This window comes from Squalius cephalus (genome assembly GCF_949319135.1).
Source record: "Squalius cephalus genome assembly, chromosome: 19".
Taxonomy (NCBI): domain Eukaryota; kingdom Metazoa; phylum Chordata; class Actinopteri; order Cypriniformes; family Leuciscidae; genus Squalius; species Squalius cephalus.
In genome coordinates, this window is record NC_137140.1 from 12,670,668 (window position 1) to 12,742,756 (window position 72,089).

At 40.5% G+C, this 72,089-nt stretch overlaps 1 long non-coding RNA gene across 1 annotated transcript; it reads right to left on the reverse strand.

Moving 5' to 3' along the window:
* Positions 1-17,721: 17,721 nt before the first annotated feature.
* LOC307146799 lies at positions 17,722-39,034 on the reverse strand. The gene is made up of 5 exons (XR_013819156.1): positions 38,692-39,034; positions 22,535-22,779; positions 22,335-22,421; positions 21,975-22,136; positions 17,722-17,874 (listed from the first exon to the last, which is right to left on the reverse strand). It is a non-coding gene; the product is annotated as an uncharacterized lncRNA (long non-coding RNA).
* Between the last annotated feature and the right edge of the window lie 33,055 nt (positions 39,035-72,089).

Consider the following 72,089-nt stretch of genomic DNA (forward strand, 5'->3'; position numbering starts at 1 on the left):
CCTTGCCTTGCCTTGAAATAGGAATAGTATGTAGTACTAACAAGTGCATGTCTAGTAGTGTACACTTACAAGAGAGTTCCAGTAACTTAAAACTAATTTGTATAGTATACTTGATCATTTACTTTAGATGTACTCATTTATGCTAGTTGTGTTAACTCTGATGTTTTCTACAACTTGGAATTACTGAGTTTACTTTACTTCAAAAACAATCCAGTTTACTTGTTAAAACCATGCAAACCGATTGCACTTAAAAGAGCAAGTAAGCTTTACTCCAATAACTTAAGTGCTATCAATCATCTATTATATATCATTGAGAATACTTTCACAATTTTACAAAGATAACATTTACAACTGGACAATTAAATTTAAGGCAATGATACAGTTCAAAGGTAAATTTATTGTATTTGTTTTCTTAACAACTGACACAGGGGTGGTCCACACAAGTTTGCATTGGGGTATACAACCCAAAATTTTTAATTTTGTCAGTAATTACTCACCCTCATGGTGTTCCAACCCCGTAAGACTTTCGTTCATCTTAGGAACACAAATGAAGATAGTTTTGATGAAATCTGAGAGGTTTCTGTCCCAGACTGCAATGTCATTGCAACTTTCAAGGCCCAGAAAGGTAGTAAAGACATAGTTAAAATAGTCCATGTGACTACAGTACTTCAACCTTAATGTTATGAAGCAACAAGAATACTTTTTGTGTGTAAAACCCCCGCCATTACGACATTATTCAACAATCTCTTCTCTTCCACGTCATTCTCCTACGCTGTTGACGTAGTGTAAACGCCCAGTACTTCTGGGTTCTACGTCAGATTGAGGCTTATTATTGGCTGACGCTGGTCATGTGTGATGCTGGCCAATAATAAGCCTACGTTCTGACATAGAACCCAGAAGTACTGGGCGTTTACACTACGTCAACAGCGTAGGAGAATGACGTGGAAGAGAAGAGATTGTTGAATAATGTCGTTATTTGGGGGGGGGGGGGGGGGGGGGGGGGGGGTTTGCGCACAAAACGTATTCTTGTCGCTTCATAATATTAAGGTTGAAGTACTGTATACTGCACATGGACTATTGTAACAATGTTTTTACTACCTTTCTGGGCCTTGAAAGTTGCAATGACGTTGCAGTCATTGGGGGGTAGAAAGCTCTCAGATTTCATCAAAAATATCTTTATTTGTGTTTTGAAGATGAACGAAGGTCTTACGGGTTTTGAACGACAAGGTGAGTAATTACTGACAGAATTTTCATTTTTGGGTGAACTAACCCTTTAACTTGCTCATGAACTAATGGGCTGACAATTTTAAACAAGTGGCTTAGTTTCCCTTTTATTTTTCGATCAACTAATCTAATTCCACTGTCATAAACAAATGTAATCTAATGCCAAACATCATCAATCCTGCACATTTGATTACTCAACAGGAGATTGTTCAGAGATTGCAGTTTTGGTGAGAGTTTGTTCTGTCTCAAAGCAAGCATCAATTTCTGAATGAAGTTAAAAGTATTTTTCATGTCTTTTGGGTAATCCAAATTTAAAGCATAAGACAGACCAAAATAGATGCAAATTGCCTGAGACAGTTTCTGCAGATTATCCATTACAATATCTCTCTCAACAATGATGGCAGTAGACACTGGGCAAAGGTAGAGTTTATTTAGACAGGGAAGTTGTTCTTCATCAATGACAGTCAGCACCCCAACAGATACTTGTGCCCAGGCTTCATCAACATCACATACCTGAATGAAACCAAACAATAAAAATACTACAACAGAGAAAAGTGAAAAGGCATGATTTATAAATTATAAATTAAAATTTTATAATTTAAAAATGATTTATAGTGAATGGCCGTATATTTTAATGATGGATAGATGCACTTTTATCATGGATGGATGCATTTTGATGGACTTCAAAAAATATACAGCCATTCACTGCCATTATAAAGCTTGGATGAGACAGTGCATTTTCTAATATAACTCTGATTGTATTCGTCTGAAAGTAGCGTCATATACACCTAGGATTACTTGAGGGTGAGTAAATCATGGGATAATTTTAACTTTTGGGTGAACTATTCCTTTAATTATGCAAGGTATTGAATTAAAACTACAGTAAAAATAATTTTGTTAAAGGGTTACTTCACCCAAAGATATAAATTCTGTCATTAATTACTCACCCACATGTCATTCCATACCTTTGAGACTTTTATTCATCTTCAGAACACAGATGAAGATATTTATTATGAACTCTGAGAGCTTTCGGTCCCTCCATAGGCAACCTAGGCATCTAGCACTTTAAAGCCCCAGAAAGGTAAGAAAGACAAAGTAATCCATGCAAATGTAATGGTATAATCTTAATTTTATGACGCAACGCGAGTACTTTGTGCAAAAAAACAATATTCCACTTTATTTACAAAATAACTGACCTGCAATGCATGTTCACGAGGACATCACAAAGTATGTGTGTTTTGATCATGCATGAGCAGCCAGTTGTTGTTATTTGAACAATTCGATAAGATTTAGTAAATTGTTTTTTTAGTTTTTTTTTTTTTTACAAAAAGCACTCATGTTGCTTCATGAAATGAGGTTAAACCACTGGAGTCAGATGAGCTACTTTAATGATTTATTTCATTGCTGCCTATTGAGGAACAGAAAGGACTCGGATATCAAAAGTATCTTCATTTTTTGTTCTGAAGATCAAAAAAGTGTCATTACCATTATGCCTTTAAGTGGAGAAGTGACTATTAAAGGATTAGTTCACTTTCAAAACAAAAAAATTCCTGATAATTTACTCACCCCCATGTCATTCAAGTCAAGTCAAGTATATTTGTATAGCGCTTTTCACAATACCAGATTGTATCAAAGCAGCTTCACAGTATTAAATTAGAATAATACAACAAGGTTTGTTTCTAGTGGAATTTATTGATTGATAAAATTAAAATTAAATATCCCCAAAATATCCCCAACTGAGCAAGCCAAAGGCAACAGTGGCAAGGAACCGAAAAACTCCATCAAGTGACCTAATGGTGACCTGAAACTCCATCAGGTGACCTAATGGAGAGAAAAAAAAAAAACCTTGGGAGAACCCAGGCTCAGTCGGGGGCCAGTTCTCCTCCGGCGTTTTGAACTAGAGACCGGATTTAACTGTAAGATTAAAAATATTATATGAATGCCTGGCTGAAGAGATGCGTCTTTAATCTAGCTTTAAACTGGGAGAGCGAGTCTGAGCAACAAACAGTATCAGGAAGGCTATTCCAGAGTTTTGGAGCTAAATGTGAAAATGCTCTCCCTCCTTTGGTGGATCTGGATATCCTAGGTATGACCAAAAGCCTCGAATTTAGTGATCTTAAAGAGCGCGATGGATTATAGGGCGATAGAAGATCCGTTAAATACACTGGAGCTAAGCCATTTAGGGCTTTATAAGTCAGTAGCAATACCTTGTAGTTAATACGGGACTTTATAGGTAACCAATGTAGTGATGTTAAAATCGGTGTTATATGATCATATTTTCTTGATCTAGTAAGAACTCTAGCGGCTGCATTTTGGACTAACTGTAGCTTGTTTATTGAGGATGCAGGACAACCAGCTAATAAAGCATTACAGTAATCTAGTCTCGAGGTCATGAATGCATGAACTAACTTTTCTGCATCAGAAACTGATAGCATATTACGTAGCTTAGCAATGTCTCTAAGGTGGAAAAAGGCTGTTTTTGTAACATGAAATATGATTTTCAAAAGACAGGTTGCAATCTAATATAACACCCAGGTCTTTTACTGTAGAGGATAAAGTAACAGGGCATCCTACTATGTTAAAATTGTATTGTGAGAGGTTTTGTGGGCGTTTTTTTGAACCGATAAGTAGTACCTCTGTCTTGTCTGGATTTAATAAAAGAAAATTACGCGTCATCCAATCTTTTATATCTTTAACACACTCTGTCAGTTTGGATAATTTAGCGTTTTCATCCGGCCGTGATGAAATATATATTTGAGTGTCATCAGCATAACAATGGAAACTAATTCCATGTTTCCTTCATAATATTTCCAAGTGGCAGCATATATATTGAGAATAATAGAGGGCCTAACACAGATCCTTGCGGCACTCCATAGTTTACTGGAGTTATGATAGATTTTTCTCCATTTAAATAGACAAAATGATAGCGGTCAGATAAGTATGATCTGAACCAGCTTAATGCTTGTCCTTGAACACCAGTATAATTTTGTAGTCGATCTAAGAGTATTATGTGATCTATAGTATCGAACGCAGCACTAAGATCAAGTAAAACTAATATTGAGATACAGCCTTGGTCAGAAGCTAAAAGTAAATCATTTGTGATTTTAACGAGCGCAGTTTCAGTGCTATGGTGCGGCCTAAAACCAGACTGAAACTTTTCATAGATGTCATTTTCTTGCAAGAAAGAGCCCAGTTGAGCGGACACAACTTTTTCTAATATTTTAGACATAAATGGAAGATTTGAAATGGGTCTATAATTTGCTAGGTTATTATGATCTAATTGTGGTTTCTTAATGAGTGGTTTTATAACTGCCAATTTAAATGTTCTTGGAACATGACCTAAAGATAAAGATGAGTTAATAATGTTGAGGAGAGGCTCTTCCACTATAGGTAACACTTCTTTCAGTAGTTTAGTTGGTATAGGATCTAATAAACATGTTGTTGTTTTAGATGAAGTGATACGTTTATTTAACTCTTTTTGTTCTATAGTTGTAAAGCACTGTAATTGTTCTTGCGGGGTGATAATTGAGGCTGAATTATAAGGCGCGATTGAAGATTGAACATTTACAATTGTGGTTCTGATGCTTTTTATTTTCTCAGTGAAGAAGTTCATGAAATCATTACTACTAAACTGTAACTGGATATTTTGTTCAGGTGACGCTTGTTTATTTGTTAGTCTAGCCACGGTTTTAAATAAAAACCTTGGATTGTTTTGGTTATTTTCTATTAGTTTGCGGAGGTGCTCAGCCCTGGCCGATTTTAGGGCCTTTTTATAACGTGACATACTGTCTTTCCACGCGATTCTAAAGACCTCTAAATTAGTTTGTTTCCATTTACGCTCTAAATTACGGGTTTCTCTCTTTAGAACATGCGTAGTATTGTTGTACCATGTTGCTTTATTTTTCTCTCTGACCTTTTTTAATTTAACGGGTGCAACAATATCCAATGTTCTGGAGAGAATGGTGCTCATAGTGCTAGTTAGCTCTTCTAGTTCATCTGTTTGTTTGGGTTCAGGCAGCAGCTGAGACAGATCGGATAAGCAATTTGAGAAATTATCTATGGTGGATGGGAGGATTGTTCTGCCTGGTCGATAACGCGGCGCAGCATGACATATTACAGCAGTACGTAATATGCAAGTTACCATGTAATGGTCAGCAACATCATCACTTTGCGGTATAATATCTATATCGGTTGGATCGGTTTCATATGATATAATTAAAGCGAGTGTATGATTAAGACGATGAGTGGGACCAGTGACGTTTTGCTTGACCCCAAAGGAGTTTAATAAATCTGTAAACGCAGTCCTTAACGCATCATTAGAATTATCTACGTGTATGTTAAAATCTCCAACAATTAATGCTTTATCGACGTTGACCAATAGGTCTGAGAGAAAATCTGAAAACTCTTTTAGGAAATCAGCGTAAGGCCCTAGCGGTCTATATACGGTAGCCAAAGCTAGAGATAATAGGGATTTTTTTTCTTACATCTGAGAGCGTAACATTTAGTACAAGTACTTCAAACGAATTAAACTTGTCACCTGTTTTCTGGGTAACATTAAGAATATCTCTATAGATTGTTGCAACACCGCCGCCACGACCAATCAGACGGGGCTTATGCTTATAACAGTATCCTGATGGTGTAGACTCATTAAGACCAAAATAATCATTTGGTTTAAGCCAGGTTTCAGTAAGGCAAAGTACATCGATGCTATTATCTGTGACTATTTCATTTACAATAACTGCCTTAGGGTGTGAGTGATCTAATGTTTAGAAGACCTAGCTTTAGAAATTGTTTTTGTTCACTAATAGCGAGATTTTCTGTTTTAATAACAATTAGATTTTTCCTAGATCCTGCAGTAGATTTATTATTTGATCTCACTAAACGAGGAATAGACACAGTTTCTATGCAATGTTCTACACTAGTATTTATATCAATTAAGTTGGTGCAGCAGAGACTGTAATTTGGATTTTTGGTTACTAGTCAAACGGTATTTAACATCTTGGAGATGTTATCAGACAGAAGATCTGCTCCGATTCTACTTGGGTGTAAGCCATCACCGCGGAAGAGCCTAGGACGTTCCCAAAACAGATTCCAATTATTTACAAAGAGCAGTTTCTGCTCATTGCACCATGACATTCATTTAGCGCAAATAATCTACTGAACTTTTCATGCCCTTGTCGGTACGTGGGAAGCGGTCCAGACACAATGATCGTTTTTTCAGGCGATGTGCTGCGTACCGACTCGATCAGGCTCCTGAAGTCTTTCTTCAGAACCTCCGTCTGCCGCAGCCTGATATCGTTCACTCCCGCGTGCAACACGACGGCTCCAACACGCTCGTCACCGTTCAAGATCTCGGGTACCCGTGCAGCGATATCGAAAACACGAGCACCAGGAAAGCAGTGAGTGCGCACCTTACTTTTACCTAATGTAGCGTGGACGTGCCGGACGATGGAATCGCCGATGATCACAGCATCGCATTCCGTTTTGCGAAGAGGGGCGAAGCGGTTCTGGGTGGAGATCTCGAAAACCGGGAAGGGCGGAGAGATTCTTGCTCTGGTCCTGGCCCGCGTCTTCCGCTGCGGAACCAGCCAGGCTTCGTGGTGGCGTGTCGGAGCCGGAGTGAACGAAACCATGGCTGATCGTGACCTGGGCGCTCGGGACCAATGCTGAGAAACGCACGGAGTAGACGAGGTCGGGGTCAGCGGATTACTAATGTTAGTCACTGATTTGTGTGCATCGGCGCGTGATGTTTCAAGAGCTAAACGCCGGTCTCTCATCGACGCATCGGTGCGTGCTGTTTCAAGAGCTAATTCAGTCGGTCTCTCAGCTCGACTTGTTTCTCTAAAAGGTCGCGGATCTGCTTCTCTACAGCTTCCAGCTCGAATGTGTCCTCACCTGCACCAAAAGGTAGACAACATACATCTGATATATTCGCCATTTTAACAGATGGACAGTAAGTTAGCAACGACGCTACCAGTGATGCTATCAATATTAATACTAATTTATGACTGAAGTCTTGGATATAATCCGTCTTTTTAGTGGTACAGGTGTAATGTAGACGCACGATAGGCGAGAAAATGTTCATTTGTAAGTGAGTGTAGAGAAGACACGCTCAGCCGTGACCCACAGGTGAAAACCGGTGTTGGATCACTAATCGGCTTGAGACGCGTCTGCTCAACAGTCCGCGTTGTTACTATGAGGTTTGAGCAGCAGTGCTTCTCATTGAGGAAAAGTAGAAAATGTTCGTTGTAAGTAAGTTTAAAGAGAAAAATCACGGATTATGAATCAAATCGATAGAGCTCCACATGGACATCTTGAATGTCATTCAAGATGTCCATGTTTTTCTTTCCTCAGTCGAAAAGAAATTAAGGTTTTTGAGGAAAACATTCCAGGATTTTTCTCCATATAATGGACTTCAATGGCAACCAACTTGTTCAAAGAAGGTTCAAATGTCAGTCTCAATGCAGCTTCAAAGTCTCTACAAGATCTATGGAGCTTAAAATATGACAATATGATTTGAATTTGAATTGTGTAAATTTGAATTATTTACAAGTGAAACAAAATAGAATTTTAGGTGGTAGTTTAAATAGTTCTGAATTCCCTGTCTTAGGCTCTTCTGTTGTGCCGAGCCATTCGTTAGTCTAGTTGTTTGATGAGAAAATGAAATGTAGCCTAGTTGCAATACACGCTTTAAGTTTTGTAAGCTCCGTGCAACTGCAGTAGCGGAGCACTACTATTGCTAGAATATTAGAAATCTAATACTCAAGCTGTTTTCTCATTTTTCTACTCTTAATATTAAATAAAAAAACGACTGAGCGAAAGATACACGGATTCTCTTGAACCACCACCGCGTTTGCGGCAGAAAACTACTGCAGTGCAGCCAAAATGCTCCGTTCGACTTTTCTGAGATCCTTTACTCTTCCCTGTGGATGACCTGTGACCTACTTTCTGTAAGATCTGAATTTTTGAGATTGAATTTTAGAAAACTGAATTTGAAGTTCCGAATTTCTTCATCTTGAAAACTTGAATCTGTATTTTTTTAAACTAAATATTTGCAGTATAAGAATTCAGAACAAAAAAAACTAGCTGTTTGAAAATACATGTCTATAAAATTCAGCCATAAAAACATTTCAATTTGTTAAATTTCAAATGTTCAATATTAGTTTAAAATAAGGGTGTCACGATTTCGATTTTAAATCGAAATCGATCGAAATTAATGCTTAATCTCAATTATCGAATCAAAAAATGGAATCGTCGATGCTGTCACGCCCCCATGTCACGTCAGCTCGGCTTGCCAAGCGAAAAAAAAAACACACGTGTTGAAGTGCTGCCAGAGCTGTCAACTCTCACGCATTTACCGTGAGACACGCAATTGACACTTTTCACACGCTCTCACGCACAGAAAAATCGCGAAGCAAAGAGGACACGGAGACCGCCAGACTAGAGCAGGTTACTTTATGATATAAAAAAAATCTCAGCTCTCAGATTCTGTCAATTTTATTACGAAATTCAAACAATAAATACCGTTTTGGCGCTTGTAAATGTTACGTGACAGATCCCTAGCGCACGTGAACCGATCATCTCTACTAGCTAATAGTAAAAAAAACAGGAACACTGTTGAAAGATACAGTACAACTTACTGAAATGTATATTCCTCATACATAATATCAATCAATCAGTGTTTTTCATCAGCGTGAAGAGGTCAATAACATAGCTGGAGAACAATTATGTCACATTTACCTCAGGAAAGCCATGTGACCATAAAATAGGCTATAGCACGTAGTTGGAAAGAAAAAATAGCTATAGAGAGTATTTTGCTAAATATGTGTTCTATATTACATATTATATTTTTTACTTAGGCTATATCTTTAAATAAAGTTGTTATTATAATAAAAAACGCATTATATTTAATTATTTTTAACCTTAAATAATAGCCTACTAACATAGGGCTCTCTGTATGTTTACAGCATTAGGTGAGTTTATTTTTATTAATTTTTTTTGAGACAAATTAACACCTATCTTGTGTAGCCTACCTAATATTTATCCAAATGAGTCAATATTAAATCAAATCACAATAATTGAATTTAATTGAAATAATAAAAAAAAGTGTAGCTTACCAGAAATTGTACCATGTAAACATTGTAACATGTTGTCACTATACCTAATAAAATTCAGTTTAGTAACTATGTTAGTGACAATCACAATACACTTATTGTGATGCAATTTTTTTTACAATCAAACAAATCGAGAATCGAATCGAACCGTGACTTTAGAATCGGAAATGTAATCGAATTGAGGATTTGGAGAATCGTGACACCCTTAGTTTAAAAAAAATCAAATTCAGAACTATTTAAACTACCACCTAAAATTCAATTTTGTTAGATTACACTTGCAAATAATTCAAATTTACACAATTAAAATTCAAATCATTTTGTCATATTATTAGCTCCATAATGATCCCAATCGAGAAATAAGGGTCTTATCCAACGAAACGATCGGTCATTTTCACACACAAAAAAACAATTATATACTTTTTAACCACAAATGCTCGTCGTGTACCATCTCTGAGATGTGCCACGCATTGCGTCATCACGTTGGAAAGGTAACGCGTCAAGTTATTTGTCTGTGTACTCCGGTTCAATAAAGGGCGAACATCTTTGTTTTAATTTATTATTATTATTATTTATTTTTTTCGTGACCTTTCCAACGTGATGACGAGATACATGGCGCATCTCAGAGGTGGTACAAGACGGGCATTTGTGGTTAAAAAGTATATATATATATATATCTTCTTTTTTTTTTTTTTTTTGAAAATGACCGATCGTTTCGCTGGATAAGACCCTTATTTCTCGACTGGGATCGTGTCGAGCCTTTGAAGCTGCATTGCAACTTACATTTGAACCTTCTTTGAACATTTGAATATGGGTGGTTCTTCAACTACGGGCACTTTTGGCCTTGTGAACTTGATGTAAAAAAAAAGTGTTCAAATCAAAATTGTCACAGTCTAACAGTTAAATATAACTAGTCTAGTTTAATGATCCATAAGAGAACGCACTTACATTATAAGACAAATTGGTGTTTTTTGACATATTTTCCGATCCGCACTGAACAAATGTCATTTCCATCACATGCAAATATTTGATTATTATTTAAAATTCTTATGATATACATAATTTCTTAACAGTGTAAAACCACTTCCACACATAGTTTTACCAATTTATACCTATATTGCAATTACCATAGATTTGTGGAGTAAGTAAATGAATTGTCATGAGGCCCAAACACAAAGCTTACATCCACCACAACCTGAAATATAATATTGCATTGGTTAGATACATTTCAGAAAAATAACTACTTGTGTTATTACATTAAGTGGAACATTATCCCATAAACTATGCAGAATTTTTTTAATGAGTGATTAGAATTTTGTACATATTTTTTTAAAAAGTTATGAGGTGGTGGAAATGACTGGGTGTTGTGGAAATGACAATGAATGGACGTCCATGTAGAAAAACAGAAAACATTTATTTGAAACCCATTTTACAAATCATTAGTCATTAGTCTGTTTGGTTCCATAACCAGATGAACAGTTACAGTCTTACTGTAAACAACTTTAACCCTCTGGGGTCTGGGGTGTTTTTGGGATCCTTGAGATGTTCTGACATGCCCTGACATTTGTGCTTTTTTCAGTTGCTTATAAACATATTAATGGCAAAGGTGTAAATTCACTCTATATAGCACAAACAGGAATTCCATAATATGTGAGCCACATGTATGTACATGTTTTCATTTTTGAGAGAATAATGTTTATGCATGGTTATCGAAAAAACTAAAAATGAAAGTTTCTGAAATAAGGCCACAAAACACATACTAAATATGTGGCAATAAGACTTTTGACTAATGGATGTCATCGCCTAGTGTTTTTTGTTCAAAATGATATGAAAATCATCCTGCCTAATCATCCACAAAAAAACGATACATTGATTTTAGTTTTGTGAAACACTTTTAGTTTGGAAAGCCAATATGCGGATGGGGCGTAAACGCTCCAACAGCATCATGCATATTTAGTAGTTCACACCTGGTGAGACTACGTCCCTGCATACTTAATGAGCCATTCATTCAGGTGTGTCACCTATAGCTAACTTAAATATACAAGCTTCATAAAAATGATCATTCTAGGAGAAAATTTCAGATGGCATTTAGAGGCTTTTGCATCTGAACTCTTCATATATACACACACACATATATATGCATGCACATACATACTTTATAATCTTTTCAAAACTAGTCAACGTCTTTCAAAACTAAAGTATACATTTTATCATACGTATTTCAAAGTAAAGGATTCATTAGTTAGTTGATGACATTATTTTTGACAAAACACATACAGTATATATTCCTCATCTCAGTATAGCAATAGAGTTTGCTAAAAGCTGTTCATTCAATACAGCAGTATTTGAAAATCGATCATATTTTGTAAAATTACATTTATATTTGCATTTATGTCAAAACCTAGACACTTTTAAACATCAAAAGGACATTTATTAATATGTATTCGTGTCAAAATGACAAATAAACAGATTTTCCTATTCAATTTTGCATGGAAACGCTTCCAAGACGCTTGCGTGTCGCGTGAAAAATAGGCGTCGGTTCTATTTCTAGAATGCACGCGTTTTCCACGCGGCTCGTGCCGCGCCTGACCCATACAGAAATGTAATATATGTCAATATATGTAAATTACATATATAATGTTAGTGCCCATGTATGTCTGCTGCATATATGAGAATATATGCAAAATTCATATATGTAAAACACATTGTAATGTATCAGTATTACTGGCGTTGTTTCAAGCAGTTGTCACTAGAAGGCGCTGTGGCCTAAAGAGAAAAGGCAGTGTAAGACATTCAGTAAAAGAAGGAGAGTGAAGGAGGTTGAGAATGAAAAGTGGTGTCCGTGTGTTTATTTAATTAAGACAGAGATGTAACACTGGCGACGAGGATAAAAAATAATAAAATAAAAAAACAGTACATCTAAAGCTGTGAACCGAAACAATGACAGAGAAAAGCGGGATCCAGAACTTTGAATGTTTTTCGGACCCAGCCACGCTAGGACCGAGATGGACGCGATGGCTAAAGTCTTTCGAATTGTACGCAGATGGGAAAGGACTTATCATCACAGGGGATGTGACGGACGCGACTAAACAACGGAGGAGAGCTTTAATGCTACACCTCGCGGGACCAGATGTACAAGATGTCTTTTCAACTCTGGAGAACACGGGGGAGGTAACTGACTATGACGCCGCAGTGACCGCTTTGAATTCTTATTTCGTGCCTCAAGTCAACGCAGCATTCGCCCGACAAGCTTTTCACATGTTGACTCAGAAAACAGGTGAGACGATACAACAATTTGCCACTCGCCTGCGGCAAGCTGCAAAAGACTGTGGGTTTCAAACAGACACAGACAATCAGATAAGAGATGCTATTCTCAGCAAATGCATGTCAGATTATGTTCGTCGGAAATTACTGGAGGAAGGTCTGAGTCTAACGCTCGCTCGTTCAGTGGAATTAGCGTCACAGTGTGAGAGAATTGAAGAGCAGATGTCAGTGATGTCGTTGAAACCTGAAACAGGGGCAGTTAATCGAATTGTGCAAAAAAGAGACAAAAAAGAGAAAGGATACACCAGAAACAGACCTGCAGAGGGAACAGATGAAAAAGTAGATAGGAAATGTTACAGATGTGGACACAAGGACCATTTAGCCAGAGACCAAATATGTCCAGCACGAGGTCAAGTATGTCATAAATGCAACGGAAAAGACCATTTTTCCAAGATGTGTCGCACGAAACACCAAAAAAAGAATCGTGTAAATAATGTGGAGGAAGCTGATTATGCATTTGCAGTCCAAGAGAATACAATGTCAGAGAGGTTGACTTTCCTTGTGGGCGGAGTAAAACTAACACTGTTAATCGACTCAGGTGCCACAAATAATGTAATTGATGAAGATACCTGGGAGGATCTTAAACAGAGTAAAATTAAATGCAAGTCATATGTTCCTGAAGCTGAAAGAAAGCTATACACATACTCTTCCAACCAACCCCTAACAGTCAAGGGTGCATTCAAATGTGAGGTGAATATATCCAATAAAACGGAGCAGGCTGAGTTCATTGTGATAAGAGGGAAAGGAGAACCACTTTTGGGAAAAGAGACTGCTATTAAGCTGGGAGTGCTGAAAATAGGAGCTGACATCTCTGCTGTGATGGAAATAAAACAAGCACTGCAACAAAAATATCCAGAAGTGTTCAGTGGGGTTGGCAAGTTAAACACCAATCAAGTCACCTTACACATAGACCAGAGTGTAAAACCAGTAGCACAGCCACTCAGACGCATTCCATTTAATCTCAGAAGAGCAGTAGAACAGAGAATAAAGGAGCTAATGGACATGGACATCATTGAACCCGTCAGCGGTCCCACACCATGGGTGAATCCTGTGGTCATTGTGCCAAAGGCTAACTCAGAGATAAGATTGTGTCTGGACATGAGGCAGGCTAACCGCGCTATAGTGAGGGAGCGGTACCCCATCCCGACAGTGGATGAAATTCTCCAAGGCGTTAATGGCTCAACTATATTCAGCAAGCTGGATTTAAAGTGGGGTTACCACCAACTGGAGCTCAGCCCTGAATCAAGGGAGATCACTACATTTGCGGTGCATAATGGCGTATATCGTTATAAAAGGCTGATCTTTGGTGTATCCTCCGCCAGCGAACAGTATCAACACGAGATTGCCAAAGCCTTAGCAGGAATTGAGGGGGTAGAAAATATCTCAGATGATGTCATTGTTCATGCTAGTGACAAAGAAATGCACGATCAACGTTTACATGCGGTCATTAAAAGGCTGAGCGAACGGGGATTGACATTAAACGCTGAGAAGTGCCAGTTCAACATGAGCAAATTGATATTCATGGGAATTCTTTTGTCTGAGAAAGGAATCGGTCCAACAGAAGAAAGAGTGCGAGCTGTAAGGGAGGCAAGAGAACCAAAGACGTCTTCAGAAGTTAGGAGTTTCCTAGGTCTGGTGGGTTACAGCAGCAGATTCATCCCACAGTTTGCGACATTGTCAGAACCACTAAGACGCTTGACCAAAAAGGGGACATGCTTTGAGTTTGGGCCAGAACAAAGACAATCGTTCAAGGCGCTAAAAGAAGAATTGGCCAGAGCAAGCACGTTAGCCTATTTTGATAAATGCGCACCAACCAAAGTGATCGCAGATGCGAGCCCAGTGGGGCTGGGAGCTGTCTTAGTTCAGATCCAAAAAGGGGAGACGGTGCCAATATGCTATGTGAGTCGCTGCTTAACGGACTGTGAACGTAGATATTCACAGACAGAAAAGGAGGCACTAGCTCTCGTGTGGGCATGTGAGAGACTACACGCTTACATTTATGGCCGAGAATTTGAGCTGATCACGGACCACAAACCGCTAGAGGCCATATACAGCCCCCGCTCTAAACCCTGTGCACGTATAGAGCGATGGGTACTCCGATTACAACCATACAATTTCAGGGTCACGTACTTACCGGGCAGGCAGAATATTGCAGATCCGCTGTCAAGACTGCTGGGGGAAACAGCAAAAACTGAGAGACACATCCATAAGTCAGAGGAATACGTCCGATTCATTGCAGTGAGTGCAACTCCTAATGCGTTAACCACCAGAGAAGTCGAGAGAGCCTCTGAGAGCGACATGGAGTTGAAAGAGGTGCGTTTTGCAGTTAACAGTGGACATTTTGAGAACTGTAAAGCATATGCTCCAATAGCCAACGAGTTGTGCTGTATTGGCCATTTGGTCCTCCGTGGAACACGGATAGTGGTACCAAAAGCGTTACAACTCAGGGCATTAGCTCTAGCGCACGAAGGACATTTAGGAATTGTGGGCACTAAACAGCATCTCCGGTCCAAAGTGTGGTGGCCGGGTATGGATAAAGCCGCAGAGAAGTACTGCAAGTCATGTCACGGGTGCCAGGTGGTATCCAGGCCGGACGCACCTGAACCACTAAGACCAACGCCACTACCAGATGGACCCTGGCAGGATGTGGCCATAGATCTGTTAGGACCACTCCCAACTGGTCACTCCATACTTGTCGTAGTGGATTATTATAGTCGCTACTACGAATATGATGTATTGATGTCAACAACATCAGAAAAAATTATAGACAGCCTGGAGTCTATATTTAGTAGACATGGCCTACCTGTTACATGTAGGTCAGATCAAGGACCTCAGTTCAAGGCGGAACAGTTTGGTGCATTTTGTGAGAACAATGGCATTGAACATGTGAAAACTACTCCCAAATGGGCTCAGGCTAATGGGGAGGTGGAACGCCAAAACTCCTCTTTAATGAAAAGAATTCGAATTGCACAGGCTGAGGGACTTGACTGGAAAAAGGAGCTGAGGAAATATGTCACTGTGTATAGGAGTATAGAACATACCACGACAGGAAAAAGCCCAGCCGAATTGCTTTTAATAGAAAGATTCGAGGAAAGTTGCCTAACCTTTCAGAGGCATGCAAAGATCAGCAAGTATGCGATAGGGATGCAGAACAAAAAGCAAAAGCAAAGAAGTATGCAGATGATCGTCGAGGGGCACAGTACTCAAAAGTAAATGTCGGTGACACAGTGCTTGTGCAACAAGAGAAGAAGGATAAATTCACAACTCCATTCAATCCAATCCCACACCAGGTCGTGAGCAAAACTGGAAATCAGGTGACTGTGGAATCACCTACTGGGGCGAGATACACGCGAAACACCACTCATGTTAAAAGATTCAACACCGATAAAACGGCCGACGTAGGAACTGGACGTGAACAGACAGATCAGAACACAAACAGTTATTGTCCTGACTCTAATTTTCATGATCAAAGTCCCAAGGCTGATTTTCCAATCACACCAAAACCGGATAGACCCCAAAGGACTAGACGATTGCCTGAGAAGTTATCTGATTATGTCATGGACTGAAAGGAATAAATGCCATAGATGTTAGAGTGTTTGATCTAATGAAAATGGCAAGTGAAGTATATAAATATGTTGAGAATTGTAAAAAAAAAAAAAAAAAAAAAGGGGGGTTCAAGATATGTTCAGTGAGTTAATATAGAATTTAGTCTTAAACATGTTCAGTTAAGTGATGTGATTTTATATCCAAAGAAAAGGGGGGGATGTAATGTATCAGTATTACTGGCGTTGTTTCAAGCAGTTGTCACTAGAAGGCGCTGTGGCCTAAAGAGAAAAGGCAGTGTAAGACATTCAGTAAAAGAAGGAGAGTGAAGGAGGTTGAGAATGAAAAGTGGTGTCCGTGTGTTTATTTAAGACAGAGATGTAACACACATATACATATATGAAACATATATTTCAAAATATATCAAAAATGGCCGTTTTCATGCAAGTGCCATATATTTTCCCGTATATGCACATAAATGTGAAATATATGTAAGACGCATATATGTATACACGCATATATGACGCATATGTATACACGCATATATGACGCATATATGTATACACGCATATATGACGCATATATGTATACACGCATATATGACGCATATATGTATACACGCATATATGACGCATATATGTATACACGCATATATGTACTTATTTCTATAGTACATACTTTCACATATATTAGGGATACAAATCTTATATCTGAATGCCTTGAAATTAAATGCCTATAGTTGGAGATTTTGTCTATTGTGTGAATACCAAATATAGTATTTTAAATAATATAGTATTTTAATACAATAATGCAGTGTTTTCTTTGTCATTTTACATACAATACATCATTTTACAATTCAATACATCCACAAAGTACCATAACCATATGCCACAGCTTTAAAAATGCATCAGTATCGCATGCATGTACACTGTAAAACTTTTCACTGTAAATTTACAGTTAAATACTGGCAGCTGGGTTGCCATCCACATACTGTATTTTTACAACACTAGTACAGTAAACAGCATTTACAGTACTCCACTGTAATTACCAAATACAGTATATACCACATTTTACATTAAACTTGTCGACAGCAATAAATTGTATTTTTACCGGGAATACTGCTTTTATTATTACATAATTAAAATATTATACTTTAAGGTTTCATAAGAGTAGTCACACTAGGAAAAAGAAAACAACATTTTCTGGGTTTTAAAACATTTATTTAGTTAAAATGCCATCTGTGAACATGTTGGCTGAATTACTTTTTAAACATAAAATGCAATTTTAACACTTAACAACAAACAGGTAACAGTTAGCACTTAATTAAAGGAATAGTTCACCCAAAAATTAAAATTAGCACATGATTTACTCACCCTCAAGTCATCCTAGGTGTATATGACATTCTTCTTTCAGACGAATACAATCAGAGTTCTATTAAAAAATGTCCTGGCTCTTCCAAGCTTTATAACGACAGTGAAATGCTGTTTCTTTTTTGAAGTCCATAAAAGTGCAAACGAAATCCCATTCAAAGTCTGCAAGGTTTCGCAGAAGTGAGGACACCTGTAGGCTTACAGTGGTGTTCTTGTTTTGCACAACTTGGCCAGTTTTCTTTGAAGTTACTTGTCCTTTCTTTGTTTTTGATCCACGTTCAGGATTGATGTCAAGAAAGCGTCTAAAAGGCAGAAAAAAACAACAATTAAATAATATAGCTGCGAGCAGCGATTACGGGCCCAAGCCGGTGGCACCGCAACCCCGGTGCCTTTAGTTACCTAAAGGCACCGGGGTGGCGGTGCCGCCGGCTTTGGCCCTTCATCGCTGCTCGCAGCTATATTTATATATATATACATACACACACACACACATATACATATATATATATATATATATATATACATACACACACACACATACATATATATATATATATATATATATATATATATATATATATATATATATATATATATATAGTATAATTCTTAAATTGAAAAAAATAAAATAAAATGGGTTTAGTTGTGATATTTGTATACTTTTATATAGAAATAAATGGTGTATAATTACATTTTTAGAAGATGAGGCTTATAGCGTTTCCTTTTTGTACATTACTTTAATCCCTCACTATATCAAAACTGTTTGAAATATTTAATATCCGTTCACAATTTAGCATCTTTAATGTATTTTCATCGTGTTGAAAAAGTTTGGTGTGAAAAAAATAAACCAGTTAGGAGGAGTAGCTAAAAACTCATAGTCTGAAATATCTAAAAAATCCACATTCAGACCTAAATATCTGACTTCCTTTTGCTCTGAGCTAATGACTGTAAATTAGAAAGTTGTCCGGCTCGGTGAGACCAATATATATACTGATTTTTGTAACTGTAGTTAAAACTAACCCCCCCACTTTTGTCAAAAGCATGTTGAAAGTGACACACTTCCTGCTGCCAGTTGGTGGCGCTATAAATTTGACAATAGTTACATCCATCTGATCGGTCTCTTACCACGAACACACTGCTAAAGTTTCATCAAGATCAGTTAATGTATGCAGAAGTTATAACACTTCGTCTTTCTCTTTTCTCGCCATAAATTTGTTTCCTCGCCACGGCCAAACTGTTAGAGATATCAAAAATCCGTCCGCAATTTAGCATCCTCAATGTCTTGACTTCATGCTGACTGATTTTGGAGGTGATTGAATGAATTCTCTAGGAGGAGTACATCACATTCCACAGCAAGCGTTTTCCAAACAACCCATAATAGCCGACTTCCTGTTGGGCTGGCGTGAAACTTGACAGAGGGAAAGTTGTTCGGCCCCATGAAATCTATATGTGTACCGAGTTTCATATTAATTCATGCAAGCGTGTTTGATATATGGACCAAGTTTTCAGACCCTGTTCAAGAGGGCGCTGTTGAGCCCCCCTGCCACGCCCGTTTCTGAAACTTTTCACATGTCTACTGGCTAATAAGTGTTGTGTCTGTCGAGTTTCATCCAATTTCAAGCATGTTAAGAGTCTCAAACGCATCCGAAAATAATATTAAAATTTGATGCGTTGCCACGGCAACAGTATCTAAGATATCAATAATCCTTTCACAGGTCTACATCTGCCGTGTGTTTACATTATACACATAAAGTTTGAAGCAAATCGGGTAAAATTAAGAGGGTGATTTCAAAGCATTTTGAAAGTGACACACTTCCTGCTGCCAGTTGGTGGCGCTATAACTTTGACTCACAATAGTCACATCCATGTGATCGGCCTCTTACAACAAACACACTGCGAAAGTTTCATCAAGATCAGTTAATGTATGCAGAAGTTATAACACACTTCCTGTGTCCCATTATTCGCCATAAATTCGTTTCCTCGCCACGGCCAAACCGTTCGAGATATCAAAAATCCGTTCGCAAGAATTCATCCTCAATGTCTTGACTTTATTCTCACCGAGTTTGGTGGCGATCGGATGAAATCCCTAGGAGGAGTATTTCACATTCCATTGTATGCGTTTTCCAAACAACGTATAATAACCGACTTCCTGTTGGTCTTTTGTAAAACTTAGAGCACGAAAGTTGTTCGGCCCGATGAGATCTATATGTGTACTGAGTTTCATATTATTACATGCAAGCGTGTTTGATTTATGGACCAAGTTTTCGGACCCCATTCCAGGGGGCGCTGTCGAGCCCCCCTGCCACGCCCCGGTACCAGCTTCAGCCCGGCCCTGATGGCCGCAGGTTCTGACGTGTGTGCAAAATTTCAAGAGTTTTTGAGCATGTTAAGGGCCCCAAAAGTGGCAAAAAGGCAAAAAAAAAAAATAATGAAGAAAAAGAAAAAGAAAAAAAATAATCCTTACGGAAACAATAGGGCCTTCGCCCTTTCAGGGCTTGGGCCCTAATAATAATAATCCTACCGAAAACAATAGGGCCTTCGCCCTTTCAGGGCTTGGGCCCTAATTATTAACTGAGTGTATATATTTTGACAAAGAGAGACAGCACAAAAGCTGTCTAAAACTGAACAACATGAAAAAAAAAAAAAAATGCAATGTTGGATGTTGTGATCAATAACTGATATTTTTTCTGCCCTGGTAAAATACATCAACTCAATGTGTCTGTTTACATACACACTGTCAACTAACTAAACTTTTGGAAGTGGGGTTGCCAGATTTAAAGTTTTATTCTACAACTTTTGTCTACTCATCACCCAGCTCATTAACAATATCATCCCCTCATCTGGTGCCATCAGAGTATCAGTGGAAAGGCAGTCTTTAGACTCTCCGTTTATATAGAGCACACACTGCCAGAATCCAGCCCAAACCTATGTGACAGAAATAATTTAACTTAATTGCAAGCCTTGCAATGTTTATTGCATATATGACAACATGATTTACCAGACTAAAATGCATGTTTGCACCCAAACATTTAAATTCTGTCATTATTACTCACCCTCAAGACTTTTGTTCATCTTCGGGACACAAATGAAGATATTTTTGATGAAATCTGATAGTTTTGTCCTTCCATTGATATCAATATCATTGCAACTGTCAAAGCCCAGAAAAGTGGTAAAAACATTGGTAAATATATAGCTACAGTGGTTCAACCTAAATATTATGAAGCAGGGTTTCTGCACATTTTTTAAAGTCAAATGTAAGGCTTTTTAAGACCTTTTTAAGACCCGAAGAAATCAAAATTAATACCATGCATTAGGGGTGTGCAATATTGACAAAATATGTCTCGATCGATATTTTCAAAGTTTTCTTGATAATAATTAGATAACATTTTACTGATTGTGTTTCTGTGCTTGGTGCCATGGCTTGTTTAGGCCTGTTGACAGCTGACTGACAAAGATATTCATATTTTTCATATTCTATGCAGTGGTCAGTTTAGAGCAGTGACAGAAATTAACATTTTTTATTAAGGGGTAATATTTGCCACCTTAAATTGATTTCAAGGGGCATTTTCAGCTATATATGGACATTTGTAGATGTTTCAACAAGATATCTTTCACATCTACTGCAGTCAGATTCACCCGTGTTCACTCTGAAGGAATCACTTACATGGCTGGGCACTTGTATGACACATCAAGGATGTTAAGAGGCTAAAAGCAGGTTTAAAACTTGCCCCATTGAAGTCAACAGGGTGCAAATTTTAAAAAGAGGATAACACGGTGTAGGCAACACCGATTTTTGTCGTTGTTCTCTGTATTGACAGCACTCCAAATTTACAAAAAAAATGAGCTCAATGTTAAAATTGACCGGAGTTCTCCTTTAAGGTTGCACTAGTTACATGGATTATTTAAACAATGTTTTTACTAGCTTTCTGGGCCTTAAAAGTTGCAAAGACGTTGCTGTCTATGGGTGGTTCAGAAACCTCTCAGATTTCATCAAAAATATCTTCATTTGTGTTCTAAAGATGAACGAAGGTCTTACAGGTTTGGAACGACATGAGGGTGAGTAATTAATGACAGAATTCACTAATCCTTCAACTGAAAACAACTTGCACTGACATATCTTAAAATATATGACTGCCACTGTTTTATCTCAAGATGCACACCAGTAATGTTTTTTTTTTTAATGATACATTATTATAAAAGCTGCTTAAATACCCTAATTTTATTAAGGCCTAGACCTGGCTTAAGCTAAGCCCTGTATGGAAACCAGGGCCATATTGTTCATACCAGTAGTCAACATAATAAATACTGTCAAGTCAAGGTTAGTGACACAATTCAGTCTAATATATATATATATATATATATATATATATATATATGAATGGCAAATATGCCAATGACTAACCTCTGAACAAATTCAAGGTGCTGCCTCTTCCTGGTACTGCAAGCTGAACTCATAGGAGGCGGCAAACAGCGCTGCCAGGCCAGTGATGAAGAGGCTGTGATCCTTCACACACACCTTGACCTTCCAAACTTAATATCCAGCACTGGTTGCTTAGAGATTGACCTGTAATGGAATTAAAAAAAAAAAAAAAAATATATATATATATTAATAATTAAAATAACTACTGTGGGTTCCACTGTGGTTCGATGTAGTTGTCTATTCATAGTTCTATGAATTAAATTTTTCAACTAAAAATTAAAATTGGTTAGAATGCTAAAATGCACTGGCATATAATTTTGTTTGTTTTAAGCATCAACTCACTTAATTTTGACTTATTCTTTCAGAAAACAAGACAATTTTTACGTGTCTATTAAATGCTTCTTCATGTAAGAATTGTAGATATCTGGACTGGAAACAAAATAAAAACACCAATTAAGAAAAACATATTTTGCAGTGGGGTGAGTAAATGATGGCTTTTCATTTTAGGTTTCATCTACCCCTTTAATGTTTACGTTACATACCAGGAAATAAGTCGTGGACTTTCTGGCAAATGTAGATTGCTGGACTTCAGCGATGCAAATTCCTGAAACAATTTTTAAAAAGGACAGCACAACCTTGATCAACAGAACCAAAACATAAACATATTACAAATTAATGAGATTTGCTGAATAATCTCTACTTATCTGCTTGAAGGATAACACCGTCTAACTTCTTTGAATTAGGGAGTAGTTGTAGGACCATGGGATGGCAATCAGGAATAGGCCTACTACATTTGAAAACAGCATTAGGAACATGGATTTTCATGTGCTAGCAAAATTCTGACAAAGATTCAAAAGCACGATCACAGAACTGACAGAATTTGACAGCATTTTTTTTTTTTTACCACATAGACTATAACACTACTTAAAAGCACTTACATTAACAATGGCCATCAGATTACAAAGCCTAACTGTGCGTTCACACCGCTGTTGTGCCGAATTTTGACTCCTGCCAAATTATTACCCCCCTCGTTGAAGTCAGTACCTGATTGCCTAATCCTAACCCCACCCCTAATTCTAACCCCTCCCCCACAACTAATCCTAAACCTACCAATACTAGGGGGGTAATAATTTGGCAGGAGTCAAAATTCGGCACGACACCGCCGCCGACTTGAGCTTCCAAAGTTACCGGAAGTCATTCATTTTCAATGGAAGCTGGCTTCTCTCAGCTGCAAGGAGCGACAAATTCATCGGCGTCGCGTTTTGGGCGTTTTGAGCGTCAATCTGAAAGTTGAGAGAAGCTCAACTTTATGGTAATGAGCTATGACGCGGTTCAGCGGCAAGCAGCGGCAAAACGCCAGCAACCAATCGGAATAGACGTCCTTCGCGCTGGCTGATTCCGGAGAAACATACGATGTAAACTTTCGTTCCTACCAAAACATTAGTTCCGAGAAAAAAATATTAATTGCAGAGTTTAACCATCATAGAGTGAAAGTGTATCATTTGCATGTGTTTTAAAGTCCTGTCAGCTTGACAGGGCATAAGAACGAGCAGAGAGAGAGAGCCCCGGCCGCGCGCGCGCTTACTCACCCGAGCGCTGTCTTGAATGCAGCTCTCTCTCTCCCTCGCGCATATTAATCAAAATCAATTGATACGATGGTGTCGAAAAAAAACTCTCCAGGGATGAAATGTTTTCTGTGCTGACAAATCTTGCGCGATATCCTAAATTGCCGAATGCATTGCTTGTTTTTTCTGTTTATATTTCATGGTGTGACACTTCTCTTCTCCCATGATCGAACACAGAATGCTCGTGCACAGCTCGTGTACAGCGTTAGCGCACTGTATTTTGTTCTGTAAACTCAAGTATTTCATCATAGAGATTGTATTGTGTTATATTTTACCTTTATTCGTCAGTAATTTACCAAATAAGCTTTATTCATATTAGTGTTGTCATGGTACCAAAATTTCAGTATTCGGTACCAATACCAGTGAAAATCCACGGTTCTCGGTACCAAATCTTAATTTAGATTAAATTTACATAATTATATTAAAGTGTATATCACAGTTACAAAGATGGAAACTGTAGTATTAAAAACACTTTACAATAAGATTCCATTTATTAGATAACATTAGATAAAATGGCCTAACAATAAACAATACTGTCGCAATTATTCTCCTTTAGGGGTTAATTTAAAAATACATTTTTAAAATCAAAAGTTAACATTATTTCTGTTAACATTATTTAATGCACAATGAATGAAGTGAACAAACATGACCAATCAAGTGTTTGTATTAAATAACATTCACAAACATTAATTAATGTTGTAAAAATATATTGTTCACTCAATGTGTTATGTTAGATAACGCATTAAGTGATGTTAATGAATGGTATCTTATTGTAGCGTTACCAAACTATACAGGAGATAAAACGTGTTTTATTTGAATTGACTGTACTTTTATTTAATCCAAAACTGCATTCATATTTAATTTTAAAAGGGCTTTTTAAACCTGCTAGGAGTTATCCAGCCAAGAATAAGACTATAACTGCTTTTCTGACAGACTGATATTAATGACAGCTTTTTATTTCTCATCTCCATAAATATATCTAGTTGTAAAACTAATGCAAGTGCTAGAAATCAATTAATTCTCTGCTAATACTTCCTCGTCATCATGGAGAGCGCAGTTCGCACCGCTTTCTCCTTTCCACAAGCACTTGTTCTCCCGTGGCGTCTGTCATTAGCCGCTTTCCGACCAAGTAGTTATAGGAACTTAGTTCTAGGAACTGTCCACTTCTAAACAGTTCTAGGAACTACTCTCCCTCAAACTCGGTTTTGCTGTTTGCGTTCGCACTGGCCAAGTGGCCATAGGAACTGATAGGAGGGGTAAGGGAGTGACACAAGCACAGTGACTTTTATTTTGACGGCGCGACGGACCTTTATTTTGGCGGCGCTGAGAACGCCAGAGCAAACAATGCTCGCATTCTCTGTGTTTATTAGTTAGCGATCTGTCTAACAGTACTGTTTAATATCTTATTAGATAGAACTGTTATAGAAAGTAGACATTATATGAAAAAGGTTATTAGCCTATGCCGTGTGGTTGATGTCCAGTGTTGCTAGCTGAGCAGAAATACATAATCATGTTTGACTTGGTCCCCTCAGTTGCGTTGGATTTTCTCTTCAGCATAAAGGTTTAGAGACCCATCTATCACTGTTTTCCATGTTTGTATAGTTAGTTTCTGGAGTAAATATATAGGCTATAATCTGTGTGTTTACATTCTAGCTGTTTTAAAAATGGCGGGTGCTGGTGTTCCGCGTGCGTTCGGTCAATCAACGTACACTAACGTCACGGATAGTTCCTATAGTGCTGGTTTAGACCCTACTCTGAAGTAGGACCTAAATTAGTTCCTACAAATGGAGTTCCTAGAACTAAAATCGTTCCTAGTTCCTGCGGTGCGAACACGCCGACATCCGGGTACTTTAGCCAATAGTTCTAGGAACTGTGAAAAGGTTCCTCCGGTCGGAAAGCGGCTATTGCTATGCATCCATGAACATAGGCGCGCATGGAAAAACGAGCGCGCCGCTTCTATTATGAGCACGCTTGCCGCGCGCCATTTGAAATATTTTCGTGCCGGTCATGCGTCCACGAAGACAGATCAACCCACCTACTCATTTAGTGGACTACGAGCTTGGTGAGCCATTGCCACATCGACAGCCACTCCCAGACTTCAGCCATAGCAGAGTCCAGTCACCAAGTATGGTAGGACGGACCCAATCGACTTCTCCTATCAGTCAAGAGTTAGATTATGATAAGTGGACATTGAGAGATGAATGGCAAAGTGAAAGATCCGATGGGCGAGGAGAAGAGGAAGTAGAGCTTACAGCCATGCTGCAGGTGATGAAACGCGAGAACGCCGACTTGCGGCAACAAACCAGCCAGCTTCCAGAGATTATTTCAGCATTACAGGAGATGCGACAACAGAATGCCATGTTACATCAGGAACTTCAAAGTCTTAAGGCAGAAAGGGGAGCCCCCTCCAGGCCAGTGACTTTACCAGTGCTATCTCCAGGTCCCTTTTCTCCAGTGGTGAGCCCTGAGACTCCACAACGGTTCCGTACTACTCCAGCCCCACGGACAAACCCACCAACTCCACCTACGGCCATGAGAGAACTGTGCCCAGCTAAAATGGATGAGCATCCTGGATTAGCTGAGGATTTCAGAAACATAGACATTTCCTCCTCAATACATGATAGAGTACCACCACAAGTGCGTTACAGTGACCCACCTCAATCCAGGTACTCTCGTTCCTCCCAACACATTCCAGCTTATCAGTCAGAGTTTGAGACCCCAGCATATGAGCGTATGCCACCTCCGCAACCAGGCTACAGACAAGCGTATTATCAGCCTCCATCAATGCAGGAGAAAATGTACAGAGGCCCTTCTCCAACCATTCCCTTCCTAACATCCCCTGATCCTAGAGAGTTTTCCAGACTGAGAATAGCATTGGAGAACATTTTGCCTGAGGATGCAACAGAGCGATTCAAGTATCAGATCCTCACTGACCATCTTAAGTTGGAAGAAGCCCTACTTGTGGCAGACTCATACAGTAACTCAAGCTTTCCTTTCACAAACACCATGAGAGCCCTCAATAAAATGTATGGCCAGCCCCATCAGCTAGCCTTACAACGCATTGCAGAACTAATGGATGGACCAAACATTCGCAGTGGAGATGTGAAAACTTTTCGCATGTTCGGTCTCCAAGTGCGTTCCTTGGTCAGTATGTCGGAACAGCTGGGTCAGAAAGGCAACGTCGAGTTGGAGTGCGGATCACATGTGTCCAGACTGATGAGCAAACTGCCACATGATCTCAGGTCCGGTTTCAAGAGGTACACACATCCTCTTCATGTCACTATCCCCACATTATTGGACTTTATGGACTGGCTTGAGTACGAGCTACAAGTTCAGGATGACCACACTGACTATACCAGTCAGTCTAGAGTTTCGACAGTGCCGAGGAGGGAGCTGAGGAGAGACTCTAGGCAGCCCCGCAAACCCACTACTATCCTCCTTGGTACAGAGAAACCAAAGGCCAGCTCAGCATCACCAGTTTATCCACCCAAACCAACTGCTGCTAAGAGAGAAGGGGTGAATGTTTACTGTCTATACTGCGACAACAACAGACATTTCCTGAATGGCTGCGAGAACTTTAAGTTACTCAACAAAGAGCAGAAGGTGAATTGGATTAAAGGCCAAAATAGATGCTGGCGCTGTGGGCGTGGTCATCATGCTGCCAATTGCACACTGAAAGCCCTCTGTCCATCTTGTAACAGAAAGCACTTGCTGGCCTTACATGATGTAAATGACCAGAGCAGAGCCACAGAAGAATCGGTTCCAGCCAGTGCAGTATTGTATGTGGATCGTCCAACCTGTGACAATAAAATTCTTCTGAAGGTGGCTAAAGTTCTGCTCCGAAATGGCAACAAATCAATGGAGGCATATGCAATTCTCGATGATGGGTCAGAGCGAACCATCATCTTACATGAAGCTGTGCAGAAGTTGAATCTGAAGGGACATCCAGAGGACTTGGTTCTCCGTACAGTCAGGCAAGATACACAGACCATTAATGGGGCGGCTGTGACCTTCACTGTGTCTTCAGTGGCTAACCCTCGTAAGGCTTTCAGGATACGGAGCGCATTTACAGCCAGCAGCCTGGGTTTAGCAGAGCACACGCATCCCGTCAAGGTACTCCAGAAGAAGTACAAGCACCTTGCAGGCCTGCCACTACAGCACCTTCACAAAGTGAAACCAGTAGTTCTTATTGGTTCTGACTGCCCTCATCTCATCACACCCATAGAACCAGTCAGACTGGGTCCACCTGGTGGCCCTGCTGCTGTGAGAACACGCCTAGGATGGACACTACAGGGCCCAGCACAAGAACTAACCGGCAGTCTTTCCCCACAGCAATGTCTTTTCACTAGCTTACAGCCCAGTAACGACCTTTATGTGAATGTGGAGAAACTGTGGAAAATGGACATTCTTCCATATCGAAATGAAAAGGTACTGACAAGGTCTAGACAAGACCAAGAGTCCATCCAACTTCTCCAGGACAAAACCGTGAGAGTGGATGTTAAAAGAATCCACCCCTCTTCTACGTGCCAAAGGTATGCCATGTCTACATGCACCCAAAGAAGCTGTCCTGCCACAATTAAGGGGAATAGAAAATCGTCTGAACAAGAATCCCGAACAAGCAGCGGCCTACCAAGAGGAGATAGTCAGGTTACAGCAAGCTGGCTACATCACGAAACTCACTCCTAAGCAGTTGGACTGTTCCAAAGAGAGTTGGTACATTCCACATCATTTGGTGGAGCATAATGGGAAGAAAAGGGTTGTCTTCAACTGTTCGTTTGTTTACCAAGGCCACAACCTGAACAAGTACTTACTCCCTGGTCCACCACTCAGTCCTTCTCTCCTGTCAGTTCTTCTGCGATTCCGAGAACATTCCATCGCCATTAGTAGTGACATTTGTGGGATGTTCCACCAGGTACGCCTTTTGCCGGAGGACAAAACACTACTGAGATTCATTTGGAGAAATCTTCAAAGAGACAAGGCACCAGACGTGTATGAATGGCAAGTACTTCCATTCGGAACAACGTGCAGTCCTTGCTGCGCAACATACGCGTTACAGAAGCACGTTCTGGATCACAGTGAGTCTGAAGACACACAGTTCTCAGTTGAGAAATCATTTTATGTTGACAACTGCCTTCAGAGCTTCACCTCAAGTGAGAGAGCGAAAGGTCTTTTAGACAGACTCCGCAGCCTCTTAAGTTCCGGAGGCTTTGACCTGAGACAGTGGGCGAGCAATGATCCATCAGTCATCAGCCACCTGCCAGCTGATGCTCGATCTCAAAGTAGCATCCAGTGGCTCAGCGAAGGTCATCAAGATGCACAAGAGTCAACTCTTGGGTTACACTGGAATTGCTCATCAGACACTCTCTCCTATAAGCAGCGGCAGACAGACCACCCACTTCCAACTATGCGGAGCATATACCATATCCTCGCTAGACAGTATGACCCCATAGGTTATATTGTGCCATTCACAACACGGGCCAAGGTGATCGTACAGCAGTTATGGGACAAGAAAAGAGAGTGGGATGATCCCCGTCTGCCTGAGAACCTGTTGAATTTGTGGAAAGCATGGGAGAGTGAGCTGGATGGTTTACAGCACATTGTTTTGCCGAGGTCTTACTGCAGTAAAGAACTGGATCAGCCTACCAGCATGAGGCAGATCCACATTTTCTGTGACGCTTCAGAGCGAGCCTACGGTTCTGTGGCCTACTTACGAACTGAAAATCCTGAAGGTAGTGTGGAAGTTTCCTTTGTAACAGGTAGATCTCGGGTAGCACCGAAAAAGCAGCAAACCATTCCACGGCTGGAGTTATGTGCAGCACTCACAGGTGCACAACTCGCAAAAGTTCTGAAGACGGAGCTAACTTTGCCCATCCATAGTGTTACTCTGTGGTCTGACTCCACAACTGTCCTTACCTGGCTGCTGTCACAATCATGTCGTTTTAAAGTTTTCGTAGGCACTAGAGTGGCAGAAATCCAAGAACTCACAGAGTCTGATAACTGGAGATACGTGCCATCAAAGGAGAACCCCGCAGATGACATCACAAAGGGAAAACTGCTCTGTGACATAGGCCAGGAAAGCAGATGGAATAAGGGGCCAAAATTCCTCAGACAGACAATTGACCATTGGCCAGAGATGCCACCACTTACGACCATTGATCAGGACAGTGAACTGAGAAAGCCGATTTTCATTGGTCTGTTAATCTCCACTCCACCTCCTCCCGATCCACAGAAATACCATACGCTTTCAGAGATACTGAAGGCTTACATCCAGTATGTCAACGGGGTGGCCACTGATATCCCAACAGCAGATGACCACAAAGAGGCAGAACTTGCAGTACTTCGTCAGAGCCAAACTGACTCATTTCCAGATGAACTGTTCTTCCTAAGAGCAGGTAAATCCAAAAAATAGTTGCTTGCTGTGCTTAGCTTCAGAATTTGATGAGGACACCCAAATCATACGTGTTGGCGGTCGTCTCCGTCAAATCAGCCAGCTAGAGGAAGATACGATACATCCTATTGTCCTCGACTCCTCTCATCCGACTACCAAACTGATAATTAAGGACTATGATGATCGACTACATCACCCAGGACCAGATAGGGTGTTTGCTGAACTTCGGAGGAAATACTGGGTGATACGGGGACGGGCTGCAGTCAGAAACCACCAACGACAATGTTCAGAATGTCAGAGATGGCGGGGACAACCACATCCACCAAGAATGGCGGACCTCCCATCTGCTAGATTGAGGATCCATCAACCTGCCTTCTACTCAACAGGTGTGGATTGCTTTGGACCTTACACTATAAAGGTGTCCGCAGGAATGAAAAAAGATGGGGAATCATCTTCAAATGCATGACTTCTCGTGCAGTCAGCATTGACATACTCACCAGCATCAACACAGATTCCTTCTTGATGGCTTTACGACGATTCATCTCCAGACGTGGTAAACCCTTTGAGCTTCTGTCAGACCAAGGCACCAACTTTAAAGGAGGAGAAAGGGAACTGAAATTCATCGCCCTTCATCCTGAGCTTCAAGCCCAACTCGCCAGCCAACAAATAAGATTCATCTTTAATCCACCCAGTTCACCCCATTTCGGTGGATGTTGGGAGAGAGAAATCCGTTCTTTAAAGGCTGCACTTCACGTCACCATTGGGAGCCAGACAGTTACAGAAGAAGTGCTGAGAACTGTCTTCATAGAAATAGAAGGAATTCTCAACTCCAAACCCATTGGCTACACCTCTTCGGACATCGTGGATCCAGATCCAGTAACTCCTAACATCTTGTTGATGGGGAGGCGAGATGCCTCATTACCGCAAGTGGTATACCAAGACTCTGAACTCCTGAGCTGAAAGAGATGGAGACATAGCAAGCTCTTGGCTGACCACTTTTGGAAGCACTTTATTCGGCACTACCTACCCAACCTCCAGATTAGACAGAAATGGAAGACTGAAGAAGCTGACCTGCAGGTCGGGGACACAGTCATGATTGTGGACCAACATCTGCCCGCGCTCTTTGGCCAGTTGGGAGAATTGTTCAGGTCTTTCCTGGGTTGGACAAGAGAGTCAGATCTGCGGAAATACAAGTTAACGGCAAAACCTACACCCGACCTGTAGCCAAGATTATTTGTCTGCCCTCTCTTCCCGACTAGCTTTAAATTTAATGTAGCAAAGACACTTAAAGATGGCAAATTCACAGCTTTGGCACATGGACTCTCCCAGTCATCCCTGCCATTTAGTGAGAAATGAACTATTCCAAAACTTTCCACCGGAGTTCGTGAAGTGACGGAGAAGAAAGTTGACGGATGATAACGGGAAAAGGAGATCGGCTGAATATTGTATATAGTTTGTAGAGTGGAGTATAGTGTATTAGCCCAAATCGGAGGAGTTTTATAGATTGTGCGTGTGCGTGCATCACACAGTAAGTAATCACATAATTACTGAACAGTCTCAACGAACGCTAATCCGCCTCTATCCATGTTTACATCTAATGTTGTTTACTTAATTATATTCGGCTGCTGTGACATTACTGCCACTCCATGTAAATTTATGCCACTCGTTGTCAGTATTAGTTATATTTATTCCTTATAAACTGCAATGCACGTTGTATCTCAGGTCGCGCACATGCGCTCATAGTTGTTTACATCTCGGTTTGACGGCACATGCAGCAGTAGCCATGCTCGCATGCACAGCTCGTGCACAGCTCGTGTACAGCGTTAGCGCACTGTATTTTGTTCTGTAAACTCAAGTATTTCATCATAGAGATTGTATTGTGTTATATTTTACCTTTAGTCGTCAGTAATTTACCAAATAAGCTTTATTCATATTGTTCTTGTGTTTTATGTTTATATCCATATTCATATCTGTATTTTGTATTCACAGAACCACACATCTATGCACCTTTAATAAAACAACGATTTGGAATATAACCTGAGTGAGACATTGTTCTGACCGGACAACCTGTAGCCTTCAGCCAAACCTGAACTAGCAATTAGAGTGAATACTCACAAGATTTTTCAGTGATAAAGCAGTTGAGTTCGAGTAAAAAAAAAAAAAAAAAATCACTTTTACAGTGCTTGCATTACAATCTGAATTTACTCAATTTAAAAAATAATAGTTTAATGCTGTTGTGAAATCACAAATACTGTCAAAAAACATCACATACTTAATCTCTGCATAAGCTGCAGGTTACCTTTAACTGTAGATGTGCGCCATTTCACCAGATTTGGAACCTTAAAGTCCAACTGAAATCAAAATTGACCCTATTTACTTTGTTAGCGCATATTACTAGTCTTATGGTGAAAAATTTATCCGTGCAAGTTAATACACAGAAAAAATTGTTTGCCGTCGTAATCTTTAATCAAAGACTGAAAAGTTACTTTCAGTCTGGAATGGCATTCCTTCTCTGATGATGTAGGTTTGACGGCTTGGGTTGGGAAACGCTTAACCACTCACCTCAAACCGTTAGTCTGCTATGAGCAGAGATGGAGTGGAGGAGCGCTAGAGTAAAACCCTGCCCTCTGTTCAATATTCCGTTTCACTGGGAAATACGTCACAACACTGGAGAAAAGTCGTTTGCAACTTCCGGTTCACGCGAACTTTAATAATTTATAAACCAATGGCAACAGAGGAGAATGCATCAGTGAAAATGGTCAAATAGAAAACCATAAATCTTACATTTGGGACAAATAAATTGCTTTTCAGGCATTCCAGGAACTGTTACGGTACCTGATAGTTTTATGCGCAAAAAAAAAAAAAAACTCAATTATTTGATAGACATTAAAGGGGGTGGTGAAATGCTCATTTTCACTCAATCTCCTTTTAATCTTGAGTACCTATAGAGTAGTATTGCATCCTTCATCTCTCCAAAAAGTCTTTAGTTTTATTATATTTATAAAAGAAAGATAGCCTGTACCGAATCTTTCCGGAAAAAACCGAGCGTCTGGAGGCGGGCCGTGTGGGCGAAGCCAAAGCTGTGCTTACCCGCCGAGCTAACAACAACACTAGACATTTGAAGCTTTGAACTTGAAGTTTTACTCACCGCATGCGACCGCGAACCTTTATCATTGTGACTGCTCCATCCTTAAGCATTAGACGATTTACAAATCCGTCGATCTGGGCTTTGTTTATAAAACAATCATCGTCGAAATGCAGGGAACAAACTGTCTTGCACAAAAACAAACAGTCTCTGAAAAAACAAACTCCATCCACGGGTCCCTTAGCGCTGGGTTCTTTAGGAATCTGTGCAGGGTTGTCTTGCCCTGGCAACCAAAAACCCACTTCTTTGGTGACATTGACTTCCAAAAGTCGAGCAGAGCGCTTTGATGGGCGTACTGCTTTCGCTCTCTTCTCTCTCTGTCTGGCCTACGAGTGCGCGCGCGCCCGCGGAGAAGTGCCCTTAGGACCCATATAAGGAAATTCCGCCCCATCTTACGTCACACAGACCCATACTCGAAAAAAACTTTCCGAAACTTGTGACAAACCGGAAGGACAATTTTTGGCACAGAAATACTCCTTCAAACGTACAATTTAGTTTTTGAAACTTTGTCCATGTTTAGCATGGGAATCCAACTCTTTAAAGCTACACTGTGTAACTTTTTTAGTTGATTCTTAGCAAAAAACACTTAGTTCTTTCAAAAATATATGTGCTCATTAATGTATATTTACTTCTTTCAAGTAATAAAGTATTCTCTTAAATTTATTATCTGCCATTGAAAGTACATATGGGTGAGGGGTTCGAATGCCGGTCGCCATGTTGCCCCTCCATCTTGAAACTACATTAGCCAAAGAGGGACATACCTGTAAATTCAAGCTTCGCCTTTTGCGTTTTTCACTCAGTGACACCGTGACGAATGCGAGGGGGAGATTACTCGCGAGCTCGCGAGTGCCGGCAGATTTGAAAGATAGTGTGGTGTGTGTGTGTACTCACATTTGAACGTCAACGCGACAGACAAATCAGCAAGACCATAGTCAATATTGGAGTAACTTTTCCCAGATGGAAAGAGCTCATGAGGAGAAAAGATTTTAAAACGGACGCCGAGGTTGCCTGCTTTCTTCTCGACAGGTAATTCAGCCTGTTGTAATTCATTTGTGTAAATTCGAAGTTTTATAACTTTGCTTGTCTAAACATAGCATGGTTGTGCATAACGCCAGAACGACCTCTAGTATAACTTCATCCTCGCGTCAATGGTGAAAAAGTATTGTTTACCTTGTAACATAAATCTGTGCTGCGACGGATCACAGGTGATGAATAGTTTTAAAGGCGCAATTTTTTAAGCTATATATAAAAAAAAAGGACACTGTAAATTTCAGTTATTTTTAATTGCTTTTACTTTGTACACATTGTAACGTTAACCTAATCTGATTATGCTGGGATAGCCGATTCCAAGGGTGACGTTTACCTCCTGACATCTGTCCTGTAGTTTTATTCATTTTAGACGTATTGTTTATTATTGTCATGGACGAAGTCGATAACTGGAAGCCATGTTAATCTTGGAATAATACGGCCACCGTAGGAGTTAAAACGCCCTCGGAATTGAGAGGAACAGAAACTAATATTCACTGGGTAGTCATATACAATTTCACCACTAGATGGGGGTAAAAATCACACAGTGTAGCTTTAACAGTGTAAAAAACTCAGTATGCATGAAATAGCATTTCACCCCCCCTTTAAGGAAATCAGTCAAAATTAGCGACAGACAGTAAAAAAAAAAAACATTCACACAAAAGTCGCATGCTTGATTACTCACCTTATTATTATTATTCCAAAAACGTAACGAAGCTCCAGATGAAAATGTAGGCAGTCTGTCAAAGTCTTTCCACATCTGCAAAATTGGCGCCGAAAATGAAATACGCACAGAATCTATTGCGCATGCTCCCACAAGTGTCGCTTCTTCTTCTTTGTTTTGGGGGGCGGTACGAAGATGGCGGGTTGAGCAGTCGTGTTTTCTGAAGCTCGTCATAGTGGTTCCCAAAAGTAGTCTTGAAGTGATTAATTCCAACTGACTTGTTGCGCGATGACTTCTAAAAAACTGATTAAACCTGCCAAACTTAAATTAGACCCCAAGGGGAAAGAGTTGTCGCCGATTGGTGATAAGAAAGGTGAGGCCAGAGAACTGGAGCACGAATACGCCATGGAGGTCTCTGTTAACAGTAAAAGAGAACGTGGAGAGGGCTCTCTCCCTGCAACCCCAAGTAAAAATCCGGCGGAAAAAAGGGTTAAATCAACAGCTGACGGAGAGAAGGCGGAAATCTCAAATGAAACCATTCTGGAGGCAATTTTGAAACTGGAAAAGAGAGTGGAGGAGAAGCTGGCGGATTTAAGCGAGCAATCTAAGCAAAGCAGCGCCATGATTGCAAGCTTAACGAAAGCGATTCATTTCAACACAGAAGAGGTGAACGAGTGCAAGAAAAGAGTCAAGGACTTGGAGATACAAAATGAGCTTCTTCGCAAGGATAACTCTGATCTCAAGGAGAGGGTGAGAGAACAGGAAAGATATAGAATGAGATGGTGTCTGCGTATCAAAGGCATTGAAGAAAAGAAAGACGAAGATATCAGATCACATGTCATTCAGATTCTAAACAAGTTTGCACCTGAGATGGAGGCAAAAATGGAAGAGGCGGTGGACATTGTCCATAGGCTGGGTAGAAAGATGGACAATAAAAACCGAAATGTCATTGTGCTGTTCACTCAAAGGCGGGTGAAGGATGAAATCTGGCGTCGAAGCAAAAATTCTCCTATCTGCAAGGCTGAGGGTGTTCGTTTCGCGGAGATGCTTCCTCGAGAGGATTTGGAAGACAGACGAAAGCTGTGGCCTCAAATTGATCAAGCGAGGAGGGCAGGAAAACTTGCTTTTTTTCGCGGTCCATATGGCTTCATTGAAGGACGACGAATCGACGTTGGCGGGTGAATAGATACAGTTATAAATGTAAGTCAGACAGTTGGATACTTTTCAATGGGACACTATTAGAGCTCTTGTTTAAAGTCGCGGTTCATATAGTGACTGAGTGAGCTAACAAGTCGTGGTTGTTTGATCTTTTTTCTTCTATTTTAGCGTATGATTAAGGACAAATTTATTTTTGGTTCTTTGAACGTTAGGGGCTTAAAAGACAGTGTAAAGAGAAAAGCAATTTTTCTATTTTGTAAAGGGCAGAATGCTCATTGTATGTTTCTTCAAGAGACTCATTCTTCAGACTCAGATGCATCTTTCTGGTCTAATCAGTGGGGAGAGAAGATTTTTTTCAGTCACGGTTCTAATCGTTCGGGAGGAGTGGCAATATGCTTCAACAAATGTCCGGGGAAAGTCATCGTTCATAAAGCTGATGGAAGTGGTCACTGGTTGATGGTGGTACTAAAAATTGATGATATTTTTTTTATTCTAATTAATATTTATGGCTTTAACAATACAGCTCAAAACCAGAAATTAATAGAAGATATTTCTAACTTGATCTTAGAAACTAAAGCAAGGTACCCATCTGATAATATTTTAGTAGGAGGGGATTGGAATATGGTTCCTGACGAATGGACCGATAGATGGCCTCCCAGACTTAACAAGGGGCGGATTAATGTTAGTGTTGATTTTTTGAGGACAGAAAATTATTTGAGTGATGTGTGGCGATATTTAAATCCTGAGGTTGAATGTTTTTCATGGTTTAAACCAAATGGGGAAAGCAAATCTAGAATTGATTATTGGATGGTCAGTGACAATATTCTAAAATATGTTTCAAAGTCTCAATTTCTAAAGCTCCATTAACGGATCATTGTTTTATTGATCTCGTTTTAGAACCCTCAACTAAGCAAACTAGAAACAAAAGTTATTGGAAGTTTAATGCCTTTCTCTTACAAAATGAAGAATTTTGCAATAAAATTAGGGAACTAATTAGAGATATAGAGATAAATAATTCTTTTGTTGGTAATATAAGTAAATGGGAATATCTAAAATTTAAAATTCGAGAATTTTACATTGTTTTTTCTAAGAAACTAATAAAAGAAAAAAGAGAATATGAAAATAAGTTAATTTGTGAAATAAGTCAGTGTTGTAACAAATCTCTTTTAAATAATCATGATAAGGTTATGGAGCTTCAAAGTAAACTAGATAATTTGTATCTTGAGAGGGCACAGGGTGCATATATAAGATCGCGCGCTAAATGGATTGAAGAAGGTGAAAATAACTCTTCATATTTCAGCAATTTAGAAAAAAATAGACAGCAAAGGAACTCTGTTAGTTGTTTAATGATTCAAGGTGAGGAATGTAGAGATTCTAAACTAATTGAAAAAGAAGTGTTTCAGTTTTATTCTAAATTATACTCCTCAGATTTCTCCTCTTATGAGTCAGATCTTTTTTTTGCTCAAATTCAGAACAATATTCCTTGTATTGAGGACTCTTTCAAAGTTTTATGCGATTCAGATCTTAAAATAGAAGAATTGGATTCAGTTGTTGAGAGGATGCCTTTAAACAAATCCCCAGGGACAGATGGGCTCACTAATAATTTTTTTTAATTTTTTTGGGGAGATTTGAGAAATTTATTATTCTGTGCCTTAAAAGAAGGAATTGAAAAAAAAGAGTTGATTGAAAGTATGAAGCAAGGTTTAATTACATTGATCCCAAAAGCTGGTAAAGATAAAAGAGTATTAGACAATTTGAGGCCTATCACTTTGCTTAACATTGATTATAAAATTTTCTCTGGCGCTATCGCTGCTAGGCTGAAAAAGGGTATTGCTTCAATAATTAGTGAGACACAATCGGGGTTTTTGGGGGGTAGATCCATTCATAATAATATTAGATTGGTTTTAGATTTACTTGATTATAGCGAAATTGTTCAAGAATGTGGGTTTCTTATTTTTTTAGATTTTTACAAAGCATTTGATGCTGTTGAGCATCCTTTTGTTTTGAAAACTTTACAGCATTTTGGTTTTGGAGTAAAATTTATAAACTTAATTGAAATGTTATATAATGGAATCAATAGCTCTGTAGCTCTAGGGCATGGAACCTGCTCAAGATTTCCAATTAAAAGGGGGATTCGTCAGGGCTGTGGTAGCTCTCCATTATTATTTATAATGGTTGCAGAACTATTATCTATATTGATTAAAAATAATGGTATTAGAGGTTTAACAGTATTGGATAGAGAAATAATTATAAGTCAGTTTGCTGACGACACAACATTGTTTCTAAAAGATGAACATCAAATTCCATTAGCTTTACATTCTATTGACCAGTTTTTTAAAGCCTCTGGGTTACATTTAAACCTAAGCAAATGTGTAATGTTAACATTGCATGAGTCTCCTCTGCTGTCATTATTTAATATACAAATTAAAAAGGAAGTGAAATATTTGGGGATTACTATTTCGAAAGATAAAGATGTTATAAAGAATAAAAATGTGTTGAATAACATAGATAAATGTAAGTCCATTCTTAATAGATGGCTGCAGAGAGATCTTAGCATCTTTGGAAGGGTTCTTTTGTCTAAAATGGATAGTTTGTCCAGGCTCATCTATCCAGCCTTCTCCTTGCCCATATCGTCACGAATTATTAAAGGGTTAGTTCACCCAAAAATGAAAATTCTGACAGTAATTACTCACCCTCATGTTGTTCCAACCATGTAAGTCTTTCGTTCATCTTCGGAACACAAATTAAGATATTTTTGATGAAATCTGACAGAATTTTGACTCCTCCATAGGCTTCCAGTGTGACCGAAACTCACCGGCCCAGAATAGTTATTAAAACATCGTTAAAATAGTCCAAGTAACTACAGTGGCACTACATTAAGTTTATCATGCGACGACAATACTTTTTGTGCGGAAAAACAACAAAAATAACGACTTTATCCAACTATTAGTGTTCCTCAATGTGGGCCTCTGACGAGAGTTCACGGGAGCGCCAGGACGCATGCGCGAGAACTGAGCTTAAATACTCCCAAGGAGTGAGCAGTCAGTAACAAGTAGTAGTAGAAGAAGAACGCCGTAAGCTCAGTTCTCGCGCATGCGTCCTGGCGCTCCCGATTTTTGTTGTTTTTCCGCACAAAAAGTATTGTCGTCGCATGATAAACTTAATGTAGTGCCACTGTAGTTACTTGGACTATTTTAACGATGTTTTAATAACTATTCTGGGCCGGTGAGTTTCGGTCACACTGGAAGCCTATGGAGGAGTCAAAATTCTGTCAGATTTCATCAAAAATATCTTAATTTGTGTTCCGAAGATGAACGAAAGACTTACATGGTTGGAACAACATGAGGGTGAGTAATTACTGACAGAATTTTCATTTTTGGGTGAACTAACCCTTTAAATTAATAAATAAGATGAATTTTAAATTTATTTGGAGGAATAGATGTCAGTATATAAGAAAGGATGACATGATTAAAAAATATGAAGATGGTGGTGTGAATGCGATTGATTTTGACATTATGAATGGTGTTTTGAAATTAAAATGGTTAAAATCCTTTATTCAAAATAGCCACTCCTTTTGGTTTATTGTTCCTACTGCTATCTTTAACAAATTGGGGGGAATACAATTTTTATTACGTTGTGACTTTGAGTGTACCTCGTTACCAGTTAAACTTTCAGCCTTCCATCAGCAAGTGATGCTCTACTGGAAATTACTGTTCAAACATAACTTCACGCCTCACAACACTCCAGTTTGGAATTGTAGATATATAAAGTTTGGCAGAAAAGCTGTATTTATTGAGGAATGGAAATCTAAAGGGATTTGGGCTATTGCCCATTTCTTGGATGATAAGGGAAATTTGTTACTGCATAGAGAGTTTTGTGAGAAATACCAATTACAGTGTAACGTAAATGTTTTTAATAGAATGATCAGAGCCATACCAATCCCTTTAAGATTAATGGTTAAAGAAGACATGTTGTACTCCAAAATCTCCCCAGAACTGAGACAGCTCTCCTTAGAAGGTCATGATTTCTGTGATAAAAAATGCACAAATAGAGTTATCAGAAGTTTTATTTTACAAGCGTATTACCCAAACCCAATTAGACGCGATTATGTGCTTAGAGATTTTGATTTGGTTGAAAAAAAAAAAATTAGGTTAAATTATTTATCTTTTCCCCTTCCTCCTAAAGTTAAGGAAGTGAACTTCAAAATTTTAAACGAGATTTATCCTACTAATGAATTTTTAAGATTGAAATTTAATTTTGAGGTGAATAATTGTGTTTTTTGTGAAACAAATATTGAAAATTTAGAGCATGTCTTCTTTTTGTGTGATATGGTGCTACCCTTTTGGAGAGAGGTACAGAACTGGTTAAGAGTTAGGAGGGTTGAAATCCCACCTCTTACGGTGAAATTGATTAGGTTTGGTGTTTGTATGAATAACAAAGAGTGTGAGCTAATTATTAATTTTCTTTTATGTTTCGGAAAATTTTTCATTCACAAATGTAGATGGTTTAAATCCAAACCCAACTTTAATCAATGGCTGAATGAGATTAAACTCTTGTGTAAATCAGTCAAATTTGTTAAAAATCAGAAAGCCCTTAAATTGTTATCTCTTTTGAATAAGTTTAAATTAATTTAAAAGCCCCTTTTTATTTTTAAAATTTTCATGTATATTATTTTGTTTATTGTAAGTTTTTTTTTTTTTTTTTTTTCTCGTTCTTGTAATATGCTCAACCTAAGGTGAAATAACTGCTGTGGTATTCAGTGAATTGTAATGTACCTTGTTTGTTTGTGTTAATGCTTAATAAAAAAAAAAAAAAAAATCTTCTTCTTTGTTTTTAATGCACATTAGGCATGCTTTTATTCACTGCTGCCTCTCACTGGTTTAGTAACGTCATTGCATCCTTTGCTTATTTCAAGTAAGCGTCACAGCGTAACTTATTTTCACCCTGCAATTGACTGCAACTCAACAAAACCTAGTAAGAAGTATGTATTTTATATTACTGAGTAAAGTTTACTAAGTGTATGTGAGTCAGGAAAGCTATTGGATTTTACAGTGGGTTTCGGGAAAAATACAACATTTTGAACAATAAGCTGAGAAATACGCATTTTTATCAAAGAAGTGCATTTTCAAACAGAATGCATTCAGATATCAATTCCTTCATAAATAAAAGCTGCAAAAATAAACAAATATTTCAAATAAATATAAAATAAATAAAATGTAGGCATTGTAATGTGCTTTTGAGAGGTACACTGCGTAACATTTCCCAAAATGTAGGGGGACACCACAATCCTTACGCAACCACTTACGCGCACAAACCCTGCATCTTCTGGTTGGGTGTTGCTTTTTCTGAGTTTGGAACTTTCTGAGATTGGAACAAGTGCATGGATTGCAAAATTGACATTCAGCCTTTTGCTAGGGTCAGTGTTGTATGGTGGGTGCTCTAGGAGTCTTATTTTTATTTTTATTTAGGATTTTATTACACTCTGAATGAAATGGGAGAGTGTTACAATTACCATGTGGGTTTTTCGCTTTGTAAATGACAAAAACGTTGAACAAACTGATCTCAAACAGAAATATGACAAATTTCTTTGTCCACTTGTGTGACTTCCTGACAAATGGGTAGTACACAATGTTTTGGTCTAATTTGTCATCTCCATTCATTGCATTATTGTATTCAATGATGCATGCTGGTTTTTGCTTTGCAACTTTTTCTTGGTGGTGTTACGTGACTGAAAGTAGCTTTTGTGTTGTTTCATATTGTTTGGAGCAAACTGTGTGGGCATGTGTAGGGCATGGGCTCTCTCTCCCTCTCCCCCTGTCGCTCCACACTCGTTTGAGTGTAGCAGGTGCAGCTGTTTTCATGGGCGGGGCTGAAATGACTCTACATGTGGATCTAGGCTACGTTTACACGTGGCCGGTTATTTTCATAAACGGACATTTCACCATCTCCGTTTTCAGAAAAGTGTTAGTTTACACAAACTCGTGTATATGCCGCCAAGAGCATGCCAAACCTGTAGGTGGCAGTGTAACGAGAAGCTCAAGCCCATGTTAGCCAATCAGAATCCCGAAAATATAGGTCGCACCTTTGACGCAGTGCAAGTTATGTCGCATACTGTGACGTCAACTGCCTAAAACTCAGGGTGTTTCTCAATATGCGTTCTTCAGCGATCTTGCGTCCTTGTGTTCTCGTTTTACGTCATCATAACCGTCGAAGTTCAGACCCAATTCTCAAGAACGCAAGTACAGAGGACGCATGAAAGAACCCGGATGTGTTCTTGATACCGAGGATGCATCGAATGCAGACTTGAGCTAGTACTCGCCTGGTGTCCCAGAAGTCATTGCGGCCGGTTCCGAGTTCGTTCTTCCAAGGAAGATTGGCAAGACCGGTCTCCACGAGAACACAAGTCCGTTCTCTGCGTTCTTGGAATTGAGAAACAGTGTCAGTTTTTCTCAGTTTACATGCAAACGTGCAAACGGAGTTTTCCAAAAACTCCACTCTGGCCAGAGTTTTTAGAAATAAACGTTTTCACAGGCGAATTCTCCGTTTGCGTGTAAACGAGGGGCACAACCAAAGGGAAATGTCTCCGTTTTTCAAAATAACCATGTACGTGTAAACGGGGCCATAGGCTGTATGGGAAGCCTGCTCCTTGAGTTATCTCCGACTGCGTTTACACTTGGCGAGTCATTCTACGAAACGGGTGCCATTTCCACGTTGCAATTTTAAAAAATTTCATTAAGAACAACCTTTTTTTTAACTTACAACTTTAAAGATATGTTAATCCTCCAAAAAAACATATTTTCCCACCTCAGACACAAAATCCTTAATAATATTATCCTTTTTATTCAGGCAAGGGAGTCTTTCTTGTACCACCCCATCGGGACAATATGTATGCCAGTAGAGTAGTAAAACAAGAAATGTATTTTTTAAATCTAATGTTTTCCTAATAGTAAAATGTCCCTTTTTTGGAAACCATCAATAGAAAGTCTGTAATTTAATCAATTTTTTTATTCTTAGTTTTTTTTATCTTGAAATATGAATTCGACATTTCAATGGCCTCATTGTTTGTGTTGAAAAAAACGAATACACTTAAAAAATCCAAATAAAGTTACATTTATTTGATTAGTTCACACAACAAGAACATAATTCAACATTAATTTATGTAAAATTTTATTTCTTTTACATAAATTTTGTAAATGACCCCTTGACGGGGTGGTAACTGATGTCACGGAGTGGTTGACTGTGACAGGGTGGTATGGAAAAAGTGTTTATCTATATGATATGCTTGTTTTAAACTTTATACAACTGGGGGAGGGAAACATTAAAATTGGAGATTTAATGGAAAACATTGGTAATGCTCTGAAAAAAAAAAAAAAAAAGTGCATCATATCAGTGACAGGGAGAATCGCATGTGGATGGCACTGGTGGAATCTGGCCTGGCATCTTTTCCATTGCCTGCTCCACTGCTTCAGGTGCTACATAAATCAACTTAAGAGCTGATATCTTAAATATTATTGTGGGTTTCAATAGATAATTGAAGGATCTTAGTAAACATCTAAGATTTTAATAATTAAATGCTTTTCAAATGTGTTTTTTGGATGAGGGACAGCAGTTTGCACCAATTCTGTAGAATGGCCCTTCACTGAAACATCTACAACAACATCAGTGATGCGCGGGTCAATGTATAAACAAACCGCACCCGACCGACGTTTTCAACTAACCCGCCCGCAACTCGGACCGCAAAAAACGAAAAAGAAAATATTGTACCCGACCCGCTTCCTGACCCGCATTTTTTTTAAAGTAGCTATAATGCTCATCGTATAGCGTCTTAATATAACTTAATATTCTAATTTTGTCAAGAATTATAAAAAATCGTCAATATAAGCTCATAATTTGTACTAAAATAGTCTAAATGTTTAGTTTTAAAAACAATTTTAAAAAGCTGGCTATGTCTATTTTGATGTTTCTGCGCAAAGTTCAGCAGACAGTAAGGTTCGGGTTTGTTCCGATCAGAGCTCGTGAGCGGAGAGCGCATTTCTGAATATTCCGCTCCGCTCATGGTCGTTCGCCCAACCCAGATGGCCTGCTGGTTCGAAAATATGTGGAATAAGGGCTGCCTCCGACTATTTTTTTTTTCTTGTGGACTAGTTGTTAATTTAAGCCATTCGTGGACAAATCACCCCTTTATATTAAATTAATTACTTAAATAGGCTAGCCTACAGGAATAAGCGTAATGACCGCACGCTTAAAGCTTGCCACAAAGAACCGGTTAAATATTTGCTTCTTATTTAATAAATACGGGCAATTGATTGATAAAACATTGATCAAAATTAAGATACAATTTATACAAAACGAAAATCTTTTAAAAAGAGTTTTCTATAAAACAAAACTTAATGAAGTCGTCAAAATCATGTTTTACCAAAAACAGCGCCGTTGCTAGGAGGGCGCCAGCGCCTCTGCCTCTCAGCGCCTCTGCCTCACGAGTGGATGATAGCCCTGAAGACGCCTAGCAATGATATACCTTTAGTGGTAGTATACCTTTAGTTAAGTTATCGCAGCGCGCTAAGAGACAATGTTATCGGAAAATGCAGCCCAGGTATATGCATAATGGAGATTCCAAAGCTCTCTTCTTTGGTCAGAACCATGGAGAGCGATCGCGGATTTACTTTTACAATGCAACACAATATTTAAAGAGCATCAAGCTATTAAAATCTATATTATGTATACGCACAGATAATATAACAGTAGGCTATATTAGTCAATATTTTTTTATTAGGTTAAGCAGTGATTGGATAACGTTTTTTTATTTTATTAAGTTGGCTTGAGAGAGCCAACTTACTGATATTGTACTTAAACTTATTAAGTTGGCTTGAGAGAGCCAACATATTGAAATCCTATTTAAACTTATTATTATTATTATTATTATTAAGTTGGCTTGAGAGAGCCAACATATTGAAATCCTATTTAAACTTATTAAGTTGGCTTGAGAGAGCCAACATATTGAAATCCTATTTAAACTTATTATTAAGTTGGCTTGAGAGAGCCAACATATTGAAATCCTATTTAAACTTATTATTATTATTATTAAGTTGGCTTGAGAGAGCCAACATATTGAAATCCTATTTAAACTTATTATTATTAAGTTGGCTTGAGAGAGCCAACTTACTGAAATCCTATTTAAACTTATTAAGTTGGCTTGAGAGAGCCAACTTACTGAAATCCTATTTAAACTTATTATTATTATTAATCTTCTGTTAAAAACTGTTGACTCAAACTCGTCCTAGAGCTTTAACTCTACATACTCCAAACTCGGCTCGGACACTCAAACTGATCTGAAGTTAGTTGCTATATCTTTTCAGACTGATCGGACTTACGGTTTTCCTAAAAATGCCGATCAAAACTCGGAAAAACTCCCATTGACTTACATTAGGGAGTTCTAAAAAATTCAAATTTAGATTCAAACTGACCAACCGACGAAAATTCAAATCAAAATACCTTGAAGACTAAACCAAACTGCCGTTCTATATACTATATGAGCCATTGAGACTCATTTAAACTAATGCACTCTAAACTCATACACTTATAAAGTAATTAACTTATAAACTCATGAATTCATAGACTTATGAACTCTAAAACTCATAAATTAATAAACTCTGAACTCTTAAACTCATTTAAATTTATAAACTCTAAACTCATTTAAACTTATAAACTCAAAACTCATTTAAACTTATAAACTAAACTCAAAAACTTGTACACTTATAAACTCATCCATTTATACACTTATAAACTCTACACTCATAAACTCTGAGTGTGTGTGTGTGTGTGTGTGTGTGTACACACACACACACACACACACACACACACACACACACACTCTAAACTCATTTAAACTTATAAACTCAAAACTCAAAAACTCGTAAACTACTTTAAACTTCAAACCACTTTAAACTTATTAAGTTTAAAGCTCCCAGCTCCTAAGCAACTCCATAGCAACCAAACTTGAGTACCCTAGCAACCGTTTTGCAAGACCTATATCTCTGTATCAGAACATCGTATAGAGATGAGGTTTGGCTCTTTTGACTCATGCTAGCAAACAGCACTTCCAACATGCTACACATGCTAGCAGTGAATAGCTACATGCTAATAGCGATTAGTTAAGTGTTAAATCATTCTAAGAACTCTATAAAAACTCCAGAGTAACCATCTGTGACAACTACCAACCACCTAGTAACACCATATCAACCGCCCTGAATACCTTAGCAACCGCCTAGCAACCACCCAGAATACCCTAGCAACCGCCTATCAACACCATAGCAACCACCCAGAACACCCTAGCAACCGCCTAGCAACCACCCAGAATACCCTAGCAACCGCCTAGCAACACCATAGCAACCACCCAGAACACCCTAGCAACTGCCTAGCAACCACCCAGAACACCCTAGCAACCGCCTAGCAATACCATAGCAACCACCCAGAACACCCTAGCAACCGCCTAGCAACCACCCAGAACACCCTAGCAACCAACCAGAATACCCTAGCAACCACCTAGTAACACCATAGCAACCACCCAGAACACCCTAGCAACCACCCAAAACACCCTAGCAACCAACCAGAATACCCTAGCAACCGCCTAGCAACCACCCAAAACACCCTAGCAACACCCTAGCAACCACCTAGCAACCACCCAGAACACCCTTGCAACCGCCTAGCAACACCCTAGCAACCACCCAGAACACCCTAGCAACCGCCTAGCAACCACCCAAAATACCTTAGCAACCGCCTAGCAACCACCCAGAATACCCTAGCAACCGCCTAGCAACACCATAGCAACCACCCAGAACACCCTAGCAACCGCCTAGCAACTACCCAGAACACCCTAGCAACCGCCTAGCAACACCATAGCAACCACCCAGAACACCCTAGCAACCACCCAAAACACCCTAGCAACCAACCAGAATACCCTAGCAACCGCCTAGCAACACCATAGCAACCACCCAGAACACCCTAGCAACCGCCTAGCAACCATCCAGAACACCCTAGCAACCGCCTAGCAACACCATAGCAACCACCCAGAACACCTTAGCAACCACCCAAAACACCCTAGCAACCAACCAGAATACCCTAGCAACCGCCTAGCAACCACTCAAAACACCCTAGCAACCACCTAGCAACCACCCAGAACACCCTAGCAACCGCCTAGCAACACCATAGCAACCACCCAGAACACCCTAGCAACCGCCTAGCAACCACCCAAAATACCTTAGCAACCACCTAGCAACACCATAGCAACCACCCAGAACACCCTAGCAACCGCCTAGCAAAAAAAACGTTCTGGTCCAAACTTTCTCAAGCCAACTTAAAGTTTGTCTCGACGAACTTTTGCATCTAGTTATTATTATTATTATTAATATTATTATTATTCTTCTGTAAAAAAACTGTTGACTCAAACTCCTCCTAGAGCTTTAACTCTACATACTCCAAACTCGGCTCAGACACTCAAACTGATCTGAAGTTAGTTGCTATATCTTTTCAGACTGAACGGACTTACGGTTTTCCTAAAAATGACGATCAAAACTCGGAAAAACTCCCATTGACTTGCATTGGGGAGTTCTAAAAAATTCAAATTTAGATTCAAACTCACCAACCGACGAAAATTCAAATCAAAATACCTTGAAGACTAAACCAAACTGCCGTTCTATATACTATATTAGCCAATGAGACTCATTTAAACTAATGAACTCTAAACTCATACACTTATAAACTAATTAACTTATAAACTCATGAATTCATAGACTTATGAACTCTTAAACTCATAAATTAATAAACTCTGAACTCTTAAACTCATTTAAACTTATAAACTCTAAACTCATTTAAATTTATAAACTCAAAAACTCATACACTTATAAACTCATCAATTGATACACTTATAAACTCTAAACTCATAAACTCTTGAGTGTGCGTGTGTGTCTGAGTGAGTGTGTGAGCGAGTTAGTGTGTGTGTGTGTGTGTGTGTGTGTGTGTGTGTGTGTGTGTGTGCGCGTGTGTGTGTGTGTGTATCTAACTTATTTATCTATCTATCTGTCATGAACTTCAAACTACTGTAAACTACTTTAAACTTCAAACCACTTTAAACTTCTTACGTTTAAAGCTCCCAGCTCCCAAGCAACTCCATAGCAACCAAACTTGAGTACCCTAGCAACCGTTTTGCAAGACCTATATCTCTGTATCAGAACATCGTATAGAGATGAGGTTTGGCTCTTTTGACTCATGCTAGCAAACAGCACTTCCAACATGCTACACATGCTAGCAGTGAATAGCTACATGCTAATAGTAATGAGTTAAGTGCTATATCATGCCAAGATCATGCTAAGAACTCTATAAAGACTCCATAGTAACCATCTGTGACAACTACCAACCACGTAGTAACATCATAGCAACCACCCAGAATACCTTAGCAACACCATAGCAACCACCCAGGACACCCTAGCAACCGCCTAGCAACCACCCAGAATACCTTAGCAACTGCCTAGCAACACCATAGCAACCACCCAGAACACCCTAGCAACCGCCTAGCAACCACCTAGAATACTCTAGCAACCACCTAGCAACACCATAGCAACCACCCAGAACACCCTAGCAACTGCCTAGCAACCACCCACAACACCCTAGCAACCGCCTAGCAACCACCCAGAACACCCTAGCAACCACCTAGCAACACCCTAGCAACCACCCAGAACACCCTAGCAACCACCCAAAACACCCTAGCAACCAACCAGAATACCCTAGCAACCGCCTAGCAACCACCCAAAACACCCTAGCAACCACCTAGCAACCACCCAGAACACCCTTGCAACCGCCTAGCAACACCCTAGCAACCACCCAGAACACCCTAGCAACCGCCTAGCAACACCCTAGCAACCACCCAGAACACCCTAGCAACCGCCTAGCAACCACCCAAAATACCTTAGCAACCGCCTAGCAACCACCCAGAATACCCTAGCAACCGCCTAGCAACACCATAGCAACCACCCAGAACACCCTAGCAACCGCCTAGCAACCACCCAGAACACCCTAGCAACCGCCTAGCAACACCATAGCAACCACCCAGAACACCCTAGCAACCGCCTAGCAACCACCCAGAACACCTTAGCAACCACCCAAAACACCCTAGCAACCAACCAGAATACCCTAGCAACCGCCTAGCAACCACTCAAAACACCTTAGCAACCACCTAGCAACCACCCAGAACACCCTAGCAACCGCCTAGCAACACCATAGCAACCACCCAGAACACCCTAGCAACCGCCTAGCAACCACCCAAAATACCTTAGCAACCGCCTAGCAACACCATAGCAACCACCCAGAACACCCTAGCAACCGCCTAGCAAAAAAACGTTCTGGTCCAAACTTTCTCAAGCCAACTTAAAGTTTGTCTCGACGAACTTTTGCATCTAGTTATTATTATTAATCTTCTGTTAAAAACTGTTGACTCAAACTCGTCCTAGAGCTTTAACTCTACATACTCCAAACTCGGCTCAGACACTCAAACTGATCTGAAGTTAGTTGCTATATCTTTTCAGACTGATCGGACTTACGGTTTTCCTAAAAATGACGATCAAAACTCGGAAAAACTCCCATTGACTTACATTAGGGAGTTCTAAAAAATTCAAATTTAGATTCAAACTGACCAACCGACGAAAATTCAAATCAAAATACCTTGAAGACTAAACCAAACTGCCGTTCTATATACTATATGAGCCATTGAGACTCATTTAAACTAATGCACTCTAAACTCATACACTTATAAAGTAATTAACTTATAAACTCATGAATTCATAGACTTATGAACTCTAAAACTCATAAATTAATAAACTCTGAACTCTTAAACTCATTTAAATTTATAAACTCTAAACTCATTTAAACTTATAAACTCAAAACTCATTTAAACTTATAAACTAAACTCAAAAACTTGTACACTTATAAACTCATCCATTTATACACTTATAAACTCTACACTCATAAACTCTGAGTGTGTGTGTGTGTGTGTGTGTGTGTGTGTGTACACACACACACACACACACACACTCTAAACTCATTTAAACTTATAAACTCAAAAACTCGTAAACTACTTTAAACTTCAAACCACTTTAAACTTATTAAGTTTAAAGCTTCCAGCTCCCAAGCAACTCCATAGCAACCAAACTTGAGTACCCTAGCAACCGTTTTGCAAGACTTATATCTCTGTATCAGAACATCATATAGAGATGAGGTTTGGCTCTTTTGACTCATGCTAGCAAACAGCACTTCCAACATGCTACACATGCTAGCAGTGAATAGCTACATGCTAATAGCGATTAGTTAAGTGTTAAATCATTCTAAGAACTCTATAAAAACTCCAGAGTAACCATCTGTGACAACTACCAACCACCTAGTAACACCATATCAACCGCCCTGAATACCTTAGCAACCGCCTAGCAACCACCCAGAATACCCTAGCAACCGCCTATCAACACCATAGCAACCACCCAGAACACCCTAGCAACCGCCTAGCAACCACCCAGAATACCCTAGCAACCGCCTAGCAACACCATAGCAACCACCCAGAACACACTAGCAACTGCCTAGCAACCACCCAGAACACCCTAGCAACCGCCTAGCAATACCATAGCAACCACCCAGAACACCCTAGCAACCGCCTAGCAACCACCCAGAACACCCTAGCAACCAACCAGAATACCCTAGCAACCACCTAGTAACACCATAGCAACCACCCAGAACACCCTAGCAACCACCCAAAACACCCTAGCAACCAACCAGAATACCCTAGCAACCGCCTAGCAACCACCCAAAACACCCTAGCAACACCCTAGCAACCACCTAGCAACCACCCAGAACACCCTTGCAACCGCCTAGCAACACCCTAGCAACCACCCAGAACACCCTAGCAACCGCCTAGCAACCACCCAAAATACCTTAGCAACCGCCTAGCAACCACCCAGAATACCCTAGCAACCGCCTAGCAACACCATAGCAACCACCCAGAACACCCTAGCAACCGCCTAGCAACTACCCAGAACACCCTAGCAACCGCCTAGCAACACCATAGCAACCACCCAGAACACCCTAGCAACCGCCTAGCAACCACCCAAAACACCCTAGCAACCAACCAGAATACCCTAGCAACCGCCTAGCAACACCATAGCAACCACCCAGAACACCCTAGCAACCGCCTAGCAACCATCCAGAACACCCTAGCAACCGCCTAGCAACACCATAGCAACCACCCAGAACACCTTAGCAACCACCCAAAACAGCCTAGCAACCAACCAGAATACCCTAGCAACCGCCTAGCAACCACTCAAAACACCCTAGCAACCACCTAGCAACCACCCAGAACACCCTAGCAACCGCCTAGCAACACCATAGCAACCACCCAGAACACCCTAGCAACCGCCTAGCAACCACCCAAAATACCTTAGCAACCACCTAGCAACACCATAGCAACCACCCAGAACACCCTAGCAACCGCCTAGCAAAAAAAACGTTCTGGTCCAAACTTTCTCAAGCCAACTTAAAGTTTGTCTCGACGAACTTTTGCATCTAGTTATTATTATTATTAATATTATTATTATTCTTCTGTAAAAAAACTGTTGACTCAAACTCCTCCTAGAGCTTTAACTCTACATACTCCAAACTCGGCTCAGACACTCAAACTGATCTGAAGTTAGTTGCTATATCTTTTCAGACTGATCGGACTTACGGTTTTCCTAAAAATGACGATCAAAACTCGGAAAAACTCCCATTGACTTGCATTGGGGAGTTCTAAAAAATTCAAATTTAGATTCAAACTCACCAACCGACGAAAATTCAAATCAAAATACCTTGAAGACTAAACCAAACTGCCGTTCTATATACTATATTAGCCAATGAGACTCATTTAAACTAATGAACTCTAAACTCATACACTTATAAACTAATTAACTTATAAACTCATGAATTCATAGACTTATGAACTCTTAAACTCATAAATTAATAAACTCTGAACTCTTAAACTCATTTAAACTTATAAACTCTAAACTCATTTAAATTTATAAACTCAAAAACTCATACACTTATAAACTCATCAATTGATACACTTATAAACTCTAAACTCATAAACTCTTGAGTGTGCGTGTGTGTCTGAGTGAGTGTGTGAGCGAGTTAGTGTGTGTGTGTGTGTGTGTGTGTGTGTGTGTGTGTGTGTGCGTGTGTGCGCGTGTGTGTGTGTGTGTGTATCTAACTTATTTATCTATCTATCTGTCATGAACTTCAAACTACTGTAAACTACTTTAAACTTCAAACCACTTTAAACTTCTTACGTTTAAAGCTCCCAGCTCCCAAGCAACTCCATAGCAACCAAACTTGAGTACCCTAGCAACCGTTTTGCAAGACCTATATCTCTGTATCAGAACATCGTATAGAGATGAGGTTTGGCTCTTTTGACTCATGCTAGCAAACAGCACTTCCAACATGCTACACATGCTAGCAGTGAATAGCTACATGCTAATAGTAATGAGTTAAGTGCTATATCATGCCAAGATCATGCTAAGAACTCTATAAAGACTCCATAGTAACCATCTGTGACAACTACCAACCACGTAGTAACATCATAGCAACCACCCAGAATACCTTAGCAACACCATAGCAACCACCCAGGACACCCTAGCAACCACCTAGCAACCACCCAGAATACCTTAGCAACTGCCTAGCAACCCCATAGCAACCACCCAGAACACCCTAGCAACCGCCTAGCAACCACCTAGAATACTCTAGCAACCACCTAGCAACACCATAGCAACCACCCAGAACACCCTAGCAACTGCCTAGCAACCACCCACAACACCCTAGCAACCGCCTAGCAACCACCCAGAACACCCTAGCAACCACCTAGCAACACCCTAGCAACCACCCAGAACACCCTAGCAACCACCCAAAACACCCTAGCAACCAACCAGAATACCCTAGCAACCGCCTAGCAACCACCCAAAACACCCTAGCAACCACCTAGCAACCACCCAGAACACCCTTGCAACCGCCTAGCAACACCCTAGCAACCACCCAGAACACCCTAGCAACCGCCTAGCAACACCCTAGCAACCACCCAGAACACCCTAGCAACCGCCTAGCAACCACCCAAAATACCTTAGCAACCGCCTAGCAACCACCCAGAATACCCTAGCAACCGCCTAGCAACACCATAGCAACCACCCAGAACACCCTAGCAACCGCCTAGCAACCACCCAGAACACCCTAGCAACCGCCTAGCAACACCATAGCAACCACCCAGAACACCCTAGCAACCGCCTAGCAACCACCCAGAACACCTTAGCAACCACCCAAAACACCCTAGCAACCAACCAGAATACCCTAGCAACCGCCTAGCAACCACTCAAAACACCCTAGCAACCACCTAGCAACCACCCAGAACACCCTAGCAACCGCCTAGCAACACCATAGCAACCACCCAGAACACCCTAGCAACCGCCTAGCAACCACCCAAAATACCTTAGCAACCGCCTAGCAACACCATAGCAACCACCCAGAACACCCTAGCAACCGCCTAGCAAAAAAACGTTCTGGTCCAAACTTTCTCAAGCCAACTTAAAGTTTGTCTCGACGAACTTTTGCATCTAGTTATTATTATTATTATTATTATTATTATTCTTCTGAGCGTAAAAATTTACAACTCAAACTCCTCCTAGAGCTTTAACTCCACATACTCCAAACTCGGCACAGACACTCAAACTGATCTGACTCGGTGTGCTATATCTTTTCAGACTGATCGGACTTACGGTTTTCCTAAAAATGACGATCAAAACTCGAAAAAACTCATTCAAAAACTCCCATTGACTTACATTGGGAGTTCTAAAAAATTCAAACCGACAAAAATTTAAATCTAAACACCTTGAAGACTAAACCAAACTGCCATTCTATATACTATATGAGCCATTGAGACTAATTTAAACTAATGCACTCTAAACTCATACACTTATAAACTAATTAACTTATAAACTCATGAATTCATAGACTTATGACCTCTTAAACTCATAAATTAATAAACTTTGAACTCTTAAACTCATTTAAACTTATAAACTCTAAACTCAAAAACTCTTACACTTATAAACTCATCAATTTATACACTTATAAACTCTAAACTCATAAACTCTGAGTGTGTGTGTGTGTGTGTGTGTGTGAACACACACACACACACACACACACACACACACAGTCTAAACTCATTTAAACTTATAAACTCAAAACTCAAAAACTCGTAAACTACTTTAAACTTCAAACCACTTTAAACTTATTAAGTTTAAAGCTCCCAGCTCCCAAGCAACTCCATAGCAACCAAACTTGAGTACCCTAGCAACCGTTTTGCAAGACCTATATCTCTGCATCAGAACATCGTATAGAGATGAGGTTTGGCTCTTTTGACTCATGCTATAGCAAACAGCACTTCCAACATGCTACACATGCTAGCAGTGAATAGCTACATGCTAATAGCGATTAGTTAAGTGCTAAATCATACCAAGATCATGCTAAGAACTCTATAAAAACTCCATAGTAACCATCTGTGACAACTACCAACCACCTAGCAACACCATAGCAACCACCCAGAACACCCTAGCAACCAGCTAGCAACACCCTAGCAACCACTCAGAATACCCTAGTAACACCATAACAACCACCAAAACACCCTAGCAACCACCTAGCAACATCATAGCAACCACCCAGAACACCCTAGCAACCACCTAGCAACACCATAGCAACCACCCAGAACACCCTAGCAACTGCCTAGCAACAACCCAGAATACCCTAGCAACCGCCTAGCAACACCATAGTAACCACCCAGAACACCCTAGCAACCGCCTAGCAACCACCCAGAATACCCTAGCAACCACCTAGCAACCACCCAGAATACCTTAGCAACACCATAGCAACCACCCAGAACACCCTAGCAACCGCTTAACAACACCCTAGCAACCGCCTAGCAACACCATAGCAACCACCCAGAACACCCTAGCAACCGCCTAGCAACCACCCAGAAAACCCTAGCAACCGCCTAGCAACATCATAGCAACCACCCAGAACACCCTAGCAACTGCCTAGCAACCACCCAGAATACCCTAGCAACCACCTAGCAACAGCATAGCAACCACCCAAAACACCCTAGCAACCGCCTAGCAACACCATAGCAACCACCCAGAACACCCTAGCAACCGCCTAGCAACGCCCTAGCAACCGCCTAGCAACATCATAGCAACCACCCAGAACACCCTAGCAACTGCCTAGCAACCACCCTGAATACCCTAGCAACCACCTAGCAACAACATAGCAACCACCCAGAACACCCTAGCAACCGCCTAGCAAGCACCCAAAACACCCTAGCAACCGCCTAGCAACATCATAGCAACCACCCAGAACACCCTAGCAACCACCCAGAATACCCTAGCAACCACCTAGCAACACCATAGCAACCACCCAGAACACCCTAGCAACCGCCTAGCAACCACCCAAAACACCCTAGCAACCGCCTAGCAACAGCATAGCAACCACCCAAAACACCCTAGCAACCGCCTAGCAACACCATAGCAACCACCCAGAACACCCTAGCAACTGCCTAGCAACGCCCTAGCAACCGCCTAGCAACGCCCTAGCAACCGCCTAGCAACATCATAGCAACCACCCAGAACACCCTAGCAACTGCCTAGCAACCACCCTGAATACCCTAGCAACCACCTAGCAACAACATAGCAACCACCCAGAACACCCTAGCAACCGCCTAGCAAGCACCCAAAACACCCTAGCAACCGCCTAGCAACATCATAGCAACCACCCAGAACACCCTAGCAACCACCCAGAATACCCTAGCAACCACCTAGCAACACCATAGCAACCACCTAGAACACCCTAGCAACCGCCTAGCAACCACCCAAAACACCCTAGCAACCGCCTAGCAACAGCATAGCAACCACCCAGAATACCCTAGCAACCGCCTAGCAACACCATAGCAACCACCCAGAACACCCTAGCAACCGCCTAGCAACCACCCAGAACACCCTTCAACCACCTAGCAAAAAACTTTCTGGTCCAAACTTTCTCAAGCCAACTTAAAGTTTGTCTCGACGAACTTTTGCATCTTATTATTATTATTATTATTATTATTATTCCGAGACTAAAATTTCTATATGAAACTCCTCCTAGAGCTTTAACTCTACATACTCCAAACTCGGCTCAGACACTCAAACTGATCTGACTCGCGTTGCTATATCTTTTCAGACTGATCGGACTTACGGTTTTCCTAAAAATGACTATCAAAACTCGGAAAAACTCCCATTGACTTGCATTGGGGAGTTCTAAAAAATTCAAATTTAGATTCAAACTCACCAACCGACGAAAATTCAAATCAAAATACCTTGAAGACTAAACCAAACTGCCGTTCTATATACTATATCAGCCAATGAGACTCATTTAAACTAATGAACTCTAAACTCATACACTTATAAACTAATTAACTTATAAACTCATGAATTCATAGACTTATGAACTCTTAAACTCATAAATTAATAAACTCTGAACTCTTAAACTCATTTAAACTTATAAACTCTAAACTCATTTAAATTTATAAACTCAAAAACTCATACACTTATAAACTCATCAATTGATACACTTATAAACTCTAAACTCATAAACTCTTGAGTGTGCGTGTGTGTCTGAGTGAGTGTGTGAGCGAGTTAGTGTGTGTGTGTGTGCGCGCGTGTGTGTGTGTATTTATACTTATTTATCTATCTATCTGTCATGAACTTCAAACTACTGTAAACTACTTTAAACTTCAAACCACTTTAAACTTCTTACGTTTAAAGCTCCCAGCTCCCAAGCAACTCCATAGCAACCAAACTTGAGTACCCTAGCAACCGTTTTGCAAGACCTATATCTCTGCATCAGAACATCGTATAGAGATGAGGTTTGGCTCTTTTGACTCATGCTAGCAAACAGCACTTCCAACATGCTACACATGCTAGCAGTGAATAGCTACATGCTAATAGTGATTAGTTAAGTGCTAAATCATGCCAAGATCATGCTAAGAACTCTATAAAAACTCCATAGTAACCATCTGTGACAACTACCAACCACCTAGTAACACCATATCAACTGCCCTGAATACCTTAGCAACCGCCTAGCAACACCATAGCAACCACCCAGAACACCCTAGCAACCGCCTAGCAACCACCCAGAATACCCTAGCAACCACCTAGCAACACCATAGCAACCACCCAGAACACCCTAGCAACCGCCTAGCAACCACCCAGAACACCCTAGCAACCGCCTAGCAACCGCCCAGAATACCCTAGCAACCACCTAGTAACACCATAGCAACCACCCAGAACACCCTAGCAACCGCCTAGCAACCACCCAGAATACCTTAGCAACCGCCTAGCAACACCATAGCAACCACCCAGAATACCCTAGCAACCGCCTAGCAACCACCCAAAACACCCTAGCAACCGCCTAGCAACACCATAGCAACCACCCAGAATACCCTAGCAACCGCCTAGCAACCACCCAGAATACCTTAGCAACCGCCTAGCAACACCATAGCAACCACTCAGAACACCCTAGCAACTGCCTAACAACCACCCAGAACACCCTAGCAACCACCCAAAATACCTTAGAACACCCTAGCAACACCATAGCAACCACTCAGAACACCCTATCAACCACCCAAAATACCTTAGAACACCATAGCAACCACCCAGAACACCCTAGCAACCACCCAAAATACCCTAGCAACCGCCTAGCAACCACCCAAAAGACCCTAGCAACCACCCAAAATATCCTAGAAACCGCCTAGCAACCACCCAGAACACCCTAGTAACCACCCAGAACACCCTAGCAACCGCCTAGCAACCACCCAGAACACCCTAACAACTACCCAAAATACCCTAGCAACCGCCTAGCAACCACCCAAAAGACCCTAGCAACCACCGAAAATATCTTAGAAACCGCCTAGCAACTACCCAAAAGACACTAGCAACCACCCAAAATAACCTAGCAACCGCCTAGCAACCACCCAGAACACCCTAGCAACCACCTAAAATACCCTAGCAACCACCTAAAATACCCTAGCAACCGCCTATCAACCACCCAAAAGACCCTAGCAACCACCCAAAATATCCAAGCAACCGCCTAGCAACCACCCAGAACACCCTAGTAACCACCAAGAACACCCTAGCAACCGCCTAGCAACCACCCAGAACACCCTAGCAACCACCCAAAATACCCTAGCAACCGCCTAGCAACCACCCAAAAGACCCTAGCAACCACCAGAAATATCCTAGCAACCGCCTAGCAACCACCCAGAACACCCTAGTAACCACCCAGAACACCCTAGCAACCGCCTAGCAACCACCCAGCAACCACCCAGAACACCCTAGCAACCACCCAAAATACCCTAGCAACCGCCTAGCAACCACCCAAAAGACCCTAGCAACCACCAGAAATATCCTAGCAACCGCCTAGCAACCACCCAGAACACCCTAGTAACCACCCAGAACACCCTAGCAACCGCCTAGCAACCACCCAGAACACCCTAGCAACCACCCAAAATACCCTAGCAACCGCCTAGCAACTACCCAAAAGACCCTAGCAACCACCCAAAATACCCTAGCAACCGCCTAGCAACCACCCAGAATACCCTAGCAACCACCTAAAATACCCTAGCAACCACCTAAAATACCATAGCAACCGCCTATCAACCACCCAAAAGACCCTAGCAACCACCCAAAATATCCTAGCAACCGCCTAGCAACCACCCAGAACACCCTAGTAACCACCCAGAACACCCTAGCAACCGCCTAGCAACCACCCAAAAGACCCTAGCAACCACCAGAAATATCCTAGCAACCGCCTAGCAACCACTCAGAATACCGTAGCAACCGCCTAGCAAAAAACTTTCTGGTCCAAACTTTCTCAAGCCAACTTAAAGTTTGTCTCGACGAACTTTCGCATCTAGTTAAGTTGGCTTGAGAGAGCCAACTTACTGAAATCCTATTTAAACTTATTATTAAGTTGGCTTGAGAGAGCCAACATATTGAAATCCTATTTAAACTTATTATTATTATTATTATTATTAATATTATTATTATTCTTCTGTAAAAAAACTGTTGACTCAAACTCCTCCTAGAGCTTTAACTCTACATACTCCAAACTCGGCTCAGACACTCAAACTGATCTGAAGTTAGTTGCTATATCTTTTCAGACTGATCGGACTTACGGTTTTCCTAAAAATGACGATCAAAACTCGGAAAAACTCCCATTGACTTACATTAGGGAGTTCTAAAAAATTCAAATTTAGATTCAAACTGACCAACCGACGAAAATTCAAATCAAAATACCTTGAAGACTAAACCAAACTGCCGTTCTATATACTATATGAGCCATTGAGACTCATTTAAACTAATGCACTCTAAACTCATACACTTATAAAGTAATTAACTTATAAACTCATGAATTCATAGACTTATGAACTCTAAAACTCATAAATTAATAAACTCTGAACTCTTAAACTCATTTAAATTTATAAACTCTAAACTCATTTAAACTTATAAACTAAACTCAAAAACTTGTACACTTATAAACTCATCCATTTATACACTTATAAACTCTAAACTCATAAACTCTGAGTGTGTGTGTGTGTGTGTGTGTGTGTGTGTGTGTGTGTGTGTGTGTGTGTGTGTGTGTGTGAACACACACACACACACACACACACACTCTAAACTAATTTAAACCTATAAACTCAAAACTCAAAAACTCGTAAACTACTTTAAACTTCAAACCACTTTAAACTTCTTAAGTTTAAAGCTTCCAGCTCCCAAGCAACTCCATAGCAACCAAACTTGAGTACCCTAGCAACCGTTTTGCAAGACCTATATCTCTGTATCAGAACATCGTATAGAGATGAGGTTTGGCTCTTTTGACTCATGCTAGCAAACAGCACTTCCAACATGCTACACATGCTAGCAGTGAATAGCTACATGCTAATAGCGATTAGTTGAGTGCTAAATCATGCCAAGATCATGCTAAGAACTATAAAACTCCATAGTAACCATCTGTGACAACTACCAATCACCTAGTAACACCATAGCAACCGCCCAGAACACCCTAGCAACCGCCTAGCAACACCCTAGCAACCACCCAGAATACCCTAGCAACAGCATAGCAACCACCAAAACACCCTAGCAACCACCCAGAATACCCTAGCAACAGCATAGCAACCACCAAAACACCCTAGCAACCACCTAGCAACATCATAGCAACCACCCAGAACACCCTAGCAACCGCCTAGCAACACCATAGCAACCACCCAGAACAACCTAGCAACCGCCTAGCAACACCCTAGCAACCACCAAAACACCCTAGCAACATCCTAGCAACCACCTAGAATACCCTAGCAACCGCCTAGCAACACCCTAGCAACCACCCAGAATACCCTAGCAACCGCCTAGCAACAGCATAGCAACCACCCAGAACTCCCTAGCAACCGCCTAGCAACCACCCAGAATACCCTAGCAACCGCCTAGCAACACCATAGCAACCACCCAGAACACCCTAGCAACCGCCTAGCAACCACCCAGAATACCCTAGCAACCGCCTAGCAACACCCTAGCAACCACCCAGAACACCCTAGCAACCGCCTAGCAACCACCCAGAACAACCTAGCAACCGCCTAGCAACACCCTAGCAACCACCAAAACACCCTAGCAACATCCTAGCAACCACCTAGAATACCCTAGCAACCGCCTAGCAACACCCTAGCAACCACCCAGAATACCCTAGCAACCGCCTAGCAACATCATAGCAACCACCCAGAACACCCTAGCAACCGCTTAGCAACACCATAGCAACCACCCAGAACACCCTAGCAACAGCATAGCAACCACCCAAAGCACCCTAGCAACCGCCTAGCAACCACCCACAATACCCTAGCAACCGCCTAGCAACAGCATAGCAACCACCCAGAACTCCCTAGCAACCGCCTAGCAACACCCTAGCAACCACCCAGAACACCCTAGCAACCGCCTAGCAACCACCCAGAACAACCTAGCAACCGCCTAGCAACACCCTAGCAACCACCAAAACACCCTAGCAACATCCTAGCAACCACCTAGAATACCCTAGCAACCGCCTAGCAACACCCTAGCAACCACCCAGAACACCCTAGCAACCGCCTAGCAACATCATAGCAACCACCCAGAACACCCTAGCAACACCCTAGCAACCACCCAGAATACCTTAGCAACTGCCTAGCAACACCATAGCAACCACCCAGAACACCATAGCAACCGCCTAGCAACCACCTAGAATACTCTAGCAACCACCTAGCAACACCATAGCAACTGCCTAGCAACCACCCAAAACACCCTAGCAACCGCCTAGCAACCACCCAGAACACCCTAGCAACCACCTAGCAACACCCTAGCAACCACCCAGAACACCCTAGCAACCACCTAGCATCACCCTAGCAACCACCCAGAACACCCTAGCAACACCCTAGCAACCACCCAAAATACCTTAGCAACTGCCTAGCAACACCCTAGCAACCGCCTAGCAACACCCTAGCAACACCCTAGCAACCACCCAGAACACCCTAGCAACCACCCAGAATACCCTAGCAACCGCCTAGCAACACCATAGCAACCACCCAGAACACCCTAGCAACCGCCTAGCAACCACCCAAAACACCCTAGCAACCGCCTAGCAACCACCCAGAATACCCTAGCAACCGCCTAGCAACACCATAACAACCACCCAGAACACCCTAGCAACCACCCAGAATACCCAAAACACCCTAGCAACTGCCTAGCAACCACCCAGAACACCCTAGCAACCAACCCAAATACCCTAGCAACCACCTAGCAACAGCATAGCAACCACCCAGAACACCCTAGCAACCGCCTAGCAACCACCCAAAATACCTTAGCAACCGCCTAGCAACATCATAGCAACCACCCAGAACACCCTAGCAACCGCCTAGCAAAAAACTTTCTGGTCCAAACTTTCTCAAGCCAACTTAAAGTTTGTCTCGACGAACTTTAGCATCTAGTTAAGTTGGCTTGAGAGAGCCAACTTACTGAAATCCTATTTAAACTTATTATTATTATTATTATTCTTCTGTTAAAAACTGTTGACTCAAACTCGTCCTAGAGCTTTAACACTACATACTCCAAACTCGGCTCAGACACTCAAACTGATCTGAAGTTAGTTGCTATATCTTTTCAGACTGATCGGACTTACGGTTTTCCTGAAAATGCCGATCAAAACTCGGAAAAACTCCCATTGACTTACATTGGGGAGTTCTAAAAAATTCAAATTTACATTCAAACTCACCAACCGACGAAAATTCAAATCTAAACACCTTGAAGACTAAACCAAACTGCCGTTCTATATACTATATTAGCCAATGAGACTAATTTAAACTAATAAACTCTAAACTCATACACTTATAAACTAATTAACTTATAAACTCATGAATTCATAGACTTATTAACTCTTTAACTCATAAATTAATAAACTCTGAACTCTTAAACTCATTTAAACTTATAAACTCTAAACTCATTAAAACTTATAAACTCTAAACTCATTTAAAACTTATAAACTCTAAATTCAAAAACTCTAACACTTATAAACTCATCAATTTATACACTTATAAACTCTAAACTCATAAGCTCTGAGTGTGTGTGTGTGTGTGTGTGTGTGTGAACACACACACACACACACACACACACTAAACTCATTTAAACTTAAACTCTAAACTCATTTAAACTTGTAAACTCAAAACTCGTAAACTACTTTAAACTTCAAACCACTTTAAACTTCTTAAGTTTAAAGCTTCAAGCTCCCAAGCAACTCCATAGCAACCAAACTTGAGTACCCTAGCAACCGTTTTGCAAGACCTATATCTCAGTATCAGAACATCGTATAGAGATGAGGTTTGGCTCTTTTGACTCATGCTAGCAAACAGCACTTCCAACATGCTACACATGCTAGCAGTGAATAGCTACATGCTAATATCAATTAGTTAAGTGCTAAATCATACCAAGATCATGCTAAGGACTCTATAAAAACTCCATAGTAACCATCTGTGACAACTACCAACCACCTAGCAACACCATAGCAACCGCCCAGAACACCCTAGCAACTGCCTAGCAACCGCCCAGAATACCTTAGCAACCGCCTAGCAACATCATAGCAACCACCCAGAACACCCTAGCAACCGCCTAGCAACACCATAGCAACCACCCAGAACACCCTAGCAACCGCCTAGCAACCACCCAGAATACCCTAGCAACCGCCTAGAAACACCATAGCAACCACCCAGAACACCCTAGCAACCGCCTAGCAACCACCCAGAACACCTTAGCAACAGCATAGCAACCACTCAGAACACCCTAGCAACTGCCTAGCAACCACCCAGAATACCTTAGCAACCGCCTAGCAACACCATAGCAACCACCCAGAACACCCTAACAACCGCCTAGCAACCACCCAAAACACCCTAGCAACACCATAGCAACCACCCAGAATACCCTAGCAACCATCTAGCAACAGCATAGCAACCACCCAGAACACCCTAGCAACCGCCTAGCAACCACCCAGAATACCCTAGCAACCGCCTAGCAACACCCTAGCAACCACCCAGAACACCCTAGCAACCGCCTAGCAACACCATAGCAACCACTAAAACACCCTAGCAACCGCCTAGCAACCACCCAGAACACCCTAGCAACCATGCAGAACACCCTAGCAACCACCCAAAATACCATAGCAACCACCCAGAACACCCTAGCAACCGCCTAGCAACCGCCTAGCAACCACCCAGAATACCCTAGCAACACCATAGCAACCACCCAGAACACCCTAGCAACCGCCTAGCAACCACCCAGAATACCCTAGCAACCGCCTAGCAACACCATAGCAACCACCCAGAACACCCTAGCAACCGCCTAGCAACATCCTAGCAACCACCCAAAATACCTTAGCAACCGCCTATCAACACCATAGCAACCACCCAGAACACCCTAGCAACCGCCTAGCAACCACCCAGAACACCCTAGCAACCGCCTAGCAACACCATAGCAACCACCCAGAACACCCTAGCAACCGCCTAGCAACACCATAGCAACCACCCAGAACACCCTAGCAACCGCCTAGCAACCGCCCAAAACACCCTAGCAACCGCCTAGCAACACCATAGCAACCACCCAGAACACCCTAGCAACCGCCTAGCAACCACCCAAAACACCCTAGCAACCACCTAGCAACACCATAGCAACCACCCAGAACACCCTAGCAACCGCCTAGCAACCACCCAAAACACCCTAGCAACCGCCTAGCAACCACCCAGAATACCCTAGCAACCGCCTAGAAACAGCATAGCAACCACCCAAAAGACCCTAGCAACCGCCTAGCAAAAAGCGTTCTGGTCCAAACTTTCTCAAGCCAACTTAAAGTTTGTCTCGACGAACTTTTGCATCTAGTTAAGTTGGCTTGAGAGAGCCAACTTACTGATATTGTACTTAAACTTATTATTATTATTATTCTTCTGTTAAAAACTGTTGACTCAAACTCGTCCTAGAGCTTTAACTCTACATACTCCAAACTCGGCTCAGACACTCAAACTGATCTGAAGTTAGTTGCTATATCTTTTTAGACTGATCGGACTTACGGTTTTCCTAAAAATGACTATCAAAACTCGGAAAAACTCCCATTGACTTACATTGGGGAGTTCTAAAAAATTCAAATCCAGATTCAAACTCACCAACCGACGAAAATTTAAATCTAAACACCTTGAAGACTAAACCAAACTGCCGTTCTATATACTATATGAGCCATTGAGACTCATTTAAACTAATGAACTCTAAACTCATACACTTATAAACTAATTAACTTATAAACTCATGAATTCATAGACTTATGAACTCTTAAACCCATAAATTAATAAACTCTGAACTCATAAACTCATTTAAACTTATAAACTCTAAACTCATTTAAACTTATAAACTCTAAATTCATTTAAACTTATAAACTAAACTCAAAAACTTGTACACTTATAAACTCATCCATTTATACACTTATAAACTCTAAACTCATAAACTCTGAGTGTGTGTGTGTGTGTGTGTGTGTGTGAACACACACACACACACACACACACACACACACACACTCTAAACTCATTTAAACCTATAAACTCAAAACTCAAAAACTCGTAAACTACTTTAAACTTCAAACCACTTTAAACTTCTTAAGTTTAAAGCTTCCAGCTCCCAAGCAACTCCATAGCAACCAAACTTGAGTACCCTAGCAACCGTTTTGCAAGACCTATATCTCTGTATCAGAACATCGTATAGAGATGAGGTTTGGCTCTTTTGACTCATGCTAGCAAACAGCACTTCCAACATGCTACACATGCTAGCAGTGAATAGCTACATGCTAATAGCGATTAGTTGAGTGCTAAATCATGCCAAGATCATGCTAAGAACTATAAAAACTCCATAGTAACCATCTGTGACAACTACCAATCACCTAGTAACACCATAGCAACCGCCCAGAACACCCTAGCAACCGCCTAGCAACACCCTAGCAACCACCCAGAATACCCTAGCAACACCATAGCAACCACCAAAACACCCTAGCAACAACCTAGCAACATCATAGCAACCACCCAGAACACCCTAGCAACCGCCTAGCAACACCATAGCAACCACCAAAACACCCTAGCAACCGCCTAGCAACAGCATAGCAACCACACAGAACAACCTAGCAACCGCCTAGCAACACCCTAGCAACCACCAAAACACCCTAGCAACATCCTAGCAACCACCTAGAATACCCTAGCAACCGCCTAGCAACACCCTAGCAACCACCCAGAATACCCTAGCAACCGCCTAGCAACATCATAGCAACCACCCAGAACACCCTAGCAACCGCCTAGCAACACCATAGCGACCACCAAAACACCCTAGCAACCGCCTAGCAACATCATAGCAACCACCCAGAACACCCTAGCAACCGCTTAGCAACACCATAGCAACCACCCAGAACACCCTAGCAACAGCATAGTAACCACCCAAAACACCCTAGCAACCGCCTAGCAACCACCCAGAATACCCTAGCAACCGCCTAGCAACAGCATAGCAACCACCCAGAACTCCCTAGCAACCGCCTAGCAACCACCCAGAATACCCTAGCAACCGCCTAGCAACAGCATAGCAACCACCCAGAACTCCCTAGCAACCGCCTAGCAACCACCCAGAATACCCTAGCAACCGCCTAGCAACACCCTAGCAACCACCCAGAACACCCTAGCAACCGCCTAGCAACCACCCAGAATACCTTAGCAACCGCCTAGCAACACCATAGCAACCACCCAGAACACCCTAGCAACCGCCTAGCAACCACCCAGAATACCCTAGCAACCGCCTAGCAACACCATATCAACCACCCAGAACACCCTAATTAATTTAAACTAAATTAAACTTCAAACTACTTTAAACTTTAAACTAAATTAAACTTCAAACTACTTTAAACTAAATTAAACTTCAAACTACTTTAAACTTTAAACTAAATTAAACTTCAAACTACTTTAAACTTTAAACTAATTTAAACTTTAAACTACTTTAAACTTCAAACTATTTTAAACTTCAAACTACTTTAAACTTTAAACTAATTTAAACTTCAAACTTCTTCAAACTTTCTGGTCCGGCTTTCTCAAGCCAACTTAAAGTTTGTCTCGACGAACTTTTTAATCTAGTTATTATTATTATTCTTCTGTTAAAAACTGTTGACTCAAACTCGTCCTAGAGCTTTAACTCTACATACTCCAAACTCGGCTCAGACACTCAAACTGATCTGAAGTTAGTTGCTATATCTTTTTAGACTGATCGGACTTACGGTTTTCCTAAAAATGACGATCAAAACTCGGAAAAACTCCCATTGACTTACATTGGGGAGTTCTAAAAAATTCAAATCCAGATTCAAACTCACCAACCGACGAAAATTCAAATCTAAATACCTTGAAGACTAAACCAAACTGCCGTTCTATATACTATATTAGCCAATGAGACTCATTTAAACTAATGAACTCTAAACTCATACACTTATAAACTAATTAACTTATAAACTCATGAATTCATAGACTTATGAACTCTTAAACCCATAAATTAATAAACTCTGAACTCAAACTCATTTAAACTTATAAACTCTAAACTCATTTAAACTTATAAACTCTAAACTCATTTAAACTTATAAACTCTAAATTCATTTAAACTTATAAACTAAACTCAAAAACTTGTACACTTATAAACTCATCCATTTATACACTTATAAACTCTAAACTCATAAACTCTGAGTGTGTGTGTGTGTGTGTGTGTGAACACACACACACACACACACACACACACACACACACACACACACACACACACACACACACACACACACACACACTCTAAACTCATTTAAACCTATAAACTCAAAACTCAAAAACTCGTAAACTACTTTAAACTTCAAACCACTTTAAACTTCTTAAGTTTAAAGCTTCCAGCTCCCAAGCAACTCCATAGCAACCAAACTTGAGTACCCTAGCAACCGTTTTGCAAGACCTATATCTCTGTATCAGAACATCGTATAGAGATGAGGTTTGGCTCTTTTGACTCATGCTAGTAAACAGCACTTCCAACATGCTACACATGCTAGCAGTGAATAGCTACATGCTAATAGCGATTAGTTGAGTGCTAAATCATGCCAAGATCATGCTAAGAACTATAAAAACTCCATAGTAACCATCTGTGACAACTACCAATCACCTAGTAACACCATAGCAACCGCCCAGAACACCCTAGCAACCGCCTAGCAACACCCTAGCAACCACCCAGAATACCCTAGCAACACCATAGCAACCACCAAAACACCCTAGCAACCACCTAGCAACATCATAGCAACCACCCAGAACACCCTAGCAACCGCCTAGCAACACCATAGTAACCACCAAAACACCCTAGCAACCGCCTAGCAACAGCATAGCAACCACCCAGAACAACCTAGCAACCGCCTAGCAACACCCTAGCAACCACCAAAACATCCTAGCAACCACCTAGAATACCCTAGCAACCGCCTAGCAACACCCTAGCAACCACCCAGAATACCATAGCAACCGCCTAGCAACATCATAGCAACCACCCAGAACACCCTAGCAACCGCCTAGCAACACCAAAGCGACCACCAAAACACCCTAGCAACCGCCTAGCAACATCATAGCAACCACCCAGAACATCCTAGCAACCGCTTAGCAACACCATAGCAACCACCCAGAACACCCTAGCAACAGCATAGCAACCACCCAAAACACCCTAGCAACCACCCAGAACACCCTAGCAACCGCCTAGCAACCACCCAGAATACCCTAGCAACCGCCTAGCAACAGCATAGCAACCACCCAGAACTCCCTAGCAACCGCCTAGCAACCACCCAGAATACCCTAGCAACCGCCTAGCAACACCATAGCAACCACCCAGAACACCCTAGCAACCACCTAGCAACCACCCAGAATACCCTAGCAACCGCCTAGCAACACCCTAGCAACCACCCAGAACACCCTAGCAACCGCCTAGCAACCACCCAGAATACCTTAGCAACCGCCTAGCAACACCATATCAACCACCCAGAACACCCTAATTAATTTAAACTAAATTAAACTTCAAACTACTTTAAACTTTAAACTAAATTAAACTTCAAACTACTTTAAACTTTAAACTAAATTAAACTTCAAACTTCTTTAAACTTTAAACTAAATTAAACTTCAAACTACTTTAAACTTTAAACTAATTTAAACTTTAAACTACTTTAAACTTCAAACTATTTTAAACTTCAAACTACTTTAAACTTTAAACTAATTTAAACTTCAAACTTCTTCAAACTTTCTGGTCCGGCTTTCTCAAGCCTCGACGAACTTTTTAATCTAGTTTTTATTTAACGTTTTTAATTTAAGGCCCACCCACAATTGGTCTGGCTTATCCAAAACTGGAATCCTGGCGCCGTGCCTGGTTGGTCGTGCCAGTTTTGTGGTTATCAAATGTGTAAATAGCATCGCAAGAAGTAACCTACACATGACAAAGCCAGCACTTTGGTCATCATCTTTCATTATTTCGGCAAATGTCTCCCACACTTTGCTCTTTCTATTTGTGTATTTGCGGAGCTTCCACTCCCCAGTCTTCACCTTTTCTCTTGCCGCCTCCATCTCTACCTGCAGACTGAGCTCGTGCGTCATCTTCGCGCCAGTTATTCAGCCAATAAAGTGTAAATTAAATTTAAAACGTATTCATAGAAAATTGTGTCTAGAACTATATCAATTACAAAGGTTTAATTGGCATCTTTATTTCAAACGACCCGACCGACCGCGACCCGAATATCATTAAAAATATTTTTGGATGACTCGTAACCGCGGGTAACCGCGGGTGACCGCAGGCACCCGCTCATTTCGGATCAACCCGCGCATCACTGATATATATATATATATATATATATATATATATATATTTTTTTTTTTTTTTTTTTTTTAAATGAAGTTAAAAAAAATATTTATTTTATATTTTATTTTTAAATCATGAAACTTTATCTAAAAAAAACGTGTCCTGCATTTTCATGTCACTACCAAAACAGTGAATGTTGTAGTCCATTGGCTGAGACTGATTTTAACCACACCCCTACATTTTTGATCAGGAAATATTACTGTGTCCCTCTCTCTCATGTGCTATGGTGAGTAGATTGATCCCATCATTTTGAGGTAAATGTGTTCTAAAGTCTAAAAATCTGTGTGTAACTTTAAGGAATGTCACTACCAAACTCGTTTTTTCTGCTATTGAGAAAACTTTTTTGGATGTTATTCCATAAAATTTAGTTGTTATATGTGTTCAACTGTTCTGACCAGTGATTGCTAACCATGTGCTGATTAGCATCTTCGAGCTAGGCTCAAAAGTATCTAAAATTGTCACTACCAAAACAGTCACAACCAAAACATGTCTTGAAGTTTCGGTTGTGATATTATTGTTTTGGTAGTGACAAAAGGAAACACATAATCCTTTATTTGGAGGAATAAACTACATTTTAGTTTTAGTAGTGTTTTAGTATGCAAGATTCTGTTAAAATTCTGTAATGTGATGAGGTTACAATTACTTAAGGTTGCAGTCCATGATACTAGCTTAGGTGTAAGGTTGTTGTCAGTAATGTTAATTTCTATGATTAACTTGACATGGAGAATGACATAAAACACCAACATGCCTAAAAAAAATAGAAAAACTACAACAGAGAGACAGAGAGAATACAAACAAAGGTTGAGGGAAGACCCAGTGAAGTACGAGGAATACTTAAAGGGGTCATATAATGGTACATGCACTTTTACAAGTTGATAGTACTGAAGTGTGTGTTGGCAGTGCCTGTACACAACCATCCTATCATGATAAAAATCCATCCAGTGGTTTTGTTTTAATCTCCTTATATGTTTGACCCTCTCTGAAATCAAGCAGTTCGATATTGTGACGTCATAATATCCAACGCCCCTCCCGCGATTGTGATTGACAGCCGTGTTTCAACACAAGACCCGCCCTGAGCGAGCTGTGACAGCCTTCGTCATAGTAGTCCGCCATTGTTGATATGCTGGAGCAGAATGGCGTCTAAGCGATTGTGGTGTTCAGTTCTTAGATGTAATAAGGAACACAGCAGTCATTTGGATGTTCCTAAATCCGAGCGGTTGAACATGCAGTGGCTGAGTTTTGTTTTTGAAGTGATATGCCCAAAGGATTGACGCAGGGATTCCCTCACGGGGATTCCCCACGATAGTCTGCACTTTCCTGTTTGCGTGAATCATTTCACACCAGACAGCTTTACAAACGAGAAAAAACGGATCGGTACCAACGTGTTCCTGCTGAACCTCCAGAAGATGTGAGTGTAATGTTTTATTAACCTTTATATTAGTATTTACATTAATCTTTGCGAAATTTGCAAACCTTGCTGCATGCTTCACAATGAATGCGTCTAAGGTTTCCACTCTGGGTACATTACATCATGTTTTCGATGTACGACGACGATCTCAATATAATTCATAATCCCACGTTTATAATGATCAAAGCGTGGTTATTGTGTTAGAAACGGTGTCCGCACAGAACAGAGGGGCGGGGTGAGCAAAGCTCATTATCATTTAAAGACACATGCACTGAAACGGCGTGCTGAAAACAGAGCTGTTTTTGACCAGGTAAAATTAGTGTTTTCTTACAATACTAATGATAATTTTTAATTAAAGTATATTACAAACTTTTAATTTAGACCCTAAAGAATCATATTAGCTTGTACAAAAATGGCATTATATGACCCCTTTAAGGAAAGAAAGAGAAAGAAATGAAGGGAAGAAGGAAAGTTGAAGAGTATCAGTGAATTATCTGACAGGGAGCAAAGACATGTCAGAAAAGCATGGAGGAAAAGACAGAAAAGACACAGGATGATGGTGAAAAGACAAAAAGAGGTGGAGACATTTTGCAGGGCTTCCACACCACCTAGCACTTCCAGTGAGGGTGATCAGACACCAGTGCACATACACACTGGGGGAAAAGGGAGAAAACGAGCAAAAATCAGTAACTATAGAAAAAATTCTCTCTCTCTCTCTCTCTCTCTCTCTCTCTCTCTCACTCACACACACACACACACAATCGCATGTCTAGATCAACCTGTTCAAAGCAGCATGTAAAAAGTTGTAATTTGTAAAACTGTTGAATACTCCTTAGAACAAAGGAAAATTATTCTGAAATTAATGTTTTATGTAAGCACACACACACACACACACACACACGGTTCAGTGGTTCTGGAGATTTATCTGAATGAGGAAAATTATTCTGAAATTAATGTTTTATGTAAGCATACACACACACACACACACACACACACACACAGTTCAGTGGTTCTGGAGATTTATCTGAATGAGGAAAATTATTCTGAAATTAATGTTTTA